The 72,089-nt window shown below is 34.9% G+C and overlaps 1 protein-coding gene and 1 long non-coding RNA gene across 4 annotated transcripts; both read left to right on the top strand.

Annotated features, from left to right (window-relative positions):
* The first annotated feature begins 23,060 nt into the window (after positions 1-23,060).
* LOC112646013 (uncharacterized) lies at positions 23,061-67,000 on the top strand. 3 transcript variants are annotated; one of them, XR_007408168.1, is made up of 7 exons: positions 23,061-23,163; positions 26,688-26,788; positions 29,438-29,523; positions 34,479-34,634; positions 35,701-35,767; positions 37,152-37,298; positions 66,838-67,000. It is a non-coding gene; the product is annotated as an uncharacterized LOC112646013 (long non-coding RNA). The 3 variants fall into 3 exon arrangements; XR_007408169.1 differs by lacking the exon at positions 66,838-67,000 and adding an exon at positions 39,333-39,463; XR_003127422.2 differs by lacking the exon at positions 66,838-67,000 and adding an exon at positions 38,678-38,960.
* On the top strand, positions 50,935-51,131 carry LOC112645804 (anaphase-promoting complex subunit 13-like). Its single transcript, XM_035710414.2, has one exon. The coding sequence runs from the start codon at positions 50,946-50,948 to the stop codon at positions 51,129-51,131; it is 186 nt and encodes a 61-aa protein (XP_035566307.1). The 5' UTR covers positions 50,935-50,945.
* Positions 67,001-72,089: the final 5,089 nt, after the last annotated feature.

The following is a 72,089-nucleotide window of genomic DNA, read 5'->3' as shown; positions in this document are numbered from 1 at the left end:
ATTTGCATAACTACAGTATACTTACCAAGTTCAGGAATTTAAAAAGTGATACAATAGTCTTCTTCTTTTTTTTTTTTTTAGAAGATTTTATTTATTTATTCATGAGAGACACAGAGAGAGAAGCAGAGGGAGAAGCAGGCTCCATGCAGGGAGCCCGATGTGGGACTTGATCCCAGGACTCCGGGATCACAACCTGAGCTGAAGGCAGATGTTCAACCACTAAGCCACCAAGGTGCCCCTAAAAGTTATATAATAGTTTTATCTAATTTATAGTCTATATTCCAACTTTTTCTATTATCTCAGTAATATTCTTTTTATAATTTTTTTTTCCTTTGATGAAGTTCAGGATCATGTGTTGCACCTGGATGTCATTTTATTTATTTTTCTTTCATCTGGAACAGGAACAATTATTTTTTGGTGTTTCTCACCACTGACACTTTTGAAGAATGCATACCAGTTGTGGTATAGAATATTCTTTAGGCTGGAATTGTCTGATTCCTCCTCAGGGTTAGGTTCTGGTCAAATATCCTAAACCAGAAAATTTAAAAAGTTATATGATATCTTTTTCAGGGTATCACTCATAACACAACCCTGTTCTTCATTGGTGATGTTAATTCTGATCACTCAGTCAGGTGGTTGTTTTCCTCATTGTATAGTTACTCTTTTTCTCCTAACTAATAAGTAGTTTCTAGGGATGTACTAGGAGACCGTGCAAACACCCTACTATCCATGAAAATCTCAACCCTCAGAGATTTAGCATCCACTGATTGTTTTTCCTAAATTTACTTAGATGGTTGTAAACTATCTAAATGTATGTACATATGTATGTATTTATTTGTCATCTGCTTCTTATGGACTTCAATATGTTACGTTCCCTCAATATTCATATATTGAAATTCTAACTCCCAATGTGACTATATTTAGATATAGAGCTTTTAAAGAGATAATTAAGGTTAAATGAGGCTCTAAGAGTGGGACCTTAAGCTAATATGACTGCTGCTTTATAAGAAAAGAGACACAAAGACCTTACATGAACAGAGAAAAAGTCCATGTGAACACACATCAAGAAGATGGCTGTTTACAAGCCAACAAGAGAGGCCTCAGAAGAAGCTGTCTAGGTCTTGATTTTAGACATCTGGCCTCCAGAACTATGAGAAAATTAATTTCTGTTGTCTAAGCCACCCAGCTTGGGGTATTATGTTTTGGAAGCCGTAGTGACTAATACTTTATCTCTCTATATTTTCTATCTATTTAATATCAGTGTGGACTTATGAATTGCTATTATACTACAGGGTTATAATTGACTACTACTATTAAAACTATTACTATCTTGATTAGTTTGAATTAACTAATTATAGTTTCTACTTACTATTGCCCCTGTTTACTGCTGTCTTCATACAATTTGTTAATGTCCTTCCTCAATTTGAAGCTAAGACAGTTGCAGGTTTGGCATTAGCTATGAACTCCCAAGAAGAAAAATGTAAAGAAAACCATACTTGGACATAGCTTAGTAAATATATTGAAGACTAAAGACAAATAGAAAATGTTTAAAGTTTAAAGAAAATAACTTTCCCCCCAAAAAAACTTCAAACAGAATTTTATATTGAATGAAAAGATGTTATAAAAGTAAAGCCAAAATAAAGATAAATCCAGATACACAGCACCTTTCTCCCACTGAACTCCAGTCTCATCTTTGTCATAAATTGAGTGAGGATATCTTTCTATATTCTCTTAGTCTGGTCATTTGATCTAATTGTATTTGCACTAAAGCACAAAGTCTTTTTTTTAAATTTTTGAAGATTTTGCTTATTTATTCACGAAAGACAAAGAGAGAGAGGCAGAGACATAGGCAGAGGGAGAAGCAAGTTCCCTGCAGGCTCAATCCAGGACTGCAGTATCTCCACCTGGGCTAAAGGCAGACACTCAACCACTGAGCCACCCATGCACTCGGGTGGCATTTTTTAAATGTAACAATTGATAACTAATGTACCATAGCTGTTCCTGACCCTTTGCATTTCCAAATAAATTTTAGATTCACCTTATCAGTCTCCACCAAACAAACAAACAAACAAACAAATCACTAAATTGGGTTTAGGATTGCATTTAATCTTTGACAATATTAAAACACTGAAAATTTCACAATTTTGGCTAATATCCATATTTCCCAAACAGTGTTTCACTAAAGATTATTACTCTTGTTAAATGCTCTAGTTCTCAAGGAAGAAACAAAAAACATAAATATGGTAAAACAAATGTGAAAAATCCTGGATGCCGTATATAAAATATTATAGGCACATTAAGATATTACAGATCTTGGAAGTTTATGTGAGAATAAGGAAAACAGGTTTACCCAGCATAATGGAACATTCCTGAAGTTGGGTCCTGCAGGAGGGAATATATATATATATATATATATATTTTTTTTTTTTTTTCTGGAGGAACTGGGAGCTTTGAAACAGAGTTTGAAAAACCTTCCTCATATATTAATTCATGTTGTTCCTATGACAAATGTTCAAAGTAGCTGTGTGTATATTGTTAAAGGTCATAGAAGTACTTAGATATGAAGTAAAAGATTTGTTATTCATGATCTAAAATTTTTAAACAAAAAATTCAAACTTTTGAAGTCAGAGAGAAAAATAGAAAGGAGGTAAAAAGCAAGTACATGAATTCAAAGGTTTAAGCTTGTGAAGACTTAGAGATACCTGGGCAGTCCGTTGCCTATTTCAGTGTTGCCTGTCTTTGGCTGCTTATTATACTGTTTCTCCATAAATATAAATAATATTTCTGAGATAAATTAACTATAGATGTAACTTTCTAGCCAAAACCTTTGGGGGTTCTAATTCCAGTGTAAAAGTCTCTAAAGCAGAATTTCCCAAACTTTTTCATATTATCGTGCATGTAGAAAATAATCACATTTATATGGTAGAGGAGCAAATGAGGTTCCCTGGGGCTGGTAGTGACTATACTGGGACATTTGACCATCACAGGACCTGCTTGGCTTCCCTGGGGGGAATTTGTGTACACAATTTATGTACACTGATTATACAAATTGTTCTTTTCTCTTCATTAGGAGAAAATAAATTAACTTTCCTTAGCCTAGAATTAGGTGATTTATAGTTTCACAGTTATATTTTTAAACAGAATTTTTCTTTAGTTTTTTAACAATATCTGTATAGGAAATAGCTGTTTTGGCACTTCTTGAGAGAAGAACTTTTTATGCATCATCTTAATACATGGATCCTAGCAGGTTGCCTTGAACTTGATACACACTCAATGAATATATGTTGAATGAATTAATGATTAACTCTTTTGGAATACTGTAAATAAAAATGCCATGCAAAAGAAAATTGAAAGTCTTCCTGTAATTTCTTTTCTTGTCTCTGTCAAGAATTAAAAGAAAAATTTCACTGCATGTATTAGTGCAAATATAATGGTATTTTTCAGTTTATCCTGGACCTTTCAACTTGCATACTCAATATAGTGATATTATGTATGCATCTAAAATCACCTTTTAAATTATTTTCACAGCTCCTTGAATGATGCCTGCAAATAATAAGTACTCAGTACATCTTTGTTGACATATTGAATCAAATCTGATCTTAATTGTTAAAGTCTAATAAGACTGAAAGTTCATGATCTTTCCAAAATGAGCCTAGAGGGGACTTATTAGTATTCAAATCATCAGTAGACAGCTTGAGTCAATTAAAGCATATCTTTCACAATCTGCAAAGAGATTAAAATTCACACTACTTTAGAAAGTCATTAATAAATCAAAAACATGTTTGAAATTTCTTATCCTCTAACACAAACTGATGGTAAATATCAATTTACCCATATTTAGAAAATTTATATTAAGCACTTACTATGTGCCAAGCTCTCATCTCTACATTATGGAGCCTATAAAAGTTTGGAAAGCATGGTACTTTAAACAATGCTAATTTTGTATTTGAAAATTTAGTGTTTTCCATTTATATAGACATAAGTATAGATTTAGCATTTTCTACATATATTGAAAATACATATATATCCACTTATTTATTTAATTATTCATTATACAAACATTTATTGAATGTCACCATGTGTCAAGCATTGAGTTAAGTTCCAGGGATATAAGAGAAAACAAAGCAGACCACGTCCTTGCCCCCATGTTAGTAACATTTTTGTAGGAAGAAAATAAAATAAAATATGAAATATATTGTATGTCCAGATGATCAGCTTTAACTGTTAGGTTGTGATAATAATTCTGAAATCACTGTGCCTCATATCAACTCAGGTCAGATGCAGTTCTACTCTAACAATCTGGGATGAAGCATTCTCATAGCAGACCAAAAAGTGCAAGGAACTAAACAAAATTATAAGCTGAGTAGTATAACCTTTGATCAAACTAGAATATTACCACATCTGTTCTCATTTCATTGGTCAAACAAGTCATATAGCAAAGTGTGATTTCAATGAAGCCGAAAGTATATTCTTTCTGCAGGATGGTACTATAAATCACATGGCAGCAGGTAGGACCATATAATCCTCTTATACCAAATTGGAGTGAATAATTGGAAAAAAAAAAACAACAATTCATCTCCTACTTACTGTGTAAGAGGAACTTATGCCAAGAACGAGGGTGTGAGTGGATAGAATTATTGTTATGTATCATCTCTAAGGAAGGCCTCAGTCATAAGGTAACTTATGAGGAGAAATGTGGAGAAAATAAGAGATTGAGCTGTGCCAATACTTAAATTAAAAATTTCCAGGCTGATGAAGAGAATGAATAAGGAAGAAGAACAGAAGGTGATGGGATCAGAGATGTGGGAAGGTGGTTAGTTTTCATAAATGCTTTAAAAAGTTAACTGGACACTGGAAAGGAACAACAGTAAAACCATGGAGACAAGTTAAGAAGCTAATTCAACCATTTAAATAAGAGACCAAGAAGGTTTAAGTCAAAGTATAGAGATGAAAGTTGTGAGAAGTCAAAAGTTTAAGAATGTACTTTGAAAGTAGAACCAACACATTTGGTTGGTATATTGGCTCTAAGAGGGGACAGAAAGGGAAGAAAGAGCTTGTCCCCAAAATCTGTGATCTGAGCAACTGGAAAGGGGAAGTTGGCATTTATTTGGATGAGCAAGCTGTGGGAGGAACACATTTGAGGAGAGTAGGTCAGGGATTGAGTTGTTGACTTTGGGATGTCTACCAAAGTCCTAATCCCAAGTATTTAAAGGAGTCTGACATTCATGGCCATGCTAAGGTGAAGATTGCAATGGTACAGAGGTGATTTAAATTCACTGTCCTGGATAAGGACAGAACCCTCACATGGTCAAGTACTAGTAGTTCATTAGGTTCAGTGAGTGAAATGATCTAAACATATCAATATTACAGATGAGATAAGTATTATAAAGGTTAATCAACTTTTTCTAGTTGAACAAGGCTGAAAATAAGAAATGCTATAACCCAGCAGAGAGGCCAGGAATTAGTGTAGGAAGAAGAATGGATTTAGAACAATCAGTTCTACTATATACATGGATACATACACACACACATACACACACATATATGTGTGTGTATATATACATGTGTATAGTCATGAGAGACACAAAGAAAGAGAGGCAGAGACATAGGCAGAGGGACAAGCAGGCTCCCCGTGGGGAGCCCAATGCTCCACTCAATCCCAGGACCCCAGGATCACAACCTGAGCCAAAGGCAGATGCACAATCACTGAGTCACCCAGACATTCCTGATATTTAGATGTTAAAAATCAATGACACCAAAAGGTGACTCTTTGAAAAGAAAAATATCAATAAGCTTCTAGCCCAATTAAATGAAAGAACACAAGTTATTTAAACAGAAACCAAGGAGGAAACATCTCTACAGACCCCACAGACAATACAACACAATATTGACATAGAAAAAAAAGAAAACTTGGAAAACGGATACTAACCAACTTCAAGACTTTCTAAAGAGTTGCAGTCATCAAGACTTTGGTAAAAGAATAGACAAACAAATGAATGGAAGAGACTAGAGAGCCCAGAAATATACCACAGAAATATAGTGAGCTGATCTGTGACAAATAAAAATTAAAAAAAAATAAAAAAGCAAAAGTAATACAGTGGAGCCAAATGCTGCTGAAACAATTGGGCATCCACAGGCAAAAAAAAAAGGATCATAGACCTAAATGCAAAATGCAGAACTATAAAACTCTTAGAAGATAACAAGATAACATAGGGGAAAACCTACATGACCTTGGATATGGAGATGACTTTTTAGATATGATACAAGAAGCACAATGAACAAAAGAAATAATTGATGAACTGGATTCAATTAAAATTAAAACTTTTGCTCTATAAAAGACAAGATCAAGAGAATAAAAAGACAAGCCAAAGGCTGGAAGGAAAGATTAATAAAAAATATATCTGATAACAGGATTATCTAAATATACAAAGAGTTCTCAAAACTCAAGAACAAGAAAATGATATGCTTTAAGAACTAGGCCAAAAAAAAAAAAAAAAAAAAAAAAGAAAAGAAAAGGAATTAGGCCAAAGACCTTAAAAAATTCCTCACCAAAGAAGATACACAGATGCAAAATAAGCTAATGGAAAGATGCTCCACATTACATATTTTGAGGGAAATACAAATTAAAGCAACGAGATACTCTTTACACAGCTATTAGATAATTAAAATACAAACACTGACAATACCAAATACTAGTGAGGATATGGAGCAACAGGAGCTTTCCTTTTTTTTTTAGGTGGAAATGCAAAGTGATGAATACAACCACTTTGAAAAACAGTTTGACAGATTCTTACAAAACTAAACACATTCTTGCCATATGATCCAGTAACTGTACTCCTTAGTATTTAGCCAAAAGTGTTAAAAACTTCTGCCTCCACAAAAGCTACACACAGATGTTTATAACTTTATTAATAATTGCCAAAACCTGGAAACAACCAAGATGCGCTCCAGTAGGTAAATGGGTAAATAAACTGGTACATCCAGACCAAAGAATATTAATTGGTACTAAAAAGAAATGAGCTATGAAGCCATGAAAGACGTGGAGGAACCTGAAATGTGTATTACTAAGTGAAAGAAGCCATTTTGAAAAGCCTTCATACTACATGATTTCAACTCTATAACATCATGTTAAACACAAAACTATGGAGATAATAAAAAAAAATCACTGGTTCTCTGGGGTTGGGGAATGGGGGACAGATAATAGGCAGAATGCAGAGAATTTTGAGGGCAATGAATATACTCTGTATGATCTGATAATGATGGGTACGTGTCATTATACATTTATCCAAACCTATAAAGTGTACAATACCAAGACTAAACTGGAATGAAAAATATGGATTTGGGTGATTATGATGTGTTAATGTACATTTATTGATGGTAACACATGTACCCCTGTGGTGGGGAATGTTGATAATGGGGGAAGCAATGCATATGTGTGGGCAGGGGGTGCATGGAAAAAATCTCTCTAGCTTCTTAATTTTGCTGTGACTCTAACTGCCCTAAAAATATGCTCTAAAAATGATATTTTAAAAAAGTCAATATAAAAAATTATACAATTGTCAAAGTTCTCATGGGACATTTACCAAGATGGAATATATTCCATGATGTAAAACAACCTCAGCACATCTAAAAAGATTAAAATCAAGCAAAGTGCATTCTCAAATCACCAGGAATTAAATTAAAATCAATAACAGAACGACATTCACGACGTATTAAAATATTTGCAGACCAAATTTTACACTACTAAATAACCCACGGGTTAAAGAAGAAATAAAATGAGAAGTTAGAATGCATTATGAACTTAATAAAAATTAAAACACACTATTTCAAAAAGCACGGGGAGGAATTTAAATAGTTCATGACACACAGAAAACTGTATATGGGGGCCCCCTGGGTGGCTCAGTGGGTAAAACATCTGCATATGCCTTCAGGTTGGATCATGATCCAGGAGTCTAGGGATGGGTCGCACATCTGGCTCCCTGCTGGGTGGGAAGTCTGCTTCTCCCTCTGGACCCCTCTCCCACTCATGCTCACATTCTATCTCTCAAATAAATAATTATTTAAAAGAAAAACAAAGGAAACCTGTATTAGAAGAGAGGGAAGCCAAAGATCATTGATCTAGCTTTAATGGTAAGAAAAATTACAGAAAGATCAACTTATATTCAAAATAAGCATAAAAAGGGCTCATAAAGATAACACCAGAAGTAACTGAAATAGGTAGAAGAAAGACAATAAATAAAATCAATTAAATAAAAATACAGGTTTTTAGAAAAGACAAAGAAAATTGGAAAACTTCACAATGATCAAGAAAAAAAAAACGGAATCCTAATACTTGGGATGACAGAGGTGAAATCATTTTGGGTTCCAGACAGGAAAATGATAATAAGGGAGTCATATAAATAACTTCATGTCGATAAATTCAACTTCAATTAATCAAACATATTCTCTGAAGGACAAAGCTGCTAAAGTGCATTTAAGAATAAATTAGTCACCTGAAAATACCCAATTCAGAGATGGGGAAAAATTTTGAACTACTTCGTCTAAAAAGATATACAAATGGAGAATATGCACATGCAAATATTTCCAAGGTTGTCAGTCATTAGGGAAATGGAAATTAAAATTATTATGAGATACCATAAGACAGAAAAAGAATGTCTAAAAAATATATATCCTTATATATATTCATTTTGCCAAGTATCGATATGATGTAGAACAACTAGAATGTTCTTATGCTGCTTATGGGGAAGTGACACAACCACTTTGGAAAATAATTTGGCAGTTTCATGAAATATTATACATACATATACCATATGACCCAGTATTTCACTCATGGTCACAGCATAGGTACACATTAAAACTGGAAAGAGCCTCAATGTCCATTAACAGCTAAATGGATAAAACATTTTTGGTATTATTCACATTATTCAAAAACTGAAAGGAATATACTACTGACATAGCAACAACATGGATAAATCTTGAAATAATTATGTGGAGTCAAAAAAAATAAAGAATACGTACTCTATACAGTCCTTTACATAAAATTCTAGAAGATGAAAACAAACCTATAGTAACAGAAAGCAAATCATTGCCTGCTTGGAGATTGGATGAGTGTGTGGGGATTATCAGGAAGGAGGAGTTAAAAAAAGGTTTAGAAACTTTGGGGGCATAATGAATATATGCATTATCTTCATTTTGGTGCTTTCATGGAGGTAGAGATTTATTAAAATGTATCATATTGCCTTTTAATATGGGCAATTTATTCTAGGTCAAAAATAGGACTGTAAAATTTGTTAAAAATTAAAATGCCATTACTAAAAAATAAATAAATAAAATTCCATTACTAAGAGAAAAATAATATTTTTTCGTCATATATATTTCATATCATGTTGTGCTATTAAAATGTTAACATTTTCAATAAAATAGCTTATACAGATCTTTATTCCTCAGACCTTTACCTTTCATTATCAATACATATTTGAGAGCTAACTAGTAGTTTATCTATGTCAAATATCTGAGCACAATAGTATCTTAAGGAAAAAAATATTTTAATATTCAAATGACTACTTAAATTAAACTCATGACTCTCTTTGTCATGTCCTGGTTCTAACTGAATTTTGCCTATTTTAAGATACATAATTAATTTGCCCTGCCTTTCAGCTTGCTACTCCAATGCTTCATTTACCTACATCTGGGGCACTATTTACACATTCTGCCCTATACCATCATTGAGGATCACTCTCTCACCTCTCACTTTTGTCCTATGGATTTAGAATCACGTGTCTGAGCTCAGATCCTGTGGTACCTCTTCTCTCTTGCTGCCTAACAACTGAGTCTGCTTCTTGCTTCCTTCTAGACTTCCTGTTGCTGGGACCCATTAGCCTCTCTTGTAAGAATTTGTCAGGTCTTGCTAGCCATCCCTTATTGTCTGTATTTCTACCCATTTTATGGCACTATCCTTTCTAGACATTGAGTTATGTCTAACTAGCAAGATGATTCCAGTTCCCAATAATATATGCCCCTCAGGAAATATGGAATTCTGGGTCTTAGAGATTTCTAAGTGACCTCATTATCTCATATCACAATAGATAACATGTGTCTACTAATAAACTTACTGAAGAGGACTCAAAAATGGGTAAAATGAAATTAAAATGGATCAAAAGAATTTGACTCATTGGCTTTGCTGGGTTTCTCATCCTTAATTTTGAATAAAAAACAATTTCAGTGTTTGGGACATTTTACCTATATTCCATGAAGAAAAAATAATAAATGCCCAGTTCTGCAAACACACAGTGTAATTTTAAGAACTCACCCTTCATCTCTTCAAATTTAAATTAAGGCGATGATGCCCTAAAGAATTTGATAGAATATAAATTCCCTGTGGAAACAGTATGACCAAGAAGCAGATTTTAGTCTGAATTTCCTTTAGGCATTATTTTCTTAATTTAAACTTGGAATAATGAAGGATGATTTTTAAATTGATTATGTAGGTTTCTTGTTTTCACATCAGCATTTCAAAATTCCAAATGACACCTGCACAGTCAGCATAAGTTTAGATAAATACAGTGGTGTGCTGTAAGTCTGAATAACCCATTTATTTAAATCTGCAAAAGGAAAGGAGCCAGGTATAGAAAAAGATTCTACACAAATACTCTTTTGAGAGCAAGTGCTCTCTTGGTGGCTCATGATTGTGAGATTTGAAAATTATCATAGAACTTATTAAATTTATACAATCAATAAATAGTACTTGCAAAATCCTCCCGTTGGGCATGCTATTTTATAGATCTTTATATCATAAAAGGAAAGAAGGGGTCTGACTTTTTAAATATCAGTTAAACTTTTAGGTAATATATGCTAACATCATCTAATTGACCTATGTGAAGGATAGTATAAGAAAAAAAAAACTTTAGAAATCTTATTAGGTTTACATTAACTTAAGTGACTTTATGTAAATTCCATGATAAACAGATTTTTCAAATGCATATCTCCTTAAGAAGCAGGCAAGTGAGTTGGTTTAAAGATATTTTTGAGGCATTTTTTAAGAAAAAAAAGTAAAACTTCAAAGAGTTGGGGCTTAGGCCAGAGGTAGTAGTCAAATTAAAAGTATGTAAATCAGTGTGTTGGAAAATAGCATCAAAATGTTTTATATATTCTTAGGGATTCATAAATATTAGCACAAGTGTAGTGGAAATCATTCCTCTCTTAAGTTGTCCTCATTGAAAAGCTGATATGTGAATTAAAGATGCCCACCAGAAGTGAATCCCTTGCCATGAAAGTACTGTAGACAGTATTCTTTTTTTTTTTTTTTTTTTTAAGATTTTATGTATTTATTCATGAGAGACACACATAGAGAAAGGCAGAGACATGGGCAGATTGAGAAGTAGGCTCCCTGCAGGGCTGGTCCCAGGACCCCGGAATCACACTCTGAACCAAAGGCAGGTGCTCAACCACTGAGCCACCCAGGTGCCCCCATAGGAAGTGTTCTTATAGATATCAACCTTGAAGGTACAAGATGAAGTCTGCTCCTTAGGAAATTAAATATGAGTAGTTAAGGTTTCATTTGACCTGAAACCCTAAATTACCATAGCAACCTGAGGATGTATGCCAGAAAACAAAACAAAACAATGGTCATATGGATAAATCAGTTGTAGAAACAAAACCAGCAGATAATTGCTATTTGCTGATCTAAACTATAAGGAAATAAGCAGCAGTGTCAATGGCTCCTGGTAGTCAAAAAAAAAAAAAAAAAAAAAAAAAAAAAGTCACCGGAGAATAGAAATCCCTGGTTACCATTTAATAAAATGGTGGAGACAGAAGCCAAGAAACAAAGGTTTTAGAAGTAAATGGATACTGAGTAATTTTAGCCAACAAACCTCAATAACTCACTTATGTTGACAAAACTTAAAGAAAAATTGTAAGTTGGAGAGGATTTGGTGGATGAATAAAAAAAACATGCAAAAGGAAAAGGAGATTATTAATAAAATCAGAAGAAATGGAATTCACACTTCCTAAAAAGTGAGGGAAAAATCCTTCTTGTGAGAAGAAGGATGGAAAGAAATTTTGAAGTGGAATCACTTGTCATCAGGGAAATACAAATCAAAACCACAGTAAGATACTACTTTACACCAGTGAGAATGACTAAAATTAACAAGACAGGAAACAACAAATATTGGCAAGGATATGGAGTCAGGGGAACCCTCTTGCACTGTTGGTGGGAATACAAGCTGGGGCAGCCACTCTGGAAAACAGTTTGGAGTTTCCTTAAAAAGTTAAAAATACAGCTACCTTATGACCCAGCAATTGCACTACTGGGCATTTACCCCAAAGATACTGATGTAGTAAAACAGTGGGGCACCTGCGCCCCAATGTTAATAGCAGCAATGTCCACAATAGCCAAACTGTGGAAGGAGCCGCAATGTCCTTCAACAGATGAATGGACAAAGATGTGGTCTATATATAAAATGAAATATTACTCAGCCATCCCAAACGATGAATACCTACCATTTACATCAATGTGGATAGAACGGGAGGGTATTATGCTGAGTGAAATAAGTCAATTGGAGAAAGACTATTGTTATAGGATCTCATTCATATGTGGAGTATAAGAAATAGTGAAAGAGACCATAAGGGAAAGGGGGAAACTGAGTGGTGAAAAATTAGAGAGGAAGACAAACCATGAGAGACTCCTAACTCTGGGAAACAAACAAAGGGTTGCAGAAGGGGAGTAGGTGGGGCCTGGGGTAACTGGTTGACAGGCATTAAGGAAGGTATGTGATGAGATGAGCGCTGGGTGTTATACTATATGTTGGCAAAATGGATTTAAAATAAAAGAAAAAGAAATTTTGAAGTGGTAGGGAAAACATTGAGAGAACTTACATGAATTTCCTGATTTCATTAATGTAGTAAACCACTGTCCTCTTAATTTAACAAAGACTGTTGGAAAGTGGAAAATGAATTAAATAAGTCTCAGAAAATATAATGGGTAATTCATTAGAAATCAAGGCAAAATTGATTGAGCGGTACATTGAGCATCACTGATTGTGATTTTACTTTGATACTCATAGTGTTGATGTTTTTTAGTTGGTCCTTAACTCTTGTTAATGAAACTTGATTATAATTAGTAACAATATCAATATATTCAACTTCCTTATAATGGACTCCCTCAAGTGACTCATACTGTGCTGTGAAAAATGTACAGACCTGACTACTGAACATCACATTAGAAATATGACACACTATCTGGTCAACCTTCAGTATATCAGAGTGGGGCACCCAATAGAGCAGTACTTAAAGCCTTATGATTTAAATAGTATAGATGAAAGTTTGATGTAACAATTTAATAAGATAAGGCCAAGGTCACCCTAGGTCAGTTTTTGAAGCAAAAGACATACAGTGTTCTTGATGAAAAGAAATCACCTCAGCAAATTTCTTATATGGCTGAATGCTACATCGGCGTAGTGTTAAGCAAAAGGTAAAAAAGTCAAGAAAACTGACTTTGTAAAAGCACAAAAATCTTTTCAAAGGGACATTGTAGCACAACAGTTCTAATGTATTGGAATGAAATTTTCAGGTGCTTATAAAATGAGAGTGTGATCTAAGCAGGAAAGTGTGGAGGGTTAATGGGATTTGCAGTAATCTACAGCAAAAGCAAAGATCCTACAAAGGATAAGGCTTGCCAGTGGTCCATATACTCAGAAGACAGTTGCCTCAGAATAGGTAATTTGGTTCATGGGTCTTTGACAGAGAATTAACCAATGAACTATTTTGTTCAGAGGATTTGAAAATACTGAGAGAGGGCTATAACTGGAGTATTTATGGGAATTTATTTATTTTTTTACCACAGTCATAACTTTGATCCAATAACTTTTTTTGAAAGTGTAATCAGTAAAATTAAGAGTCTTTACTCCCACTCCCTCACTTAATATGCCACTTTTGTCTGTGTTAAGTTTGGAGCAATAAGGTAGTGTGACAACAAGGAAGTAGAAAGTGTTGTTAATTGACTGATACAATCTTAAGCTGATTTCTGACTCCTTGGATTCAGCTAGTGTTTCCTGCTAAACCTTTGCTCTTATGTCTACTGCTAACTGTTCTTTGAAGACACCCCGCCACTGGTCATTTCTCACCTGCAGTTTTGTTTTTAATGTGGAAAGACACAATTTCTCCATCTGGTCACTTACAATTGCTTCCTCTGGCATCCGGCTCCTTTTTATGGAGTTCCTTGACCTCTGGGTAGCCAGCTTGGTCAGAATCCAAAAGAACCTCCTGCCAGCTCTGTCTGGAGTGCTCCACATATAATCCACAGGAAACAACAACAACAACTCATATATACTTTTTTTCCCTTTTCTCCCCACTGCCCACAAAAAAAGCATTGGCGGTTGCCAATTCAACAACCCCTCTTTATCATTAGACCATTGGCCAGCCACAGTTCCCAATCCTTTAGATTTCATAAGCATAAATCAGAAGCTCCAAGATACAAATAATCTTCTCAGACTGCTACATTAGAACATCTTTCCAAGAGTTGAGCTGAAAGTAAAAATATATCTTTTCTTCATAGGGATGGAATGGAAGGAGATTCAGAGAATACCAAAGCTTTCCTTAAAAATATCCTTCTAAATTACATGTAGACTATCTAATTAGAGCATAATATTATATTAAATAATAATGTTATAAAATAGTATTGTATCAATCAAAATAAACAGTTAAAAACAAAGAAACTTAAAGGTTGGGCAGCCTGGGTGGCTCAGCAGTTTAGCACCACCTTCAGCACAGGGCGTGATCCTGGAGACCCAGGATCGAGTCCCACATCAGGCTCCCTGCATGAAGCCTGCTTCTCCTTCTGCCTGTATCTCTGCCTCTCTGTGTGTCTCTCTCTGTGTGTCTCATGAATAAATAAAGAAAATCTTAAAAAAAAAAAAAAAAGAAATGGAAAGGAATTGGTTACAAGAAAATAAAAGAGCAATGCAAGATCAAATAAGAAGTACTTAATTAAATTCCAGTTTCATATTAAATTTAGTATTCATTATATTTTCCATACATCTGGAAATAGTACTTGGCACTTGGAAGTATTTACCACATATTTTTCTTGGCTTCAGCCAAAACTATTTCATTTTCCATATTAAAAAGAGTGCAACTATTTGGTATATTTGAACACTATTTTCCTACTATCTTTATAAAATTTAAATATATAAAGATTGATAAAATAATTGGTTTTGTTGAATAGTGATCTAAGAAACATGTCACAGAAAATAAATATTGCTTAACCAGTTATTTTTTAATGAAATAGCACCATATATATTTTTATTTGTATAGGCAGGTTTTGTTTGGTTTTGCTTTGTTTGTAGGTTCAAGTTGGTTTTTTAAATTAAGTTTTTTATTTATTTATCCATGAGAGACAGAGAGAGAGAGAGAGAGAGAATTTAAGTTTTTATTTAAATTCCAGTTAGTTAACATACAGCATAATATTAGTTTCAGGTGTAGAATTTAGCGATCCATCACTAACATACAACACCCAGGAAATAGTGCTATTTCAATGTTTAGCATCAAATAGGAAGACTTCTTGTCTGAGTTTGATTTTCTTAAAATACCTTTAAATGTTTTGTTCACCCTACTTTAAATTGGATAATTACTATAAATAATCCTTTGATGTTTACTCTTTCTCCTGCCACTTCCATCATACTTTTCAGCCCATACAGAGTATTTTTTATTTCAGATACTGTAATTTGCTGTTCTAAAATATCTATTTGGTTGTTTTTGTATTTTCCAATTTTCGCTAACATTTTCAATCCTTATGATCATCGTGACCATGTTTTTCTTTCATTTTCGAGTACTTATACCGTAGGCTTTAAGAGTCTTATCTGCTGAGTCTATGTTATCTTGGGGTTGGTCTGTGTTGAGTATTTTATCTCTTAAGAATAGGTCACATTTTCCTGGCTCTTCCTATGTTGTGAATTCTTTTTTTTTTTTTTTTTTTTTTTTTTCAGTTCCCTCCTGGACATTGACAATGTGATATTATTGAGACTCTGGATTCTACTATATTACTTTGAAGTATGTTGATATGTTGTTCATTTGTTTTAACAAGCGATTAATCACAAACTGCAAACTTTGTCTCTTGGGCAGCAGCTCAAATTGCAGCTCCTTTTTCTATGCTTATCTAGGCTTCTTTGAGTTATCCAGATATGTTTATTCTATTTGTCATCCAGAGACTCTGAGTTTATACAGAGAGCTTGAAGCTCTGTCTTTCCAGTTCCTTCTTTGGATTCTTCCTGCATTTTTTAGCAATTCTAGGCAATACCAATTGTGACTTTTTCTCAAGATGGATAACTCACCCTATCTTATTTCATTCTTCCAAAGTTGGATTATCAATAGAAAATACCCCTTTCGGTTTATTTTCCAGGACCTTCAACTAATTGAAAAAATTAAGTCAGTTTATAGCTATTATCTGATATTCGATAAAATAAAAGCCTTTCTGGCCATATCGGAAACAACGTTCACAGTTCATTCTTACATGATTATCTTAGTTAGAAGATTTGTTATCCCTATGCCTATGCAATGATTATGAAGGTAATACTCTGACAATAAAAACAAGTATAGTCAACTGAATTTGAAGTGTTTACTTCTTGAAATTTTCTAGCATCACTGTATTAGCCCCTATGGCTTCTAAAGCTTTGTTAACAAAACAGTACTTAATTTAAGTAGTCCAAAACCCTTACCAATTATCATTTACAACATCACCAAATTAGTCCCCATTCTCAGCGCTACGAAAATCCATATTCCATAATAAGTTATGTGGCACTATACTAAGAAAAGGAATAAATTTAGTTGTTTTAGTTGTTTTCATATGTTAATATCTCTCTATTTTGAGCTTTACTAGTCTTTGAAAAGCAGTCCCAACCAATGAGTCCTAACTTTGGTATATTGTCCAAGTACTGCTCAAGCACTTTTAGAAGATATGCTAAAGATGATATCCTGGTTTGAGAGCTCTCTATAGTAAATAAGTAGAATGCAACAAATTTCTATTTTAAGTATTTCTTCAAAGATTTTATTCATTTATTCATGAAAGGCACAGATAGAGAGAGAGACACACAGGCAGAAGGAGAAGCAGGCTCCATGCAGGGAGCCCGATGTGGGACTGGATCCTGGGACTCCAGGATCAGGCCCCGGGCTGAAGGCAGCACTAAACTACTGAGCCACCCAGAGATCCCTAAGTTTCTAAAGCTTAGAGATATCCTCAAGATACTGTACAAGCAAGGGAAATCCAGATGTTTAAGAAGAGAATGTTATGTTTATTAAACATCACAAAACACCTCATGGATAAGACAATGGTCATCCTGAAAATAGTGAAAGGAAGAGGAATATAGGTCCAAACATCAACTTCAAATTCTTAGAGGCAGGGACTGGTGAACTCTAATTAACTTTATCTTTTTAAGCAATCCTGAGATTTGGTAAATAAAATACTACCAACATAATAAGATAAAGTATAATACTATTGTCAGCAGGTAGTAAAATTATGATAGTCTTTCTGGAGCCATGAAATATGTGGAATAATCCAATGCTAATCCAAAGATAAAATTGGCAAATATTCTACCGTAACTGATGATGGGTTTTGTATCTTTTTTAAACCTAAATTTTCTGAAGTGATGTATTCATCATCCCTTTAAATAATGATTTTTAGCTTTGGTTTGTGACTTTGAAAGACCATCTGAGAACTATTACTATATTTCTTAGCAAATGCAAAGATAAAGTGATTTGACCAATAAGTAGTGATTTTTTTTTAAGATTTATTTATTTATTTATTTATTTATTTATTTATTTATTTATTCATTCATGATAGACATAGAGAGAGAGAGAGAGAGAGAGGCAGAGACACAGGAGGAGGGAGAAGCAGGCTCCATCCAGGGAGCCCGACGTGGGACCCGATCCCAGGACTCCAGCCAAGATCGCCCCCGGGGCCAAAGGCTGGCGCCAAACCGCTGAGCCACCCAGGGATCCCATAAGTAGTGATTTTAAATCAATATGAAAAATTAATATTATTTACATTATAATTATTTAAAATATAATAATGAAATAAAACCATAATATAATTAATTTGGAAGCCTGGGTTTCTAAAAATTGCCTAATAAATTCCTACAAATACAGTTCTCATCTAGATTTAAAGTTCAACAAATGATTTGAATTCTGTGAACATCACCATTATAAAAATCAATTTAGAGTTTTAATAATATCATGAAATATCCAAATAGGCAATTAAGAGATGAGGTAGTTTATTAACTAGATAAACTATATAGGACAAGGGAGTTAGTTACTGAGGCCTCTTTTCTCGGTTCTCACTGATTTTAATACTAGATTAAACAACACTGAACCTGTGAACCTAGTCAGCATATGAATCTTACTTCCTCTTTTTTCGTAAATCTCATTTTTAATATTAAAAAAATACCTTTTTTGGTCATACTAAAACTTTTTTTGTATAATTTAAGTAATTTTTCATTCTTAATTCTATTACCCCTATAGTTATTATAATGTCGATATGTGCTCTTATAGTTTTTACAATTTGTATCCAATAAAGTCTTCTAGCACTTGATTGTGCATTTATATACATACTTATCTAAATTTCTCTTTGGGGATGATAAAAAGTTTATAATCAAGATGAAATAAATAATTGCCTTTTCATTTCTATCCATTACAGGTCTTATTTTCTAGTATTGTGGATTTCCAAAATGGGGAACTTGTAAACTTTAAAGCAACGCTGGTATTAATGGTAATGATGACATGTCCTGAATCACAGTGTGCATTGGAGTCCTGATATTCATAGATCCTAGAGAAATGAATCTCCTCATTTAAATATCTTAAAGATATTTTTTCTTAGGTTGTCACTCAGACATATTTTTGTTATTGTCAAGTAACTGATGAGAAAGTTATGATATGTATGGTTTAAAGAGAAAATATTATGTTAGAAGTTACTATACACCAAGCAATTTTGCTGTGATTTTTCTTAAGAAATACCTTAACTTAGTTTCTGATCTTATTGTCAAAAAACGTCTATTAACAGCCTAACTAGACAAAGTTTTGGGTACAGACACATCTGTAAAAAAGAACTGTGTAGACAAGTATTTATCCATGGTTTTATTAGGCGAAAGCATATAAGATTTACAGCTTTTGTGGGTCAAAAATAGTTGAGAACCAACAATTTTGGATGGCCCAGCCTAATTAAATTATAATTAAAGTCTGAATTATGTGCAACACTCTGAATTATGTATGAGAAGTCTTCTTTCTAGTCCACCTTTAGAGACCTGTGAACTTCATTTCATATAGGCTGTCTTTACACTACAATTTGGTAGTACCAGGGATATCCTGAATCCTTAAGTCACAAAGAATCTAGAGTTCTAAAATATCTGCTTGTCCTACTTTCATGGTTTTCTTCCTGTATGATTAAAATGTGACTAATTATATGGAGAATTTAAAATTATAATTAATATGTAGCTTGAAGACTTTGTGATATTAGGCCAAATTTTCAACTCATTTTTCTCCAAATAACTGTCCCTCCTGTAAAGTCTCACTTAGTATGGTAAATTCTGCTAATAATTTCACAAGGAACAATATAAAATATCTGGAAAGGCTTATGAAGCATACTGTACCACTCCCAAGGAAACAAGGTGTTCCATTAAATTTGAGAGGCAGCATGACACACATTCCAGATTATATTCAGACCAGACATATTGTCAAAATGAATCAAGATCCATTATTCTTGTAAACTATATGATGCTGAATAACTTGATGTAATCTGACACTGGCAACAGCAAGGTTTATCTCCATTCAGCCCAGAAATCTCCTAAATAATTGCTTTCTTCACAATTCAAATAAATAGGTATACAACAAATTCTATTGCTGAGTAACCAGAAAGGAGATAGGTATAAAAGAAACTAGTTTGGGATTTAAAAACTAATAGCTCCACCATAAAATAAGAAATCTTATGTCAGAAATAATAATCTTATGTACATGAATAGGAATACATGTGTACTGCCATAGTTTTACAACTTCATTTAATATTTCTTATTGAACATTAATTTAATAACAATTAATTTAATGAGATAGAAACAATTAAAAAATGAATAAAAGTGCAATTTTATGCCATTGTGACTTAATTCTCTACCAAAGCACTTCAGAGTGGAAATTTTCAAGCACTGTTTACCTATAAACACTTGATCATTCTTGCAAACTAGATTTCTTTAGCCAAAACATGTTCTATGTAATTAGATCCATTACACCCAAGCGTTCACTTTACTTGAAACATGGACATGCATTCACAGTAATAGATCAGTGTATAATGATGAAGAGGAAGTTTTTGCTGACATGGTATTTCTGTAGGATAAAACAGGTGAGTCAGTCAGGACTATATTCTAAATTTGATCTTATAACTAAAAATGGATCTGCAAACATCATTGTAGAATGTCACAGAGAATTTTTTATATATTTATTAGTTCTACTAGAAGTTGTTCTCCCATAATAATAAATTCAAATAAAATATATGAACTCAACTTTCAAATAAAGTTTTGGGAAAGTTAGGAACTGTATTAAGCAAATAGTTTCATAGCAGAATTGATACAAATCCTTTCTCCTGCTATACAATTTAAGACAAAATTGAGTTTCAGAAATAATCTTTGGTAAATTGAGAAATGATATTGTGCAATAGATCATTTTTTAATTCAAAACAAAAATACAGCCAAACTATGCCATTTGGAGATTTTATTTTTTATTTTATATTTTTTTCCATTTTGAAAATTTATAAAGCTTTGTGGTTATTGCTTAATCAGTAAGATACAGATACTGACTATACTTCCACTCATTACTTAATTTTAGGATAACTGAAGCAAAGGAATAACTTGAACTTTAGCCTTTGTGCTTGGCTTCTAGAAGATAATTTCAAAGTTCTTGGAATGTCCTGTCTGATAATAGTGTCTTTGTTCACCTGGTGGCCTTTGACCATGTCTTATTATCTATGCTAACAGTGCAGTGGGGACCTTGGACAATTCAGTATCAGTTCAACATCTGCAAGGGTTGGAGACTAAGGTCAGTCATGCTGGGGATCAATAATGTCTATATGATTAAGCCCCAGTAAAAGTTCTGCTTCCCATAGTTCAGATGAGTTTTCTTGGTTGACAATACTTCATGCATATTGCTGCACATCTATTGCTGGGAGAAATAGATGCTGTCTGCACTCCTCCACTGGGAGAGAGCAATTGGAAGTTCTATGCCTTGGTGTCTCCTGGACCCTGCCTTATGGACTCCTGATTTTAATGTGTATCCTTTAATTACCATAGGCCCTAACAATAAGTAAAAATACCTTTCCTGAGTTCCCTGAGTCTTTCTAGGAAATTATTGAACATAAAAGTGATTTGGAGGACCTTGAAAATTGCAATTGGTGTCAGATGTCAGGGTGATCTTGAGATTCCCACACTGTACCAACAGATGTCACTTGACCTCTTAACCACACCAATTATAAATTAAAGTCATTTGCTGGGAATAATAATTTCCTTACTTCCTTTTTAGGGGATTGAGGGAAGCTGCTTACCTTCTATCAACTTCAATTTTCTCATCTGGGTAATGAGAATAAAAATACCTGTCACATAAAAATAACTGTAATAATTAAATTTTTATAAGTATGTAAATGTCCTATGAAATATGTCAGGCTGGTGGTATAGATTCAGTAAATGTTAGAAACCAGCTCTTCTTTCTGTCTGAAATAATAGACTAATTTATTAAACTTTATAATTAATTCACTTTGATTTATACTTTATACATTTAAAATATTTTCTGTCATTGAAGTTGAAAATCAATGTGTGTGTACTAAATTATATAGAAATATAACTAAAACACTTTTGTCATTTTGAATATTCTGTTTGCATAACTTTGGGATAAGTCTATGCATCTGCATGACAGCATTCTGTTGCTTTTTCTTTTGAAAGGCTTTAAAGTTATATAAAGAAAAAATATCTATAACTCTGTACAGTGCTGAGACCTGCCATGATTGTGCTGGGAGTTATTTACGGAAGATCTATTTCTTCTGTTGGGAATACATAACACAAGTTTTCCTTATTGTTCTGGACATCTCACCCACTAAACCATTCGTTTTCTCTAAGGACAGAAGTAAATAGCACAATTTGTTCTCAAAGACGACTAGCTGTTTCTGAAATGTGAGGAAGCTCATGGTAAATGGGCAGAGTGTTAGAAATAAATAAGAAAAATGGGGCAGCAGAAATAAATCTTTTATGATGCCTTCTCTCATTCATTTATATGGAAGCAGTCTTTTGCCACAGCTACAGGTGACGAGAAACAACAGAGATTGCTAGTGTGAAATATTCCTTTGAAAATAATTTTAGCATCAAAGTTATTTCATCATCAGCCTCAAAAGGCACCTACGTAAACCTCTTTAAAAAAGTGCAAACTAAAGACTGATTTACAGAGAATAATGATTTATCTACTTAACAATCCTGGGAATGTGACTTTATTATTACTGAATTTAATTTTTATGTCCTTTATTTTTTATAATAAATAATGTTATTCAGACATTAGAAATGAATGAAAGAAATATTGAATTTCCAAAAATATATAATAGTTTTCTACAACTGAGTATGACCACTTAGAAGATGTAGCTTTATTAGGTGATAGACAACAAATAGTTTTATCATCAGTTTCCCAGGGAAAAAGTTTCTTCTCACCCAGAGTAATTGGAACAAGATGAATTTCCTTCTACCTACTGCATGATCAAAAATAAGGCAAATAGCCACAACAACATAATATGGACAGGCAAAATTAGGATAGATCAGTACTTATTGAAGCTAGAGAGACTGTGGCAAATTATTTTTTCCAAACATGGCTACATTCATTTGTACACCCCCTAACATGTTCTTGTAATATAAAGCCTACTTCCTCTCCCCTTAAATATGGGTTAGGCTTTGTAACTTGCTTCTAATAAGTAAACTACAGCAGAAATGGCACTTTATGACTTTTAAGGATAGGTCATAAAAGACTATACAGCTACCACATAGTTATCTTTCTCTTGTGAGGCTCCCCCTTGGATCCTAGCCACCATGCTGTGAAGAAGCCATGTGGTACAAAGAAAGATGTGGGTTTTTTGGTGGCAACTCTGGCTGATAAATAGCTTTCAGAAATGTGAGTAAGTGAGCCTCTAATGAGTCCAACCCTCAGTCTCTGAGCCTCTAATGACAAGTGGAACAAAAATGAGCTGTTTCTCTGGAAGCCTGTTCAAATTGCAGATTCTTAAGCAAAATAAATGTCATTACTTTAAGATATTATATTTTGGCTTTTTTTAAATCTAACAGTACATAATAGGAACACTAAATTTGAGGAAAAAGTTTCAAAACAAGATTAGTCTTGTGTGCTATTCAAATAGTCAAGGCAATATAGTCAGAGGGAAATTATGATTACTTTTACTGACTTTAAGTCATGATCTTCATACATATTTGGGCATAACCGTCTTAAGTCTATAAAACCCCATATAAGTAAACAACATATACACAAGTAACTTGAAATAAAATAGTCACATATCTGATAATTATTAGGTAGCCAGTATTTTAAAATAAACGGGGCTAAATATAGCACAGCCCTAATATCTATAAGTATCTAGAATGGTGTGAAAACTGAACGTTTATTCCTTTGTGTTGACTGGTGGACTGCTTTATTTTAATAACTTGTTTTGAAAGAAGTAACTTATTTAATTGCTTTGTGTCCTTGAAAATGTGGAATATAATGTTTTCTATTCTTCATCATAATTATAGTATTTACTCTAACGTGCAAATCAGCCCTATTGTTGAAGTAATTTCAAACATTTAATGTCTCTCCTATTTTACATCAATCATGTAAACCCTAAAGGTATGATATATATGAGATAATATGACTTTTCTTCTTCAAGTGTTCTTTTTTAAATATTTGTACTAAAAACAATCACCTATTTTAATAAGGAAAGTAAGCTTGATTGTGCCTTTATATAATCATGACTTGAATCCCTTCCATAAAATTGAGAGAAATATCTATGGATGGTATAGGAAGCGAGTCTTAAATAAATGAAGATAAACCTTTTGTTACCCATTTATCCATAGGCTATCACTTTTTTGAACCACTTTTTGGTTCATTTCCCCTTTTTGTAATCTTAATAGGATACAGTTGAACAGCAGGGGCTTTTACTAATCTTATTCTAGCCTACTAAAACAAAAAATAAAGAGACAGAAGTAGTTTGATACTCTGCATACATATTTAAATCTTGCATAAAGTTCTATATCTCAGGGAGGAAGCCTCAGAAGGGCACAGTACAATTCAGTCCAGAGAACCAAACCAAACCAAACCACTTGCCTCTGTGTTCAGTAAGGGTGCATGGCATGGTGCCAGTGGTGGGCTGCCTATGTGCCAGGACATAATATCAAAGCTTGTTTTATTTTTCTTTTCCATCCCAATCCAAGAAGATTCATTTTGTAAAACATTCTGCTTACAAGCGAAAAGTTTTCATTATATTCTATTACATTTCAAGCAGAATGAACAACTTCAGAAGATTTTATTTATATAGTCCTTTAAGTTCCCTGACAAAAATAATTATAACACTAACAGTATCACTGGCTCCAAATTTAGATAAGACCTTCCAGTGAGCTCAAAATAATTTTATTTTCCTCTTGAATATCTTTAGACATTTCTGAAAAATAAGAAAAATTATTATTTTTTTCTTATTTTAAATATGGAAAAATGAAATAAAGAATTAAAATGAACTCTTGGAGGGCACATATAACAGTAAAACACAAAGATTAACTGAGAATGCTGTGTATCATGAAGAGCTGGGCTTGTGAAGAATGAACTGCTCATTTCCCATCCTAGCTTCTTCCCTGTCTCTCCCTCCCTCTTAGCCTCCCTTCCCTCACAGATGTTAAATGAATATGTACTATGTGAATACGTGAGTATGCTATGGGAATATCAAAATTATTTATCTTTGATCTATGCTTTCAAAGTGATGACTAGATTTTCAGAAAAAGGAGACTAATCATATAGCAAGTTAAGAGTTATTCTAAGAGATATGAGTGAGGTGCTGTGACACATATAGGAAAGACTCGCTAATTTGACAAGGGGCTGAAAGAAGAGCAAGAAGCAGAGAATCGGGGAAGAATGAGTGGAAGTCACGAAGAGAAGTTGATCCTCATTATTTGCTAATTTGATATTTGTAAACTGCCTACTCACTAAAATCTATTTGTAATCCCAAAATTAAAAATGATGATTTTTTGTCATTAAAGAACATGTATAGAGTGACAAAAATGTGACATGCCTGGCACCCATGTTCCCAGCCAAGGTCAAACAAGGTGATGCTCTACCTTCTAGTTGCAGCTTTCACATTGTAAACAAGTTTCTTTTTCACAGTCTATTTAGAGCCACAATTTCTACATTTTGTGCTTTTTTTGTTGGTGATTTCACTGTTTAAAATGGCCCCCCAGGCAAATGTTGAAGTGTTTTCTAGTGTACTGAAGTGCAAGAAGGCTTTGATGTGCTTCAGGAGAAAAATATGTATTTTGATTAGTTTCATTCAGGGAAAGTTATAGTCCTGTTTGTTGTAAGTATATTAAATAAAGTATTTAAACAGAAACACAAATAAAACAAGGTTATGTATTGATTAGTTGGTGAAAATGTTGTGACCCAAGGCTCACAGGGAACTAACTTTGCATTTCTCTTCAGAGCAACTGTTCAGTATTTACTAATCCGGTGTTTGCAGAGACATTATAGAATACAACTACTATGAATAACAAGAATCAACTGTGGAATCCTAGGCAATGATTAGAGAAGAGAAGAAAGGCATTCCCAGCAAAGAGAATAACCTCGACAGATCTTTTAAGTATGAGAGAGTGTTTTATATTAAGGAAATTCAGGACACACTTGCTTATTTTCTGTGGAGTTCTCCTTTTCTGTCAGACTGGGGAAGGTGTCTCTCTTACCTGGATCCTGAAGTTCCTCTTTTTCTGGATCGTTTCAAACTGTATTGTCAGTATGTCTAGGAAGCATGCTATGTTTCATCTGATATGACACTCTTATCATGAGGAAAATGAATTAGAGAAGGAATCAACATCTAGGCAAAGACAGCCAACAATAGGCTCAACAGAAGAGAGAGAAATGATATTTCATATTGCATAGTAAGTGACTGACCCAATCAAATCTTAAGCTCTTGGGAAAATTGAATGGAGGATACTTAGAGAGGAAGTGACAAAATAGGGACAAAGTAAGAGAATTGAGGTTAAAAAGCAGAGTCATGATTGTGGGGTGTCAAGGGAGTAGAAAATAAGACATATTGCCCAAAGGATGATAAAAAGCCAATTCCCCCCAATTGCTACTGGATCACTGGATTTCTTCTATATCCATTGTTTCTGGTCCATAAGGCTGAGCTGTGTTTTGCTGAGATAGCTTTATACACACACACACACACACACACATATATATATTTGTATATATACATATATAATTATATAATATATACATATAATACATATAATTATTATATTAATATATGGTTATATTATATATTTGATGTCATAAAAATAAATTTAAATCAATAATCAATTACTTCTCATTCATCTGTATACTGGCTGAGCCAGTCTTTGCTCCAGGCTTTAGGTCAAGTTCAAATTTGTTCCTTTTACTTCTAATTCCAGGTTCCAAGATGAAGATTCACTAGCTTCACTAGCTAGCTTATCATAATCTTCTCAGATGGATGGAAGGAGACCAAGAAATCAAGCTGAAATACATAGCATATGTAATAATCACCATACCTAAAAGTCAAAGGTCCAGCATGTTGTAGGAACAGTATCTGAGAATGTTATATAGTTTATTAGGAGCTAAAACTGTCAACTTAAACTTATGAAATGCCAGCAAACATCATATATAAAAGTTAATTTAATAACAATATAACATTCAAATACCATTTAAAAATTGTCATCAAGGCTTTTAAAAGTCAACAATGTTTTTAAAAGTTTAAACATTTTGTTTTATTTTCCACTGTAAAAGTAAACAAACTGTATCATATGATAGCTAAATACTATCTAAAATAGTAATATGTACATCAGACAATAATAACTAGATGAATAAAGATTCAAAAGGCAATATATTATAGCACGTGAGTCATTAGGCTTTGCTAAAAGCCAAACATGTCTAACACTGTCCCACCTGATGACCTTTTTCCTTGGTATTCCCTCTACCAGGAGTCCTCTACCCAGATATCTGCATGGTTCTTTTCTTATTTCATTCAGGTCTTTGTTCAATGTCATTTTGTTAGAGGGATCTTCTCTAAAAATTTTTTTTTATGTGTTGGCAATTGAACACCAATAAAAAATAAATTTATTTTTTAAAAAAGAACCCTCTAAACCCAACATTAACAGCACAAGAAAGGGAAAAAAAAATGGATCTCTCTAATCACCTTCACTAAAATAGTGTACTTTTAGAGCTTTGCTTTCAGGAAATGTAAGTTGAATAAATGAATTGTACCTTCAAGTGTTAAATATTGATAAATTCACATTGAAAATTAGAAATCAGAAACATTGGAATGAATGTGACAATTTGTATCTCACTTTTTTCTGTGATTTCTACTTATTTCAACATTAGTTCCCTGAGCGAACTATACCTATACTAATTAATTACTCTTTTGACCAGTACTCTTCTTAATGTAAATTATTCTAATAATATTTGAATTAAGACAGATTTGCCCTCAAGGAATGTATTGCCTAAGGATAAAGAATGTATTCTAAAAAAAAAAAAAAAAAGAATGTATTCTAGACATATTTAAATTAGCATATCAACAATTGATATGTGTTATGGGAAAATGATATGGGAAAATGTGTTAGTGTAATGTTTACCACAGTCTATGAATTAAAACCTAAGACTTTTTATTTAATAGCATTTTAAAGATATGTATTATTTTATTGCATTGTGGCTTCAAAAAATCTCTTTTTAAATTTAGTGTTAAGTTATATACATATATACATCATATATTAGACTAAATAGATATATACTATGCATTTTAACATTATTTGATTAGATTATATATAATTTCAGAAATAAGGTAAGGCTAAACATATAAGTCATTCTGCTAGTAAAAGTTAATATTTCCATTTGGCTGAATGGATTGTTAGGCTGAAATTTTGAAGATTACTGATAATTCTGTTTAATTTACTAAATATAATTACACAAAATTATAGTAATTTTTAGTAGTTAGGCCTTTGCACAAAGATTATGAAATTAGAAAAAATATATACTATCAATTGTTCATAAAAATCTATACTTCTGTGTATGTGTGCCTTTATTGCATAAGGCCAAGAGGCTCCCATGCATAATAGTATTAATCAAGAAAATGAAAGGATATGCACTGAGTGTTCAGAGTTACAATTAAGGATGGGTTCTGCCATTTAGAATCCAACTGTTATTGGTAAAGATTTGCATCAATACATACATTCATCTAGAATAAAAAGCTGAGGACACCTGAGTGGCTCAGCGGTTGAGTGTCGGCCTTCGGCCCAGGGCGTGATCCTGGAGTCCCGGGATGGAGTCTCATATCACGTTCCCTGTGAGGAGCCTGCTTCTCCCTCTGCCTATGTCTCTGCCTTCTCTCTGTGTCTCTCATTAATAAATAAATAAAACCTTAAAATAAAGAATAAAAAGTTGTAATTTTCAAGGACAGTACAATATTCAAGGTACAAGAACATCTAAAAGGAAACATAGGCATCATTATCTACAGTCAGGAAAACCATGTCTATTATTTTGCAGAACAGGTAAGTTCTTTGTTTTGTCCCTACACAGATTTTCTGCTTTCACTTTGAAAAAATTAAAATGTCCATTGAGGAAATTTTTTCATGGAACCATATATTTTCACCAGAGTAATAAGCTCTTGTTTCCTGGTAACAAGAAGGTTGCTAGACCTCTAGATGCTGTTTCCCTTTAACACTGATTTTCAGTGGGAAGGGATGCTCTCTTTCTCCAGTTATTTATCAATAATTAATAAGTTCAATGTCCAGAATTCCACTATAGTTGGACCGTTTTAGGCCAGAACCAATCACTATAGTCAATTTGAGGAAATATACCTCAAGTAAGAGCTCTGATTAATATCTGCTCTTGAAGAGCTTCTTGGATAGGCTTTTCTACTACAGTTGGCAAGAATGGGGAACCCAGTCCCAATGGTAATATGACAGAAAACACATATTTTTTTTTCTACAAGGAGCCTTTCACTTTTACATTTATAATACATGCATTTTACATTTATGTACATGTATGCATGAAATGTTCTTAAGACACATATAGAAAGAGAAAAATTATATGGAACAATATATGCATTGCTCAGAACAAAAAAATAAATTTGATATCTTCACAATGGGTTCACAATTTATATGTTCTTTTATAATGTCACTTTTTCTAGGTACTGGATTCCTTTAAGAATCAAGCCAATAAGAAGCTTATTTGGGAAAATATCACCCATTGCCTTAAAAAATAGTAAGCCAAGAGGTAAGAGTTCTAGTTTTATGCTTTTTTTCTTAATTAACATATTTTACTAAAGGAAAACATTGAATTCAGAGTTTATATAGCTAATTTTTTTAAAAAGATTTTATTCATTTATTCATGAGGAAACACAGAGAGAGAGAGGCAGAGACACAGGCAGAGGGAGAAGCAGGCTCCATGCAGGGAGCCTGACGTGGGACTCGATCCCAGGACTTGACTGATCATGCCCTGGGCCGAAGGCAGGCACCAAACCGCTGAGCCACCCAGGGATCCCCCTATATAGCTAAATCTAAGGAAGATGAAATATCTCAGAATAAATTTTTATGCTTTTGTTTGAATGCTTACACTACCTTATTTTTTTGGAACAATGATTTTGTCGCCTGTAAGACCATATATTTTGTTCTACTGAGGAAAAAAAAAATCTACTAATTATAATAGCAAAATGCCCTGACTGTTAAACACATTTTTATTTCAGAGATGTCAAATTATGAAAACAAGAGTTACTTAGAATTAAAGAAATATAATTTCATCATTTTGAGGGGAAGCTATGTGAAAATATTATACAAAGAGATAAATGAACTAACCTATTAATAAAAAACCCCACAAATGACAAATGACTCATATCAAGACTTATCTTAGACAAGAATTATTTGTTTCTAACTAAATTTTTCAGAATACTTATATGTAAGCTTTGAATATGGATAATATACTTCAACAGAAAATCAAGATTTTTCAAATAAAACTGTTATTGTTTTATATGATAATTTAAAAGGATATTTATTCTTCGAATGTTTTAATCTTATTAAATGCTATCTTTGGTAGTGTTGAAAACTAGATGGTAAAGATAATTAAAAATAAATCAGCCAGTCCATATGTTGAACAATGATTAGGGGCATATTTTAACAAGAGTATTACAACATAAAAGAATCAACATTAAATTAACATTCAAAATCTTAACATAGATTTAATGAGTGTGGAAAGGAAGAAAGCAATCCATTCTCCAAATAAACATTATATTGTGGATATTGTAGTTCTTATTTATCTCCCCTCTGGTGTTGAGCAGTCTCCAGGATATGCTCATCAAATCAAACATTAATTTAATTTATTTCAGTGAACTATATTTGCATGAATTTATTTCTTCTATTTATTTTCATTTAAGTAGTGATTGTTTAATAAAAATATTTTGTACAAGTCTGAGTGCCTTTTAACAATCATCATGGAAATAGTCAATTATACCACAAGAAGTACATTATTTTTCAAAAGCTCTTCTAAAGCTAGTTAGCAATAATACAATAAGACTCATGGAGAATTACTTTCATAATTTTGCTACCAGATGAGTGCATCAAAATTAGAACCTTAAGTAATACTCCTAATTACAGCAAAGATACAATAATCCAAATCTCTAATCAAACTGGTAGAACTAGGGAGGAAGAAAGAGCTGGTAGAAAGGAAATGAGATAGCTGCACACTTCCTTTCTCTAAAATATCTCAAATTGATTTCAGAAGACTGAAGAAGGAAATGAGAGCAGTGTTAAAAATATTGGTCCAGATGGTTCTCACTTACTCTCAATTATCCCCTTATGAAATCTTACTTTATTATAGCTATTGATACCAAACATTAGAATTGACTTTGTTAGTACACCATTGTGTTAATAATTTTCTTATCATAAAATAAGAAACATCATTATTGATATAGAAGATTTTCAGTTGCAACTTTGGTAATGTTTTAAAGTTTGACTTGTGCAATCCATTTTTTAACTTGGTTGAAAAAGTATTCATATCTGGGCACCTGAGTGGCTCAGTCTGCTAAGCAACTGACTCTTGATTTCAGCTCAGATCATGATCTCAGGGTCATGAGATCAAGCCCCATGTCTGCTCCATACCCAGTGGGGCATCTGCTTGAGATTTGCTCCCTCTCCTTCTGCCCCTCCTCCCCACTCATGCACACATATGTGCACATGCACTATCTCTCTCTCTCTCTCAAACAAATAAATAAAATCCTTTTAAAAAGATTTATTTATTTGAGGGGAGGGGAGGAGAGAGAATCTGAAGCAGGTTCGGCACTGAGCACAGAGCACAAATTAGGGCTCAGTCTCAGGACCGGGAGATCATGACCTAAGCCAAAAACAGGATTTTCACATTTAAAACTGACTAAGCCATACAGGTGCCTCAATAAATAAATCTTTAAAAAGATATTCGTATCAACATTTTAACTTTCTATGGTCAAGAAATGTTCTATAGTTTTCTTGAGTATGGATATTAAAATAAAAGAACACCAAAATGCAACTAAAACTTACCTTCCTTTTGTAAGTTCCCATCAGTAATGTAAGGACTATATGAGCTAATTACTCTTTCCTGCCTTCATATCATTCTTAATTTAAACTCTGTCTTAAGCATTCAAATGATACATTAGAGAATTCAGATGTGATTTATACATTCAAATATCTAGCATTTTATTTGGAAGGGTTAAATATTTCATGTAAAATAATAAGCAAAAATATATAAGACACAAAATAAAAGACTAAAAAATATGATAGAAAAGTAAGTGAGGCCAAATGACAAATATGCTGGAAGATAAAAGGTTCCCTGAGGAAGTAGCATGTTGACTTGGAACATGCAAGTCAACTTCCAGAATGCACATGATCATTCCTCAGATCTACCACTATAGATCCAAAGAGGTCTTCATGTGATGGTAAGATCTGTTAAGTCATGGAGCACTGAGAGGAAGTATACAGAGAACAATAAATCATTCTGAGTAGGTTTGGCTTAAGGAGGAGCAGAAGAATTCCATCCTGTATGATGCCACAGCTCCTGCAATGGTTACTTCTGTACAAATAGCAGGCTGTGGGCAGAAGGAACTGCACTGGTTTATGGGCACATTGATACATTATTAGCTTACTATGATCTCAAGTCTCTCTCCTTCTATTGATAAGAAAATTGACAAGGACTGTCCCCAGTGAAAAGGTAGAAACCAGAGATGATTTGGGGCCTGCCAACGACTTGGCATGGGCAATAGTCTTGTTGTGGGTAAAATCTATAATATTAATAATAGTTTATCATGGTTATTATGAGTTTGCAAAACAGCTGAGAAGCTCCAACATCTGGTTTTATATATATATAACCTCATCTCATTGAAAGCAAAAGATAAATAATCCTTTCAACTTTCTGTGTTGCCCCATTTTCATTTACTTTTTGGAAATGTCTGATTAGCAAGAAAAAAAATACATGACTTGACTTCTAGTTTAGTCTAGAATACAGTGCAAAGGAAGCAAGAAAAGCAAAATCAAAAGAAAAACAACAAGCAAAGCAAAAGCTTATCATATTTTTTGTCATTAGCCCAAGGAAACATGTCTACTTGTCAATCTAAATCGAGCAGTTGTCTATCTAATGCTGTCAAAATGTAGGTAGATTTCCCATTCCTGCCGGATTCAAACTCAAAAGATTGATAGTTCGCTAGCTTCGTTGTTGTTACTACTTCAGAAATGTGCCTCTTCTACTCATTTTGAAATGGAACTTTTGAGAATGAGGGGCACCTGTGTGGCTCAATGATTGAGCATCTGTCTTCGGCTTAGGACATAATCCCCGGGTCTGGGATTGAGTCCTGCAATTCCCACAGAGAGCCTGCTTCTCCCTCTGCCTATGTCTCTGCCTCTCTCTGTATCTCCCATGAATAAATAAATATTTTTTTTAAAAGAACTTTTGGGAATTTACCATCCTGAAAAAAATTTGAAAGGTAGGAAAAAGCAAAATTGTGTGTTCCTACAAAGAGAAGAGTTCTACCATCAAGGTCTAAGATTGTGTTCTCCCAGCATTAGATTCAGGGTATTGACCTTTGATACTTCAATATCGAGCTATGAATATAGTGGATGTCTAGCAAATATTACCAAGTAGATATTAACCTGCTGGAATTCTAAGGAGATGTGGACAGCTTCAGATATATCTTGATTCCAGGTCATTGATCTTCGTTTCTAGATTCCTTGTTAGTGTTGTTCTCAGGAAAGCTCTCTGCATCATCACCAGCAAGACTAACAGTGGTAGGAAGAACAATTCCTCTATCGTTCTTACAGATCTTTTCTGAAAGTAGTTGTTTGGCAAATGTTCCAGGAATATAGATTGGTCCATTTGGTTTCAAGTGTCCATCAGCAAACCAATAACTAGGGGTGAGGATTAGAGTAATAATTAGCCAGACACAGGCAACTGACTGCATTTTGGTCTGGAATGGTAATGAGGGAAAGCTTCTCAAGTGAACCAGAAATTAATTAACTTTGTATACGTTCCTTTAATGAGGGAAAGAGATTATGGTAAATCTCACCTTTACATATCAAAAGATACAGAGAAAAAAAATTTGGAAACTATGCCAAGTGAGTGTTATAAATTCCTGACCTGCTTAAGAAATGTGATGTTGAGATTGTTTTTCTGCCTCTAAAGAATTTCCAGTCTTTCCTGTCTTGCCTCAGCTTCATCCAACATTGGAATCTGACAGAGCAGAATGCCTGTGACCAATTAGCAAATGACGTGGCACACGGCAAAGGAAATGGAGTGGTGAAAGTGATTGATGGACTACAAGGGGGAGTAAAAGGAAGAAAGTGTCCTAAATAGAAATTCCCCAGACAGTTACAAGAGTTGGTCTTTTGGGAAAACCTCAAGAGATGGTGTAATATTTAAGAAAGCTGGATCTGGAAACAAACTTCTTGAGTTCACATTCCAATTTTGCCACTGATCGTCTCCAGCACTTCAGAAAACTTAACTTCTTTTTGTTTTGGTCTCCTTATCTGCAGATGGGGCCTCTAACTTCATTTGATTGCCATGAGCAGTAATTGTGATAACAGATACAGTACTTTAAGAACAGTTTCTAGCATTGTATTAATCAGAGAATGCTGATTTCTAAACAATTCCAAAATTCCAATGGCCACTAGTAACTTAATAATTAAAGTTTATTTCTCAATTCCACTTCAATGCAGAAGGAGTAAGTGGCTTATAGAAGGTGGCTCGCTACCTCATAGGACTCACTGGCTCATAGTTCTATTGTGTCGCTTTGCCTACCTCAGTGTCATGAAAATCCACAAACAGATGAGGCAAGAGATTGAGGATACATCCATTATCAATCTTTTATAAATGTAAGTCATTATTTTCTCTATTAGAACCAAGGTCTTATGCCAATTCATTTGAGTATGGTGAAGACCCATGACTGTATTTACCAACTATAGACTATACAAGGTCTTAAACTTTTAAATCAACTCTAAAATTAAGGACAATTTTTCACGTTCTCCTGGATTTCTCGATTTGACTATATAACAGTAAAGATCAATGTTTATGAATTGTACCATCCATACCTTCCACTATCAAGGGTCGAATAAAGGAAATATACTTAGCATTTTGTGGTGGATTCCTCCTATCAGAGCTAATAAGGAAAAATATATATGTATACAGACTTCAGAGAGTGTTAAGTGCCAGTACAAAAATATGGAGATCTTGAATAATGGTAGCAAAGTGTGCAGACAGAAGAAATCTCTACCAAAGGGAGTATAGAGGAAGAAAAAGAACCCATGAGGCCTTGATAGTGAGCATCTGTGTATTTATAAGCCACTTAATTAAACTCTGGTATTTGTTGGTGCTAAGGGTTTTTATTGAGAGCACCACTGACTTTGATCAAGTAACCAACAGAAGATGCTTTTCACAATTAGAACTACATTAAAATTACAAAGCTTGAATATTGGTAATTTTAACATCCAAAATGTAGAAAAGAGTTTGTTTGGTGACACTATACTGGTATTTATATGGAAAGCCTGTACTTTAGATTATTAATGATGAGTATGGCTTATATGGCATTTCTCTTCTCCGTGTTATCTGAAGCCATATTTATGGTAAAGATCAATACTGGGTGATCATGTACAATTTCACAGATTTGGCCACATTTTCTAGAGTGTAACCTTAAGAAACCTGGATTGGCAAACATCTACTTATTTTCATCTGGTTCTTCTCTTTGGCTATTGTGATATGGATTTATCTCATCATATGAGACAGAAACTATGTAAGATTAGGACTTAGGCTTCATGTAAAGTGGGCAATATAGGCTGTTTTCCCTAAGTGGCAGTTAACTAAGGTTAAGTTCAAGGTTAAGTTCATTCAAAAAGAATGAAAAAAAAAATATGCAATGGCTTTTGTCATTTATGTTCACTCCAGGACCCAGGCTAAAAATAGGAACCGTCTCTTAAACACTGTCAATCTTGGGAAAAGAAAGAAGACTGTGGTAAGCTATACGTTGGCCTTTAACATTTCTGCATTGAAGTAATATAGGTCATCCCTGCTTACCTTTTCTTAACTGAAGCAAGTCACATGCCCAAGCTTGATATTAAAGGGTGGATATATATAATCCTCCTTTAGAATGATGAAGAAAATGATTTTGAACAATATAATCAGGACATCAGCCAGATGGTGATATTGGAGGCCCCATTCTCATATGCCCCATGGCAACAATAATTTGGCAGCCGTCCACAGATAAAGGTGGCTTGTAGGATCTTTGGGATCCAAGTAGGAGGTTATGAAGTCCTGAACGAGCCTGAGACTGAGGAGGGCGGTTTTAATGGGACTGGGAGAAGTCACGCCTGTTGGTGCCTTGGTTATCATGCTTGCTGACCTCAGCACCTCTGTGGACCCTGAAGAAACCTGTGAGCTAATACGGAAGAGCTATTGCTTTAGTCTGTTTTTAATTGAACCATTCTGTACAATAGAAGAGATCTATTAAGCTCAAGCTTAAATGATTCAAACATCTTTTCTACAAATTAAATTGACCTTTCTTGCTCAGAGATCTCAGTTTTATCTATTACTGGATGAGAGAAGAATCAGTTCACCTTCCAACTTTCTATATTTCTGTAATTTCTAGAATCCTCCTAATTTCCTTTTATCTTAATTTCCTTTTATATTTTCTCACAATTATTTTCGAAGTTCATTTCTTTCTAGTAACACTATGTCAAATGATACCCATGGCAACTTAGAAGCACTCCTTATATCTCGTTTCCCAGTCTCCTTGAGTATAGTTAAAAGCTTATTCAAGAATGTTGCCTGCCTTCCAAATTATCACAAGTGATACTTTTTAAAAAATGTTTTAGCACTGAGTAATATAAATTACTGCTCTTTCTGCCTCTAATAACAATTTCTTCACTGTCCAATATAAAGCCTGAAGCCAAACCTGTGTACATTTAATTTGAGCCACTTTTTGTCCTAATTAGTCCACATATGTAACAGAGTCATAGCTTTTTTTAATACAGAAGCTTCTCCAGACTACATAAAAGCAGTTTTCACATTGTCCTACATAAATCTATAATTCTATAGGTGGCTTGCCTGTTTTTGTTTTTGTTTTTTGTTTTTTTTTCTTCTCAGTCATGTGTCCCACAGAGTTCTTTAACACTGGGTGGTCAAGGACATGGCTTAATATCATCTTAATCCCAAACCAGAATTCCCAAGGAGATTCAGATACTAGTGAATTGTCAGTGACTCTTGGGGGGAAATATTTAAAACTATAAATACAATTTTGAAAAATGTCACTCATTTGATTCTGAAAACTTAAAATTAATTTTGGAATTATTTTAATTTCATTTTTATTCATTTATTTTAATGTTAATTTTTATTTTCAGAGAGGAAGGGAAGGCAGCTACAGAGGGAGAGGGAGAGAGAAAATCTTCAGGAGGCTCCATGCCCAGCACAGGGCTCGATGTCACAGCCCTGAGGTCACGACCTGGGCCAAGATCAAGAGCTGGGTGCTTAATCAACTGAGCCACCAGGTGCTCCTTAATTTCAATTTTATATTGAAGTTTAAAATGAGACTGTAGGAACCATCTACTCTGTTAAATAATTCATACTAAATAAGACAATTGCTTATTGTTTTAGACATTTGCAATTGTAAAGAATGCCCCACATTTTCTTCTTTTGATACTTAGAAAATATTTACCTTATCTATTCTCACTGTGTATAGTAACAGAAAAATATACCAATATTAAAACTTATTTTTCACAATAATCTTAGAGTTAGGTATCATTATTACCATTCTAGTTTGACAGATGAATAAAGTACAGAACATCTTGATGTCTTGCACAAGGATAACAGGAAGAGAATATTTTGTCTTCAGAATTCTGGAAACAAACTCTTAATTAATCCATTACATTGGACTGCTTTTTAAATATATTAATGAATACCTATTATTTTCTCATAATCATCAGAAAATTAGATAAGTGTTACTGCAAGTAACTATTATACATACTCGATAGATATTAAATTTATATCAACTACATAGCCCAACGTTTAACAGTATAATTTAGTTCTTGTTTAGTAAATGTACATTACACAAATGGATGGACCAGTGATTACAATCTGACCCAGCAAATATATTAAACATGTTTAGCATTTTTTCGTTTAACAGATAATAAATGTTCTTATATATATTTTTAAGGATTTATTTATTTTTTAAAAGATTTTATTTATTCATTAATGGTATATATATATATATATATATATATATATAGAGAGAGAGAGAGAGAGAGAGAGAAGCAGAGACACAGGCAGAGGGAGAAGCTGGCCCCATTCTGGGAGCCCGACGTGGGACTCCATCCCGGGATCCCAGGATTGCGCCCTGGACCAAAGGCAGGCGCCAAACCGCTGAGCCACCCAGGGATCCCCGGATTTGTTTATTTTTTGAGGGGGGGTGGAGGAAAAGTGGGAGAGGAAGAGAGAGAATCTCAAGCACACTCCCCATGAGCTCAGAACCCCACTTGGGGCTCAATGTCACAACCCTTAGGTGATGACCTGAGCCAAAATCAAGAGTTGGGAGCTTAACTGATTGAGCCACTCAAGTGGTCCAAAATGTCCTTATATTTTGAGAAAAACTTTTTTGTTGGTAAAAGACTTGTTTGCATTAAAGTAAATGAGACATTAAAAAATGAAAATATAATTTGTTGTGAAATGAATGGGAAAAATAATTGAAAATTATCTATTGTTTTAAAAATTAATTTAAAGGTGTTTTGGAATTTACATAACTAATAGCCTTGAAATAGCTATAAATCATTTTGTTAGCCTTCTGAGAATTTAATACTTTAGACTTACTAAAATTATCATCTTATTTGTTTTACTCATCCAGTTATTTGACTGATAATGGCTTTTTTTTCAGATTGAGAAATATCTGTGGGTGACAACAATGAATGTCAGATTGATATAATGTGGAGGAACTAAATGATTTCAAGAGACTCTGCTTTGCCTTGAATCATTCATATGTGGTGCCACACTATTCAAAAATTAATGCTATTCCATAAATGAATAATGATTTAAATGTACTCAATAATTGTTAATGCACAAGCTTTTTTCCTATCATATAATCAAAAAAAATGATGCGGCTTTGGCTAGTCTCATGTTCTTTTTTAAAGTTATTCAAAATAGATACTGACAAAGAAACAAAAAAGCTATTTCTAATATACAATACATCATGTAAATTAAGTGGCAATATGCATATTTTCCAATCCTGATGTCCTGAGATTAATAAAAGGAACATTTTTAATATTAGGGTCTGTAAAGATGTTTGTCTCTGGGGAAAGCCACTGTTAAAAATGATGAAATTGATTATGTTGAATGCAATATATAATTCATACAATAAGTGATTTTAACAAGTACAAAATTAGTTCTTTCCATTGTTCAATAGAAGACAAAACTCAAATGGAAAGTCAGATCCCAATTAAGTACAATTTAAGAGAGGAACATGGTGCAGATGCTATGATTTTAGCACTTATTTATTTATCAAACATTTGTGCAATGCCTCTTTTTTTTCCTAGTCTGTAGAATGAAACCAGAGACCAGCAATGACAAGAGATCCAGAGGAGGACCCTTCTGATGACAATTTTAATTCCCTAAATTAATCCATGGAAGTAACTGGGCAGAAGCGAGCTGTGCCAAAAAGATAGAGAAACAAGTTCCTTAAAACTTGAGCTCTGCATTCAACTCCAATCTGTTTTTTAAAACTAGTTCATGTTTCTACTTATAATTGAAAGTGTCTTGCTATTATTATGGATGAGGATAAAAAGATGGAACTTTCTTAGAGGTAGAGATATTTAAGCTAAAAATTGAAGGATGCAGGTATGTGTATGCTTGATAACTGAACACAGGTGACCAGTTTATATAAATTATTAAATAAGAAAGAAGCACATTTGGAAAATTATGTGTGTTGGGGCATTCTATAAAAGATAGGCAGGGTCTAGTTCTTGAAAGAATGTCTATAATTTTTTTAAAGATTTTATTTATTTATTCATGAGAGACACAGAGAGAGGCAGAGACGTAGAGGGAGAAGCAGGCTCCTCAACTACAGGGGCCCAATGTGGGATGGAACCAGGATCATACTCTGAGCCTAGGGCAGATGCTCAACAGCTGAGTCACCCAGGCAGGCAGCCCGAGTTCTGGTAATATGTTGAGAATTTGAAATTTTTATTGAAATTATTAGAAAGATCTTCAAGGATTTGAGGAAGGGACCAAAATTATTGACAATTGGTTTTTCACAATGATCTCACTGGAGCATGATAGAGGCAAGAGTCAGAGGCAAAAAAGCTATTCAAAATTGTGTTGAATTGCAATGCACACAGGAATTAACAAAGGCTTAAATGAGAGCATTTGCCAAGACATTTTAGTAGGTAGGATCTATAGTATCTGGTGTTAGCACTGGGCGTGGAGCTTAACTTAACAATGACTATCAGTTTTCTGATTGTCTGTTGGGGAATATGGCAGCTGATGGTGTCATTCATTGAGATAAGGGTATCAAGAGGAAACCATATATGTAAAAAAAAATAAATTGTATATTCCAAGTGATATACCTATCAGTGTAAGCTGAAACCTGTATTTCAGTTGCTCTTTTAGCCACCACCTACCATAGCAATCTCCATGAAGTCCCAATCTAAATGCATTTGGCATTTCTCAGATATCCCCAACAACTATCGCATGTTTGCAGCTCATTTTCTTCTGCAATCTCTCCCTTTGGCCTCTTCCATTGAATATTCCATAAATGCCACGTGTGGTTTCCTTTTTGGGATACAGCAATATCCCAAGAGATACAGCTACTCTGACTTCTGCCACAAATAACTTTCTCCACTCATCTGTTTGGCTTCCTCTGGACCATGCTGAATCTCTCAACAATGGCCAAACTGCTCTGAACACTCCTGTTACTACCAATGTTCTGGAGTCCTTCAGTATAGATTGGAGCAGTGTTTTTTGTACAAAAGCCATGTTCTATTTGACGCAAAAGTGAAAAGGCAGGGCTTTCTCCCTTGAGAACCTGGTTCTTCCACTTGAGCACAAAAGGATTGCTCACAGCACCAAAGACTCACAAAGGTTTAGTGAAAAGCCTTTTTCCATTTTACTTAGCAGCTCTACGCGCTCCAAGGCTGGGCCTGGGCTGTGCACAATTGTGAACCACAGTCACCACGTTGCACCCTTGTGATATTAGGCACTGTCATTTAATTGGCTTGCCTGCTTTGATTTCGCTGCCTTAAAGACTAATTTTTACAGAGGACCCTCCATCCAATGGACTTACCTTGCCATTTGCCAGAGAAGCTCACAGCTCTCCCATTGAATTACTGAATCCTTAGACTCCAGAGCCTACGACTGACTTGAACATGCTTACATGCTCCACGGTATCATACAAAGTTTTTTCCCCCAAGGGACGGGGATGGATTCCCAAACAAGGAGTTAAAGACCATCTTAATACTCCCATTAGACCAATTCTTAGATCTTCAAAGATAGGACTGCGGTTTTTGTAAGTTGACATGTTCTATAAAATCATAAATAGCATTCTTCTCAGAAGACGTCTGAATAAATCCCTGATAAAGCGGTTTTTCTCTGTTTTGCCAAAATAATCATGTTGTCTTAAAATATTTTAGATGGGAGTTTGTATGGATTTCTTCTCTAAAGGATTTCAGTTATATTTTTTCACCATCAAATGCAACTACACGGTAAGAGGATTTCATTTTGAAAATTTCTGAGGATGATAGGAATAAGCCAGTTCTATGTAGTCTGCTCAGGTTGATTCAATTTTAACTAACATACTGTGTTCCAGGAATTCCTCAAAGCACTGGCGATGCAGCAAAATGTTGACAAAGAATGGCTTAGGTCCTGGTGGACTTATGTGACACTCACATTCTACAAACATACCAAGCCTAGGCAGGGTTCAAAGAAAACTTGCTCATGCTTAGATGATGTAAAAAGTTATTTAAATTCCAATTTGGGAAATGACCAATTCTTTTCTGCACTTTCAGCATACAGGTAGGCTCGATTTACAGGTAGGCAAAAATGATTTTCATTGTTATCTCTGATATCTAGCTATGCACTTTCCAGAATAAACTCAATTACAGGTCCATTGCTTTATTGTCACTCATAGATAAGTGGAAATTACATCTCTCTAATATTTTTTTAGAAGTAAAAATTTCAGGGGGCCTGGATGGTTCAGTCGGTTGAGCATCTACCATCGGCTCAGGTTGTGATCCTGGGGTCCTGGGATGGAGCCCCACATTTGGCTCCCTGCTCAGTGGGAAGTCTGCCTCTCTCTCTCCCTCTATCCCTCTCCCTGCTCATGCTCTCTCTCAAATAAATAAAGAAAATCTTTAAAAATAAATAAATAAAATTAAAATCCATTCTCAGGGCACCTATAAGCTAGGCTTAGTTGGTTAAGCATCCACTTTTGATTTCATCTCAGATCATGATCTCAGGATCATGAGATAGAGCCCCAAATCAGGCTCCAGGCTGAGCTGGAGCCTAGTTAGGATTCTCTCTCTCCCTCCCTCTTGCCCCTCCCCACCCCCACTTACACACTGTATCTCTCTGAAAACAAAGTTTAAAAATAAGAATAAAAAATTTAAAAAATTCTCATCCTATTGAAAGCTTTTCTCCACTTGCAGGTTAGGCCTGTTTCTGTAATTGGTTCTTTTACTCCTCCTTCCCTGTTCACAGGCTGAATCTGGCCGCTCTAAAGCTTGAGCAAGTAGTAGAGAAGAGAGGCACAAGAGAAAAATCCTACATGACTGGAACAGTTGTCGTTTGCTTTTGGTGCCCTGAAGATAAAGTGTATTCTAAAATTCTACATGCTTATTCTTTACTTCCTGAGGTGCTTTTGAGAGTTTTATTTTATACCTCGTTTAGTATGGGAATCTTTCAACTATAGTTTCCTTGAAGTGAGAGATCTCTTCCTTTGTAACAAACAAAATATGGGTTGGACATGGTCATATTTCTGCCTTCCCATTTCAATGGCTTCCTGTTACTCTTAGATAAAATAAAAATCTCTCACTGCTGCCTCTAACACCAGTGTTACCTGCCCTGAGCAACCTCGCCCTGCAATAACTGCCACCTTGTTCACATTGCTTGTGGGGTATGAAGACACATTGCTTTTTTTCAGCCTAGTACTGTTGTCCCATGCATGGTTCCCTTGGTCTGCTATAATCTCCCTCTGTATTTTTCTATCTTTCAATGATCAGTTTAAATCCTAGCAAGTTAAATAAGACTTTTTATGAAAGCATCATCTAAGTCAGCATAACCCTTTATTTTTTTAGTTCAGCACATTAATTTGCTAATGGATTTTATTTATTTGCTTTTTGTTTCCTAGCTCATTTCCCCACACTATAACCTTCGACGTGTCGTAAGATTTGTGTTTATTTGTTAATTAGCAATTATTCATTATTAGGAATACATCATTGATATTTCAGAAGAATATTTAGCTGTGTCTAGTAGAAAATATTACAATATGTTAAGTGAAAACATGGAAAGATGAAATATTTACCTGTACTTAAACATTTTATATGTTGCCAAGTAATGCACGTGTTCTCTGGAAATGGAGCTAAAAAGTATAGTTGTAATCTTAACATGCCACAATACTCTCAGACATGTTTAGCATGTACCAAAATAATAGACTATCCTATTTTGTTAGTTTCTCATGGTTCTCTCTCTTAAAAAAAAAAAAAAAATATTTATTTATTTATTTATTTGAGAGAGAGAGAGAGAGAGAGAGAGAATAAGTGCAAGCATGTGTATTCATGCAAGCTAGGGGTAGGATGGGGGAGACATGGGAAGGGAGAAAGGCTCCACACTGAGCTACCCAGGCACCCCCAGCTTGAAGAACATTTAAAGAAACCTGAGAGTCAACTGTGGACAGGCAGGGTACTTCTCTGATGAATTCAGATTTTCAAAAGAAAACTCTGGAATGAGGCATATAGCCAATGCCCTATCTAAATAGGAAGGGTTATTTGTATGTGGGTAGTGTCAAGACTAATGTTCAGAATTAACTGAGGATTGCAAAAATTTACAAGGAGAGAAATGACTTGGATTTAGCTTAGATTTCTGATTGAGGCTTTTTATATATTTAATAAATAATTTTTATGGTTTCTTAGCTGTGATGGTTAATTTTATGTGTCAATTTGACAGGCTACGAGGTTCCCAGATTAAAAGTTATTTCTCAGTGTGCCTGTGAGGGAGTTTCTTGATGAGATCAGCATTTGAATCAGTATGTATCAGTAGATTGCCCTCCTCAACATAGATGGGCATCATTCAATCCACTGAAGGTCTAAATTTTAAAAAAGGTAGAGGAAAGAGGATTTCCCCCCTGCCACCCCCATCTTATTGTTTGGACATATCTTATCAATCTACTCTGGCCCTCAGACTGAGATTTACACAATTTTACAAAAATTGGAAATACTACTTTATACAGTTGCATTAGTTTTTATCCCTACTTTGAAACAAATTTGACTTCTTTGTTGTTAGAAGCTTGAAGAATATCAAACATTTTCATGGTGGTAGGCAGAGTACTTATTCTAAGGTAACAATGTGTAATGCACATTTCTTTTCAATAATTCAGTTTTTACCTTGGGAAACAATTTTGAAACCAACTGAGATGTTGATTTCAATATGAGGTCAGTTGGAAATGGAGTAAAGTTCAGAGCCTCTTAATTAAACATCAGGAGTCTCTATCAGGAACTGCTCCTGTATTAAAGGAGAATGCCATCTTCTACACTCCAGTTTCTGATTTATGAAACCAAGCTACCATGTGACAATTGATATTTTATTTTATTTTATTTTATTTTATTTTATTTTATTTTATTATTTTATTTTATTATTTTATTTTATTTTATTTTATTATTTTATTTATTTTATAAGAATTTACTTATTTATTCATGAGAGACACAGAGAAAGGGGCAGGGATATAGGCAGAGGGAGAAGCAGTATCCCTGTAGGGAGCCCAATTCAGGACTCCATCCTAGGACCCCGAGATCATGCCCTGAGCAGAAGGCAGACGCTCAACTGCTAAGCCACCCAGGGGTCCCCTTTGCTCATTTTTAAACTGGGTTTTTGTTTTGTTTGCTGTTAAGTTGTATGAGTTCCCTATACATTGGATAGTAATCCCTTATCAAAGGTGTAGGTAGCAAATTTTTTTTGCCCATTTTTAAGCTTGTCTTTTCATTTGTTGACTGTTCTGTTTGCTTAGAGGAAGGCTTTTAGTTGATGGAGTCCAACTTGTTTATTCTTCATTTTGTTGCCTTTGTTTTTGGCATCATATACAAAAAATTGCCAAGACTAATGTGAAGGTACTTATTTCCTGTGTTTTCTTCTATGGTTCCAGGAGTTTTATGGTTCTAGATCTTATGTTCAAGCCTTTTTTTTTTTGAAACTATTTTTTTTAAGTTTTATTTATTTATGATAGTCACAGAGAGAGAGAGAGAGAGAGAGAGAGAGAGGCAGAGACATAGGCAGAGGGAGAAGCAGGCTCCATGCACCAGGAGCCTGACGTGGGATTCGATCCCGGGTCTCCAGGATCACGCCCTGGGCCAAAGGCAGGCACCAAACCGCTGCGCCACCCAGGGATCCCATGTTCAAGCCTTTAATCCATTTTGAATGGATTTTTGTGTCCATATAGTGTAAGATAGGGGTCCAGTTTTGTTTTTTGTTTTTTTCTACATATCACTATCCAATTTTTCCAACACTATTTATTGAAGAGACTATCCTTTCTCCATTGTGTATTCTTGGCTCTTCTGTCTATAATTAATCAAACATATTTTGATTTATTTCTGGACTCTATTATGTTCCATTTATCTACAAGTCTGTCTTTATGTCAATTCTATACTATTTTGATCACTATAGCTTTGTAATATAGTTTGAAATCAGGAAGTGTGATACTTCCAGCTTTGTTCTTGCTCAAAACTGGTATTCATTCTTCTTTTGTAAAGAAATGAAACCATCTAGTCCTGAGCTTTTCTCAATTGGAACATTCTTGACTGCTGATTCAGTCTCCTTACTAGTATTTGATGTGTTGAGACTTTCTATATTTCTATGATTCAGTATTGATAGGTTGTATGTTTCTAGGAATTAATCCATTTTTTCTAGTTATTCAGTTTGGATATATAATTGTGCATAGTAGTCTCTTATGATCCTCTGTATCTGTGTTAGTCATAATGGCTCTTCTTTCATTTATAATTCAATTTATTCAAATCCTCTCTCTTTTTCCTGATAAATCTAGCTAAAGAATGAACTATGTTATCATTTTAAAAAATAAGTTCTTAATTTCATTGATCTTTCCTATTTTGCTTTTGGTTTTTATTTCACTTATTTCACTGTTATGCTATTTCCTTCCTACTACTAACTTTGGGCTTAGTTTGCTCTTTTTTATGTGGTTCCTTGAATTGTATAGTTAAGATTTTTTTTTCTCCTTAATTACTGCTGTAAAATTCCATTTTCAAACTGTTTTTACTGAATCCCATAAATTTTGGCTGTGTATCCTTTTTGTCTTTTGTTTCAAGATATATTTTTAATTTATTTTATTTTTTTTGACTCATTAAAGAAGATGTGATTTATGTATACAATGGAATATGACTCATTGATTGTTCTTGATTGTTCAGTGTGTTAGCATATCTTGAATTGTTGACTGGTGGGATTGTCAAGTATACATATCTATTTATGAAAATACCAGTGTTCATAAAAGCAATAGAAACCCAGATCTGATTCAGTTCAGTACATAGAAAGCTTCCCTGAGTTCTGTCTAGATATATGTGTCTTAATCTACAATGATTGATAAGTGATTCCCACTCCATTTTATCAAAAGGTCATTTATTTATGATGTGACCCTCTCTCCATTCACTTCTATCTGTACATCATCTCCTTACCAAAAGCTGCATTTGAAATTTACATTCCCATCAGCAGGCAATGCTGGTCAACCAGCAAAAATGGTCATGTTGGTGATTCAATCTCCTTTGCTTTTCTCCTGTTTTCTAGCAAACAGAATGAGTTGTGTTTTCTCCATTTACTTTGATATCTTTACTTACTTTAAATTCTGATAATCTGATGGATACAATTTTATACTTCATTACATATGTCTTTGTCAAAAAACTTCAAATTTGAAATAGAGTTTGGCATATTATTGACCATGTCCTATCCCACAAAATGGCTTCATGAGGATAAAAGCATCTCCCAAATTACTCTACGCAAAAAAAAAAAAAAAAAAAAAAAAAAAGTTTCATCTTAAAGTTTCCCTGGGACGATGTTCTCAAAGTGACATTTCTGGAGCAGAAGCATCAACATCTATGTAAATACAAAATACAGAGCCCTAAGTGAGATGTATGGGAGCAGAATTGGGGAGGTGGGACCCAACTTTCAGAGCTATATAACAAGCCCTCCAGATGATTCTGGTTCAAGCCAAATCTGAGAATTTCTGTATTAGAATATCAGAGACAGGGAATCCCTGGGTGGCGCAGTGGTTTGGCGCCTGCCTTTGGCCCAGGGCGTGATCCTGGAGACCCGGGATCGAATCCCACATCAGGCTCCCGGTGCATGGAACCTGCTTCTCCCTCTGCCTCTCTCTCTCTCTCTCTCTCTGTGTGTGTGACTATCATAAATAAATAAAAATTTAAAAAAAATTTAGAATATCAGAGACAATTCTAATACAAACAGCATCAATAAATAAGATAAATTAATGGAGTTAAATTTAAATCATTATAGTAAGTGGGAAATGTCAGTACTTACCAGAGTCTAGGGAAAAGAAGACCGTGACTTATTCATTCATTTAAAGATATCTATTACACATCTGTGATGTTTAAGTCACTGGGGCTACATGCTAACTCTATAGATGTGACAAAAGCTATACACTTCAAGATTACAATATAAAACAAATGGAGAATAGCAACACTAAACACAAAAACCACACAAGAAATATATAATTACACATTTTATTAATTTTATATAAAAATACTCTATATAAAAAGTATAGGTTGCTATGAAAGAGTTTAAAAGAAAGATGTAATTTAGACTCAGGGATCAGAGAAAATCATTCTGAGGAATTTATACCTTTTTAAATGACCTAAAACTAATCCAAAACTTCCAGACAATAGTGGTTGGTGATGGAGGAAAGGAGTATTCCAGACCATAAGAACAGAAAAACATGTGAAAAACCCCTCCGTACGGAAGATGTTCATCTGTTCAGAAAAACCAGAGTCAGAACTATGAGGCACTACCTAGATGTCTCCCTCAGAATGGAGGCACAAGCCTGCGCCCCTTGTCTCAATATGGGATCACTCTCAATATGGGATCAACCTTTCAAGTTGTAGAGCTCCCTGTGTGACCAACCTAGGCTTTGGTTTTAAATGAATCCCTGTTCAACTTCTTTTGCCTAACTTTTTGCTTCCTTTACTTCCTTTCAGCTCCAATAAACCTCTGAAGCACATGTCTCTGTCTCCAGAGTCTATTTCCAGGAAACCTGACCCAAGACAAGAAAAAGTTTCTTTTAACCAGAGGGTGGTTAGAAAGGGTTAGAGCAGTGGGAGATGTGGGTGCAGACAGGCAAAGACAGATGCAAGTCCATACTTAACGCATTTTGTTCTAAGTGGAATAGAAGAGGCCATTTTGAAGGGTTTTTAAGAGGACTTACCAAATATGATTTAAAATTATCACTCTGGACACTGTATGGAAATAAAATGGGCAAAGCTTTTTCTCCCACATATGGATGGAAAATAAAGGAATTGGCACTCCCTTCCTGTCATGAAGATATTATAATTTTAACACCGTGTGGTCCTTCATACTCAGACTTCTCAGTCATTGCCTTTCTTAGAACAAGAATCATATTATTTCATAAATGAGGTTTCACATTCCTTGAAAAAAAGCTCAAATTTTCTAACTCTGAATTCTCAGGAGCTATTTTTATCTTATTTTATTTATTTATTTAAGAGAGTGCACACAGTGAGCAGAGGAGGCTGAGGGAGAGGAAAAAGCAGACTCCCTACTGAGCGGGGAACCTGATATGGGACTAGATCCCAAGACCCCGGAATCAGGACCTGAGCCAAAGGCAGGCGCTTAACCAACTGAGCCACACAGGTGCCCCTGAATTCTCAGGAGCTATTATCACATTTCTGAAAACATAGCAAATGCTTGTTACTAAAGTTAAAATAAAAGTTGCTTTGGGCACATGAGTGGCCAGGAAGGCATTGGCTCTCTCCAGGATGAGGATCTGCCCTCATCATCTGAGAGTTCACTGCAGCTGCCTGGAGTCAGTTCCTTAGCTGTGGGAAGCATAAGGACTGGATGTATCAACACTCTAAGAATAGATTTGTCTCATGAGAGCAGGCTCATATTAAGCAGGCCCCCAGAGACAGATGTTTAATGCCTGAACTTAAAGGTAAATCAGCACATTTTCTCCCCTTCAGCACGCTATACTAAAGGCCCAAATATGACTAAGATGCTATCTGTACATGTGCCAGTCTACAAGTCAAATTATAATCAGAAATGTGTTTGGTAAGCACAGAATCAGAGAAAAGGAAAGTCACTGTGATCTGAATGTGTAAAAGCATCATTCTACTGAGATAACCTGATTCATTCATATCCAAAATATGGATTTTTCCGCTTATTAAGACCAGACAACAAATATCTTGGTGCTTACCTAAAAATGCGCAGAATATGCTTTCCTGATGTTTCCAGATTCAAGCAGAGTTCTCATTAAAGAAATACACTTTTTCTTAATTATGTTAATTACTTTAATGAGGTTTTAGTCAATTCTTGCTAGAGTAATTTCAAGCCTTTAGAATGATTTTCCCCTATCTCTAACATGACTCTGTTTATGATAATTTAATAATGTAGCTCAAGATGTTTATGTTATTTCTGTCATTTCAGGGAAGGGAAATTATTATTTGGGTAGAAGCTAATTTTTGTCATTTTTTTTTACCACTGTGTAGTGATTAAACTCATACTCGAGTGACAATTCTATTGCATAGCAGCCAATATCTTTTGAAATCCTTGTGTTAGGAGCAATATTGGATAACAATATTAATTACTCAAATAGATGAAGAGAGGGAAGGAACTTCTCTATAGAGTAGCACATTATTTATTGAACATTAGTTGTCTCAATTTGTTAATAATTTAGAAAGCACAGAACTACCTATGCAAAGACTTAGAGACATACGTAGGTTAAAAATATGGCTTCCAGAAAACCTCCTGAAAATTATGCAGTTGATCCTCTTTGCTTCTCAATTTCCCCATCACAAGAGTGAGAATAGTGATGAGGCTATATTATAGTTTATGCATTTATGCAGGATAATAATTAAATTATCTAATGTGGTTCTTTTATTACCAAGTTGAAAATAAAATAGCATTTCATCCTGTGAGCTTAGACAAAATGTTTTATTCTCAAAAGGTCGGTCATGAATTTGGACAAGTTCTGTATTTCGGTGATAAATTTTAATTTTGGCCAGAGATTAAAGAAAAAAAGAACTACATAGTGAAGAAAGTAGCAGAACGAATAGCAGCATGGTGGAGGAAAAGAAGTAGGACATAAAAGACTGTAGTTCTATAATGACTGGGTGACCTGCCATTATCTAGTATTTCTGATTAGTAGATTCCCCAATATAAAAGAAAGATTCTAATATGTGCACCATCCAAATACTTGCCTATTGTGACTAGTTGAAATAATAAATGTGAAAATAAAGACTTATACAAATGTTAGTGAAATGCATTACTAATATTCATTTTATAATGGAGCTATTATACATTATTATGGTAACAAAGATAAATTGTTGCTAATATAATAATAGTATTCACAATAGTTTTACTTATAATAATGATAATAAAATCAGGACATCTTAATTATCACAACTCCACACTTATTTAGCAAAAGGAAAATGAGATGTAACTAGAATAAGTAGAAAGTAATTATTAACTTTTTCTTAATCATTGAAACTTATACTTGATAATGAAGCCACTTGCTTTTTGATGTTTTCAAAATCAGAATCTATGTTGAAAAGCATATTCATAATGAAAGTGAAGAATATTTGTTTTATTATTTTTGTCATTTGTCTTGGTTTCATTTTTGTTCATTTTAAGACTAAAGTTCAAGAGCAGGGTAGAACATTCGGCAGTGCTGATCTGACCAGATTAGCTGCAGAAGAATGGCCAGTGCAGTACTGAGACATGGAGGGATCTTGGATTTGATTGATGACGCTTGCCAAGAAGACAGGCTGCCATATGAGGATGTTGCAATACCACTGAATGAGCTTCCTGAACCTGAAGAGTACAATGGCCCCATAGAATCTGTTAAAGAGCAAAAAATGAAGTGGACTGACTTAGCCTCATAGTAACTCCATGAGAATGTTCCCCACCATAAAAAGTGAACAGGTGGCTCCTTTTTCATGCATGGAGATTTTTAAAATATTTTCTTCTAGTATCCCAATTCAGATCTTTCAGTGATAAATTCACATCGAAAAATAGACACCCACTGAATTTGTGGTGGAAAAGTGCAATGTAAAAATAATCGCCAGAATGAGAAAAGGTTTAAGATTTCTCAGGAATGCAGAATATTTGGCCCCTGGAACCCAAATTTCTTTATTCATTAGCTTGTGTTTGAATGGAACTGGTTAAACATTTGCCTTACCTCTGATTTTGTTTTACTATCAGAGTTTAACACTTCCCAACTACTTATCCATGTCCTATGACATGGATGATTGAAGATACGAGACAGAGGGCCAAGATGCATGATGGTTAATTTCTCATATGCCACCACTCTGAGAAGCATCATGCGTGACAGTGTATAGGACCCACAGGATTATGGATAACCCATTCACTGATTGCTGGGCTTCCTAAGATTTCCCATGGTATTTCAAACTTTGGATAATTCCACAGATTAAAAGTTACCTGGCAGTTACCTCTGCTCTCCCTGCAAGTTAATTTGGTGCCACTGGAAAGGATCTTTGGCTAGCTGTGCCACCAGTTTATCCAATAACAAGATTTTATATTTCTTTTTTTTAATGATTTTTAAAAAGATTTTATTTATTTATTCAGGATAGATATATAGAGAGAGAGGCAGAGACACAGGCAGATGGAGAAGCAGGCTCCACGCAGGGATCCTGATGTGGGACTCGATCCTGGGTCTCTAGGATCAGGCCCTGGGCTGAAGGCAGTGCTAAACTGCTGAGCCACCAGGGCTGCCCAAGATTTCATATTTCTTAAAGCCCTTTCAGATATAAGGGAAACACCACAACATCAGTATTTAGTTACATTTGTACCAGAACCTGTATTTTGGAAAACACATTCATGGACATTTATCTCCTGGAATTCTTTACCTCTGTTAAGTGGTATCTCTTGTTTTCTTATTACGTTGTGAACTTGGAGAGAAGTCCCGGCTTATCATTCTGCATCCTTCATTAAAAAACTAGACACACGGAAAAACAAATAAATAAAATAAAATTCGAGAGCAAACACCTTTTCTTTTTCAGCCCTCTGTTTTCTGCAGGCAGAGGCATACTGGTGTCAACTTTAATACAAACGTAGAAGGGATTTGTTTTATATAGCTTTGCTGCCAAATGTAGTGGATACAAAGCCTTTCCTTCTTGGTTCACTGCTTATGTATAATGCAAATGCTATGATAGCTCAGCAAGATATCATAAGGCATAACTGTCAGGTTGATTCAATTGATAGTATTTGTAATGTTGGATTTTCTTGCATTTGAAAGCATAGATGATGAGATGTTCAAAACATGGCTGAGTCAAGCAATCTCCCATAGAAATGGCTCCGTCAACGGTACCATGTGATTATTCCTCTAGTGTCACCTCACATAACCACCACCAAAATAAGCTTTCTAAACACATTTCATCCTGCCACTCTGCTGTTTAAGGAGCTGCAATTGATCCATACTGCCTACCACTTCAAGTTATGAACCCATATTCCGTTTATTTCTTGAGTCAAGAAATATTTATTGAGCTCCTACTACAGAGCAAAACCATCCTAGGGGCTAGAAATGCAGTGGTGAATAACACAAAAATATTTAACAGCCTTACATTCTATTTATCTCATTCTCTAGATTTTATACCTAGTATACCTATCTCAAATCAATTATAGTTGTTTCACTGATTCTTTGTATATCCTGACTGCTCTCCACTTAGAAACTGTAGTTTGTTTTTTCAGTTCTCTGACTTTCAATAGCTTTTTTTTTTTCCAGCTTTATTGAGGGTGAAGGAAGGAAAAATTCTGCAATGACCCTTCAAGGCCTTCCAACTGGTCTAATAGTTAAATTTGTATAAGGTAGATTAACATGAGGAAAAAACCCAAAGTTTTATTACGTGAGCACAGAGACCCAATAACGAAATTGAGAACTAAAGAAGTTGCCAAGGCAGGCAGTTTTTGTACATTTTAGACAAAGAGACAATAAATCTGTAAAGCTTTAATAGGACAAAGAAAACTCAACTTTACAAACATTGTATGGTCTCATTCATTTGGGGAATATAAATAATAGTGAAAGGGAATAAAGGGGAAAGGAGAAAAAATAAGTGGTAAATATCAGAAAGGGAGACAGAACATGAAGACTCCTAACTCTGGGAAACGAACTAGGGGTGGTGGAAGGGGATGAGGGCAGGGGGTGTGTGGGGGTGACTGGGTGGCAGGCACTGAGGTGGGCACTTGACGGGAGGAGCACTGGGTGTTATTCTGTATGTTGGCGAATTGAACACCAATAAAAAATAAATTTATTATTAAAAAAAAGAAATAAAACTCAACTTTATGAACTTCAATTACCAAGGATTTCTAAACAGAATTCGGGCTGGGGTGGTTAATTAGTAAAAAGTAGGAAGGTTGTTTATACAGCTTCTCGCCCTGAATTTCCTGTCTCTGGTGATAAGGTCTTTGTACCTCATTGTAAAGGAAAAGTACCTTCCACAAATGGAGATGATTTCTTGTTCTCCTGGGGATTGAGGGCATTCTGAGTGTCTTTCTTGCACAGGCTACCTCTTAAGTAACTTTCATTTAAAATAATCTATATGCGCACATTTTGGGACATGCTAGGGCAGCACATTTTGCCCCTTGGCCCCTTCAAAGTATAACGGACAAGATTGTAAGATATTTAATATGTATATCATGAGTTAATATGTATATCATGATTATTTAATACCTCTCCATTAAGTTAATTAACACATCCGTCACCTCACGTATTTGTGTGTGAGAGAACACTTAAGTTCTCCTGTCTTAGCAAATTCCAAATATATGATAAATGTTATCAACTATAGTCACCATGTTATACATAAGATGAGACCTTATTCATCTTATAGCTGAAAGTGCAGCCTTTTTACCAATCTCTCTCTATTATCCCACCACCCCTCAGCCCCTGGCAACCACCTTCTACTTCCTGTTTCTGTGAATTTGATTTTTTTTTTTTTTTTTAAGATTCTACATAGAAGTCATACCATGCAGTATTTGTCTTTCTGTGTCTGGGTTATTTCGCTTACCTCAATGCTCTCAAGGTGCATCTGTGTTGCTGCAAAGAGAGGATGTCTTCCTTTCACATGGCTGAACGATATCTCATAGGAAGTTGGGTTTTGTTGTCATTAATCTTAGAGTTTTTGTTTGCTTCTTTTTAGTAAAGATTGAAAATCAGACTCATAGGCGCCTATCCTAAATTACTGAACATAGAATAATGAGGGTGTAACTCAGCCTTGTTAAAGCACATATGAATTTGGTTATTATGTTTCACTTATAAACATTCCCTTCTCACAAAAATTGCGCAGTGCACAGTTCTTCTGTTTTAACCTAAATGCATGGGGATTTTTGTTTTTAAAATAGAGTATGGAAATGTGTAAATACTCTTAATAAGAATGACTAGAGGAAACAACTTCTTTTTCAGAGTTTTGAATATATCATTTTGGCATTTGGAAAAAAACAACAAGCAATTGTTTTGAAAAATGGAGTTCTGACCTAGTTCTGATATTTATGTTTTAGGAAAATTATTAAAGTATATTGCCACACAAAAATGAACATTTGCTTCTAGGCAACTTCAAAATACCCTTGAATTCCTAATGATAAAGTGAATTTTAAAATAGTCCTGGTGAATTCTGAATATAGTGCTATATTGAAAAGACCACATTTTCCAGTGTGATTAATGACCATTTTATAATCTTCATTGCATTTCTTTCTTTATGAGTAACATCTATTTCAAACTATGGCATAACTGGAACTTTCCTGTTGAATTCAGTCACTAGCTAGATATGAGCTGCAAAAGAAAGTAGAAAAGAGGCAAGAAAATAAAGAATGTTGTGGAGTTAATTTCCCATAGAATTCTTTATCGGTAGAAGATTGCCAGCCTAAAAGACATACTAACTTTCCTAATGCTCTGGTTCAAGAGTTTTATTCTATTGTGCTTTTAAAAACTTTCCTTGGAGCATTTATAGTACATTCCATCTTCAAAATAGTTTAAAACTGTCAACTAGCTAGTCCTCACAACACCCCTTTGAGGCAGGTAACCATTATTATTCCCATTTTACACTTGGGAAAAAAAGAGTAAAATGGTTAAAAAAGAAGAGTGACTCAGCCAGAACCCTGAAGCTGAGTTCTAGCCTATTACACAGACCTATCCTCAATCAAAGTTTTCTTTTAATAGCTACCCTTATAATCATGTAGGCTTAGTTAATTCAAATATTCACTAAGTAGTAGCTGAGCAACACCCTAATACAACACTTAATTTCTGGATACATTTGAGCTCACATCCACAAAGTAATTTTAAGGTAATACACACTGGTGTGTTTGTGTAGAAGCAGAGGCATGTAGGTGTGCATGTGTGTGTGCAACCCTGTGTCTGGAAGATGGTCATGGTGCAAAATGCACACAAATGATCATTCATAGCAATATGTCTTAAGGTGGTGCATAAACAATATGAAATGATTCAAGAGGAGATCTCTTCTACCTAAAAATGATCAATGAAATTCTCAAAGAGCTGGTGCCATTCGGACACCTCATAGTTAAAATCTTCCCCTTTTATCTTCAGTCCTACAACTGAAGATGCCTAACTCACTTCTCCCAACTATTCCATCTGCTGCTGAAGTCAATACCCCATCAGTCCTTCTGATAAATCTGCCCCCAAATTTTCTGACATCTGAACTTGGTCATATAGTTTTCCTTGTTTAAAATTCTTCAAAGGCCCATCAACACGGAATCTTTGTGAAAGACATATCTTCTTAAATAGCCTTGGTGATGTTTCTTATCACTTAGATTTAGAAAAATGAGCCTTGAAAGATACAGTCCAACTTATTTTTATCGAAGCAAGCTCCCCGTATTCTTTTTCTTTCTCTCCGGGTTTACTGGTCCTTGTCCACCTAACAGCAACGGTGCTTTTATGCTGTGCTTTTACATACTTTTATGATTCACTGGCCATGCTCTGCCAAAATCACTTGTTTATGGGTTCATTTCCCTACTAAGCTGTCAGCCACAGAATATAGTACTATCCTTTCAAATAGTAACTTAATAAATACCTATTTAATGTTACTAAAAGAATGAATGACCCAGTTGAATATAGCAGTACTGTGCACTCAAAAGTACAGGAAATGTCTCAAATAAATGTCCTTAGAGATGACAAGTTCATGACATAATTATAAAACAGCACGTAATTCTGTTTGGCAGGAGCCAAGTAAAGAATAAGGACAGGGCACCAAGGGTTGTTTGGGATCAGATTACAGGGAATTTTGCAAAGTAATATCCAAACCCAGTTTCCCATTTTTCCTGTCACTCACTCTCTTTTTTACTTTGGCCTACGCATTCTCCACCTCTTTTTTTGAATTCAATAAAACATCTGTTATTCCTTCTAATCCAGTCTGTCTGTACAGATCAGGTCATTCTGTTATTGTCACAAAATTACTTCTTAACTGATATCTATTAACTGATTCTCATTCGTTTATCCTGTATACACGGACTGCTAGACTAATCTCCCCATAGTACATCTCTTATCTTATCGTTCTTTGCTTTAAAGAACCCTAATGATTCTCTATTATCTGCACGATACAAGCTGGGTTAATTGATTTCTACTTTTCCTTTTCTTTTATCTACATTTGTCTGAATAAAAATGAACTGCAAAAAATTATTGGACTGGGAGAAATATAATGTAATATTTTAAAAGAGTGATTTTTTTATCCTTCAGGTATATTTATTACTTCTGTCAAACTAGCTGAAGACATATCATGAAGAGGGAAGAATTTGTAAAGAAAAAAAAGTATTACAAACCCAAGATTTGAAAGGCTTATCAACAGAACATTTAACTTCCTTAAACGTCTTTGGGATTAAGGCTCATTATTAGGTCTTTTCCTTCTTGGCACAAGTAATAGACTATTTTCAGTTAACCTATTTTACAACTTTCATTTACATTTAAAAAGATCAGTTAATAGTTTATCTGCATATAAAATCTTTAATAATTGTTAATCACTTCCTATTCCCTTATACATAATGAAGTTTCTTTTTTCTTTTTCTTTTTCTTTTTCTTTTTCTTTTTCTTTTTCTTTTTCTTTTCTTTTCCTTTTGCTGCTATCAAAATTTTATCTTTGTCATTCACCCGTTTGAATATAATTGTCAGGATGTGGTGATGTGTCACCGTGTCCTAACTGGAAGTTTTTGAGATGTTTGGATCTGTAGATCATTTTTTTCCTCTACTTTAAAATGAACTTTTAATTTTAGACCAGTTTCAGTTTGAAAAAAAAATATTGGGAAGATAGTACAGAGAATTCTCAAATAGCCCTATAGGCACCAAGGGCAGGCCACTCCAAAATGTGCCACCTTGACATATCTATTATTTTAATAAAAATTACTTAAGAAACCATCAATGCAAGAACACTCAGACCTCCCTCTGTCCCTGTGAAAGCAGGAAATAAACCTCTCAGATGAAAAATACCCCCCATGTCCTAAGAAGTAAAAAGAGATCCTTATTACCAGAGATGGAAAATTCAAAGCCAAGAAAGCTGTAGAGACAAAATTTGTTTCTAACCTACCACCTCAGCTAAAATTCTGCCTAGAATTCCCTAATTAAAGCTCCCAAACACCTATTTTCTTTAGCCTGTCAGTTTCTCACAAATGTATTGTCTCATTGACTCAACACTGTCTTGCTCATTCCTTGAGGTCTCAATTTCATTATTGAGCCTCTGTGTGCACATAATAAAACATTGGGGATTTTTCTTCTGTTAATCTGTCTCATTTAAATTTAATTAGTAGTCCAGTTGGAAGACCTGGAAGGATAGAGGAAGGATTTTTCTTTCCCTCCAGCCCACACTCAGTTTCCCTTATTGTTAACATCTTACATAACGATGGTACAGTTGTCACAATTAATGAACCAATATTGACACATTATTAACTAAAGGTCAAACTTTATTCAGAATTTCCTTAAAAGTTCTTTGGTTATCTCAAGGTCCTATTCAAGATACTTTATTACATTTAGCAGTTATGTCTCCTTCGGACCTTCTGGACTTGACAATTTTTTTAGGCTTTTCTTGGTTTTGATGATTGACGTTTTCAAGAGCTACTGATCAGATATTTTGTAAAATGTCCTTCAATTGAGATTTATCTAATTTTTTTCCCCATGATTAGACTGGGATAATATAGCTTGAGGAGAAAGATTACAGAGATAAATAACCATTCTTATCACATCGTGTTAAGGGTATAGATTATCGATACGATTTATCATTGTTGATATTAATCTTGACCACCTGGCTTTAGGTAATTTTTGCAAAGTTTCTCCACTGTCAAATTACAATATTTCCCCCCTCCCTTTGCATGCTTTGCAAGAACGTCGCTACAGGTAGTCTCCACTTAAGGCAGGAGGAGTTATTTTCCACCTCCCTGAGAGTCAGAGAGCTTACAGGAATTATTTGGAATAATATGCTTTCAAAGCCAAATTCAGGAAGTCTTTAGCCATCATTTATTCAAATAGTCTCTTAGGTCCCTTTTTCTCTCTACATTCCTCCAAGGATTCCCATCACATCTGTGTCATAATGCTTACCATTGTTACACGGGTCACTGAAGTTTTGTTGATTTTACTTCAATCCTTTTTCTCTCTGTTTTATGAACTGACTAATTTCTATTGATCAATCTACAAGTACACTGATTGCTGTTCTGCAGTATTACGTCTCCTGCTGAGTCAATCTTCTGAGTCTTTCAGTTTCATTTTTGTCTTTTTAACTCTAGAATTCCCATTTGGTTTTCTTCACAGTTTTTTTTTCCTCTGTTGAAATTTCCTTTTTGTTGAGTTATTATCATTATAACTTGCTTTATTTCACTGAGTACATTTTTAATAACTTCTTTAAGGTCTTTGACAACTAAACCCAACATCTGTGTCGGCACAGGGTCAGTTTCTTTTTTTATTTTTTTATTTTTATTTATTTATGATAGTCACACAAAGAGAGAGAGAGAGAGGCAGAGACACAGGCAGAAGGAGAAGCAGGCTCCATGCACCAGGAGCCCGACATGAGATTCGATCCTGGGTGTCCAGGATCGCGCCCTGGGCCAAAGGCAGGCGCTAAACCACTGCGCCACCCAGGGATCCCAGGGTCAGTTTCTATTGGCCAAATTTATTCTTGAATATGGGTCACGATTTTGAATTTCCTTACACATCTCATAATCTTTAATTGAAAGATCTTAAAATTGAAATTTTAGATAATATAATGCACATAATATATCTGTATTCTGGGGTTTTGTTCTTTTTTTTTTTCCCTAGACTGGAACTGTAGAATGTGTCCTCCTTATGGTGTATAGTTGCTGATGTCTCTGCTCAGTGTTGTTTTTCTTTTTAATATAATTTTTAGTTTCTAGATGGAAAAGATGACAAAAATAATTTTACAGAATAGAATAAAAAGCTTTAGTGAAAATGTTACTATGAACATGTATAGACTTTTAGCATTTTATATGAAATGCATACATACTAATATGTTATTAAATGTTCAGTACGCTTCCAATAATTATTTATTTATTTTTTGGGCAGAATGTCTCATATTATTTCAATAGTATTAAGTCAATAATAAAATATCCCTTGATAAGCAAATTTGGAAATATGTATGAATATATTTGATTTATATCAGTTTATGGAAGAAAAATATTTTCTATGCCACAAATTTTATGTTCAATTACTAACCTGTATCAACTTAAAAAACTAATAACCAAATTAACAGCTGTTTTTTAATCAGAAATTTTAAAATTACAACTACTTCATTACCACACTGTTAACACTCTGAAAACAAAACAAAATACCCTTCATGAAAACTGTATAGCTTTAAATTTGGTCATCAGTGGAGTAGGAGTCTTAAAGCTTTTCTTTGTACCCTAAGAGACTTTGCTATTTTTTTTATATAGACTAAATTAAATATAAAGACATTTAAATTGTTATTCGTCAATTAGATGGTTATGGTGAAAAATTTCTTATTTTAGTCAAGAGTAGAAAAATCTCTCTGAGAAGGTATTTTATATGGAAAAATAATAGTATAAATCATTTACAGTGTTTCATTGATGCTAAAATTAGTATTTTTCCTACTTTAAAATCAAAAGAGTTTTTACAGTTTAAGAGGTCTTAAAGTTATAAATTGGTGGCCCCAGTATCCTTAAAGTGCCCTGTGATTCATTTTTCTCTGTAGGCCAGACCTTACAGTGAAAACTGTAGTCACTCAGTTGGAAAACTTCAATGCAATGGGAGTAAGTGCATCTCAGAGTGGCAGGGGCCAAGTGGAGACACTCAATCACCAAAGGCAAGGTGACTTGGTTATAATAACGAGCAGCAAAGTCAAATCAGGTCCTTTGACATGTGCAGACTTTCGGCTTTGGCTAGTTAATCGTATTGTTCCTAGAAGTAAAACAGAGAGGAAACTTACTAAATTCTTACTTGATCTGTATAAGCAGAAAAGTTCTAGCCAAAGAAAGAAAGTCTAACTTGAATCATAAAAACAGAGAGCCATGGCCCCTCAATCAGTTCTCAAACTTGAACCGGTTTACAATTGCAGATCCCTTGTATGATGGGGAGGCCAGACTCCCTTGAGGAAGGACTCCAGTTTACTACAGAGAATTTGTACCACTAATCTTCCTCCCAGCCTTCCCCAAAGGAACCTGTGGCCTTGGACCCGTGTACCTGTGCATTGGACAAAAGGAAATAATTTGACACTTAGGGGACTACTGGACATTGGCTCTGATCTGACACTGATTCCAGGAGACCCAATGTCACTGTGGACCTCCAGTCAGAGTAGGAGCTTATGTGTCATGTGGTCAAGGAATTTTAGCTCAGGTCTATCTCACAGTGGACTCAGTGGGTGTCTGGACCCATCCTGTGGTTATTCTTCGGTTCTAGAGTGCATAATTGGCACAGATGTACTTAACAGCTGGCGGAATTCCTACATTGGTTCCCTGACCTGTGGAGTGAAGGCTATTATAATGCGAAAGGCCAAGTGGAGCCATTATAACTGCCTCTACCTAGGGAAATAATCAATCAAAAGCAACACCGTCTCCCTGATGGGATTGCAGAGATTAGTGCCACCATTAAATACTCGAAAATTACAGGCGTGGTGATTCCTACCACATTCCCATTCAGCTCACCTATTTAGCCTGGGCAGAAGACAGATGGATCCTGGAGAATGACAGTAGACCATCATAAGCTTAACCAGGTGGTGACTCCAAGTACAGCTGCTACAGCAGATGTGATTTCATTGATTGAGCAAATTAATACATCCCTTGGTGCCTGGTATACAGTTAAATAAGCTGTCATTTTTTTCTCCATACCTGTCCAGAAGGTCTACCAGAAGCCGTTTGCTTGAAGTTGGCAAGCCCACTAATTTATCTCCCCTAAGTTACTTCAAGGAATATCAACTCTTGACCCCTGTCATAATTTAGTTTGTGGGAATTTCGATTGTCTTTTTTCCTCCTCTGTAAAATATCACATTGGTCCATTACACTGATGACATTATGTGGACTTGACCTAGTAAGAGGGAAGGAGCAACTACTTGACTTTGGGTGGTAAGAAATTTGCGTGTCAGAGGGTGGGGTATAAATACAGCTAAAATTCAGGGGCCTTCTACTACAGTGAAATTTCTAGGGGTCTTGTGGTATGGGGCATGTTGGAAATACCTTTTCTAATGTGAAGGAAAATTTGTTGCACTGAATCCCTGAACAACCAAGAAAGAGGAAGCACAATGTCTAGTAGGCCTTTTCAGATTTTGGAGCCAACATATTTCTCATTTAGGTGAGTTACCCCAACTCCACTACCAAGCAACCTAAAAACCGGCTAGTTTTGAATGGTGCCCAGAGAAGAGATGATTCTGCAACAGGTCCAGGTTGCTATGCGTGCTCCTCTATCCCTTGGGCTAGATGATCCAGCAGACCCAATGGTGCTTGAAGTACCAGTAACAGAGAGAGATGCTGCTGGATCCTTGGGGAGGTCCCTACAGGTGAATTTTAGTATAGGCCTTTAGGATTTTAGAACCGGGTCCCGCCATCATGTGCAGATAAATATTCTTCTCTTTAGAGACAGCTCTTGGCCTCTACCAGGCTTTAGTAGAGACTGAATGCTTGTCTCTATGCCACCAAGTTACTATGAGACCTGAAGTACTCATCATAAACTGGGTGTTATCTGACTTACAAGGTCATAAAGTTGGGCATGCACAGTAAGACTCCATGAACAAAATGAAATGATACATGCATAATCGGGTTGAATAAGCTCTGAAGGCAAGAGCAAGTGACATGAAGAAGTGGCTCAAATACCCATAGTACCCACTCCTGTTACACTTCTTTCTTACTCCCAGCCTGTATGTATGGCCTCATTGGGAGTTCCCTTTGACCAGGTGACAGAGGGAGATAGGACTTAGATGTGATTTAAAGATGGCTCTGCACGATATACAAACGCCACCTGGAAGCGGACAGCTGCAGCACTACAGCCTTTTCTGGGACAGTCCTAAAGGACAGTGATGAAGGGAAATCCTCCCACTGAACAGATCTTCAGGCAGTGCACCTGATTGTTCCCTATGGCCAAACATGGCATTAAATACCAGTTTGTGAGCTGTGGCCGATGGTTTAACTAGATGGTCAGGGAATTGGAAAACATAAAAACTGATGACAAAGGCATCTGGGAAAGATATATGTGAATCAACTTCTCTGAGTGGGCAAAAAAAAATGTTAAGATGTGTGAGCTCCATGTAAGTACTCACTAAAGGGTGACCTTAGCAGGGGAGGATCTTAATAATCAATTGAATGGAATGATCTGCCCTATGGATATCAGTCTTTGTTCCCAGTCATTTCTATTATCATTCAATGGGGTCATGAAAAAATGGTGATGGTGGCAAAGATGGAGGTTATGCATGGGCTCAATGACGCAATCTTTCACTCACCACATATGATCTGGCCCCTGAAATAATACAATTTATTGGGGGTGATTAACCAACTATCTGGTAACTGGTTTGATTATATTGGCAGATAGTTACTCTGGATACGGATATGCTTTCCCACATCAAGTGCTTCTATCAAAACTACAGAATGCCTTATCCACCATTATAATATTCCTCACAACATTGCTCTGATCAAGACTTCGCTTTGCAGCAAATGAAATGTGACAATGGACTTGTGCTCATGGAATTCACCGTTCTTACCATGCTCCCCACCATTCTGTAGCAGCTGGATTGATAGAAAGGCAAAATGGCCTTTTAAAGAATCAGTTACAGGGACTCCTGGGTGGCTCAGTGGTTGAGTGTCTCTCTGGCTCAGGTCATGATCTCGGGGTCCTGGGATTGAGTCCTGCATTAGGCTCTCCGCAGGGAACCTGCTTCTCCCTCCCTTATGTCTTTGCCTCTGTGTGTGGGTCTCTCATGAGTAAATAGATAAAATCTTTAAAAATAAATAAATAATAAATAAATAAATAAATAAATAAATAAATAAATAAATAAGATTCAGATAGAACACCAGCTGGATGGCAATGCCTTCCTCACAGGGCTGAGGCAAGTTTCTCCGGAAGGCTTGTATGCTCTTACTCAGCATCCACAATATGGAGCTATTTCTCTGATAGCCATGTTATAGATCGAGGGATCAAGGCCTGGAAATGGGAGTGACACCACTCACTATTACCCCAAAATATTAATGTATAATATATATATTATTAGCTAATTTTAAAAAAGCACACATGAATTAATAAAACATATCACTAAAGGTTTTGAATAAAAGATTCTAAATTTGCTGAGGTAGAGAGCACTAGAATAGAGCATTTCTGATTTTTCAGAAAATATTCATTTATTTATTTAGAGAGAGAGCACAAGTAGGAGGGACGGGGAGAAGGAACGAGAATCTCAAGCTGAATGCAGAGCCCAATGTGGGGCTGGATCTCATGACCCTGAGATCACCATCTGAGCTGACACCAAGAGTCAACTGGACACTCAAACAACTGTGCCACCCAGGTGCCCCAAGTATTTCTGATTTCTAGATCTCTACCATTTCTATTACAATAGGCTATCTCCTATTCAGAAATTCATCCTATCATACAATTAAAACTTATACATGATTAATTGGAAAAAAAAATAGCTACTCTATGGTAATAGTCATAGTAGTTGAATCTCTAAGACCCATTCCATCCCAAATGATTATTCTAAGTTATTTGTGATGATCTTTCTCTTTCTTTCTGCTACTACTTGGGTTAGGAATAGCAATGTAAACCATTTCTTGACAATTAAAAGTGAAACAAAGTGCACTGGTTGTCTCCTGGGAAAATTTTCTTTGCTCCAAAGTAAGAAATATGAGAAAAAGAGAACCATGTTATTTTTTCCACCTGAAAATTATTAAGGTATATGAAATGCATATCTGATCAACAAGTTAAAAGAGGAGTAGGCTTAACAAAGTGCAAAAGCAAACAATAAAGATAGCACAATTGAGACATGGAGTCTATATACCTTTGATAAAATCACTAGTTTATCAATTAAGCCAACTTTGGATCACAGCCAAAACCCTGGACTCTTGTCAAGCGATACAATAGATTATTGTATTTTAAGCCAACTTGATTCATGATTTTGCTTACTCATAAGCGAAATTATGTAAACTTATATAATTATTTTAATAGCTATCTGTTTATATTTTGCTCTATCCCATACAGTATGGGACTACATATAGTACACTTTATACCAAAAATAAAGACTACTCAGATTAAATATAAAAATATGCTTATAAAACTACACATTGGAAAAATACATTTTCAATTGAGCTTAATTTTGATTTTGTCCTCTTGGCATACATAGATGAATAGATCAGATTTAAAAAAATAATAAGTCACTGGAAATCGTGACTGCCAGAAAAAGTAGGTTGCTTTAGGTCATGTACAAGTGATTCACTGGCAAAGAACCAAGAAAATTGGACTCTTTTAAGGCTATAATTATCTCATATTAGTATTACAAACGTTTTGATAAAAATAAGAATTAAGTGCCTGTAAAATATCTGAATGTATTACATGTCAAATTTTTTAAAAGATAATGTTTAACACTATACACTCAAGGCCTTACCAAAATTGCCACAATCTTTTAGAACAGTTGTCACTTAGACAACTCAAAAGCCTACAGAAATAAGTCAATATATATACCAGAGAAGTGAGCTGGGTGATGACAAAGAAATTTTAGAGAATGCAAGGCCCATTTAAAGGGATCGGCTTCTATTTCATTTAAGTAGAGATTGCAGTTTTCCCAAAGACTGCCTGTAGACTACTTTGGTGGCCTCCAAATAATCACACTTTCTATTATTCATGTCATTATGAAATCACCTTCCATAGTAATTCTGGAAATTTCCATGTGATTAGCTTTGCCCAATGGGATATTTTTAAGTGTGTCACAAGTAGAGTACTGATAAATAAAAAATTCGTGTACTTAGGGGCAATTCTCTTACAGAATGATGGGTTTCATGATGGGTTTCATGATGGGTTTCTTGGCCCAAACAGCCAAGTGGAGAGCTCCACCCACAGAAACCAAGATACGCAGTCAATAGCCCCCAGCTGAGTTCCTAATTCTTCCTCTAGACTTAGCCTCTCAGTCTATATAGCACCTGCGAGAACAAACACTTATTCAACGACAGAATTATAGAATGTAATAAATTGTTCTAATTCACTAAACTTTGGGGTGGTTTATTACATAAAAAATATGTAATTGACATACTCCTTATTTCGGATTTTATGTTACCTCTTAATTTAAAAAAAAAATGTTCTCACAAAATGAGTGAAAGACAGGATAAATGTAGAATTTATGTCTTCTAATCTAGCTCAAACTTCCCATTTTCCCGAAGAAACTGTTGTCCTGGAGGCCAAGAGGTGGGTTCTCAAAATTAGTGATAGAGCCAGGTTATAGTATTAGTCTCAACAAGTATGTGAGTGCCTCGCTGATGTTTAATGCTATATTTAGACTAGATGGATTCACAGGTCAGTCACAGATCGGTGTTCCAAGTAAGTCTGGTGAAGTTAAAAAATACATAAACAATTCTTGTGCACCACTGTATATACCATACTAAACCATTTTCAGTATTCTTCCCATTATCCAATCCTACTCACTTAAGAAAATGTTTTTCTCAGCTTGTATAAAAGTAAGAAGAAGAAAGTTGGCTGATGAGAAGCTAGAGTCAGGTCTAGAGTAGCAGAAGGATGATTTCTTTAAATTGTTTTATGTAAGACTTAAAAAACCCATGATTAGCAATTTAAAACCCATCCCTTCCCCTTCATGAGGTATGCCATATTTGTGTTCCTTAAATGCCGAAAAAAGATTCTATATGTGTACAGTGTTTTAAAGAAAAAAAATCCCCTTCAGAATACCAATTCGAAAGCCTACCCTAGCATCTTACCATATGCACATTTCATTTTCAACATCCTTCTTGTCAACTAAGTGTAAATAATTCTAAAGTCTTCTCCTCACTGGATAGTGAGCAGTGGCTTAGAATAGTCTGACAGTCAGCAAAAACTGTTATAAAAGCTTGTGTTATGGGACACAAGAGGAGATTAAAGCACAGCCCTGTCAGTCTGCAGAAAAAGAACATGTTGCTCATGGCTGGTTATTCTCTTTTCAGAGCGCTGAACTTGGCAGTAAAATCAGTAGAAGTAAAGGGCAGAGGCATGGGACTGGCAGGGATACCGCAGCCCCTGCGGAGAGGCTGTCTGCACATGACATAACAGTCACCACGGGATCCGCAAGGCTACTGCTTGTGCATTGGTGTCACTGGAGAAACTAATCAAGTGGTAAGAATCAAGTTTACATTTTCAAAATATGGGTGCTTGGTTGCTCAGAAGTGGGGGGGGGGCGGTGATTACAGGCAGGATATTTAATAAAATGCTTAGAGATGTGTATCTGAGAGCAAATAACATGAGAGGGGGAGAAACACTCTTACAGACCAAAAAGCCATTCCATTTTAATTACAGAAACTGCTTACAGGGTGATGAGAGCTCCTGTTCTCTCTCTCTCACTAGATGATGTATGGTGATCACCAGGCCTTTTATTCTTTGTTGTAGTTATTGTTTGAGACATTTTTAGCACTTATCTTTTCATATTTGTTATTTTTTTTCAATTAGGCTTATTTGGAATAGTCTTCATATAAATATTTAGTTGTGATATGACTTAAAGAATTATTTTACCAGGGCTTCTGGCCACCAAATACCACTTCCATCAAAATGTATCTACACCATAACGTTTAGTCTACCACATACGTAGGAAAACTAGGATTTAGTGCTAGAGCATGAACATCTGTACTCTACAGAACAGGGGACAGAACTGGCTTTTGCTCCAAAGCTCTACTTATTATCGTTATATTTTATTTGTGCAAGAGTTACACTTGCACTTTCAAATATCTTCTGAATAAGAAGTAATATCTCATTTTAAAGACTATTTACTCATTTCCTAAATCACCTATAATTAATTTTGAATTTGGCACAAGCTGTGAAATTTTAATATAACCTCATTTACCTTTCAGTGTTTGGCCTACTATGTCATGGTATTTCACTGCTCAGTTGTAAGATGTATAAAGGGAATAATGCAGCATGACCAAGTGGGGTTTATCCCAGGGGCTTATCCCATGCACAGCTGGTCTAACATTTGAAAACTAATTAACGAATTTTTCCATGTTATCAGACAAAACAAGAAAAACCACATGAGGATATCAATAGGTTCAGAAAAAAAAACATTTGAGAAAATTAAAATTCATTTATAATAAAGTCTCTTCACAAACTTGAAATAGAAGGAAGCATTTTCAATATAATAAAAGGAAAGCATAAAACATCATATGTCATGTTGAAAGATTAAATACTTTCCCCATAAGACTATGAACAAAGCAATGATTTCCAGTCTACCACTTCTATTGAACAATCTAGCTGGGGTAATAAAACAAGAGACATAAATACAAGACATTTAAGTTAGAAAGGACAAACCGAAATTCCTTATTTATAGATGGCTTAGTCATCAATGCAGAGTCTACAAACAAAACTACTAGATCAAATAAGTGAATTTAGCAATGTTGCAGGTTATGAGATCAGTTGCAAAACAATTATATTTCTATACACACTAGCAATAAATAACTGGAAATTGGTTTCAAAATACCATTTATTAAAAATGCCGTTTAAAATAGCATCAAAAATATTAGTTAATTAAGGATAACTCTGGGAAGAAATATTAAATACCTATACACTGAAATTATAAATTATAAAACACTAGTAAGAGGGACTCCTGGGTGGCTCAGCAGTTAAGCATCTGCCTTCAGCCTAGGGTGTGATCCAGGATCGAGTCCCACATTGGGCTCCCTGCATGGAGCCTGCTTCTCCCACTGTCTGTGTCTCTGCCTCTCTCTGTGTGTGTCTCTCATGAATAAATAAACAAAATATTTTTTAAAAAATTATAAAACATTGTTAAGAAACATTGTTAAGACCTAAATAAAGAAAGAAATATATCCTGCCCATGGGTAAAAAGACTCAATATTGCTAAATTGTCAATATTCTAAATGGATAGATATTGGTTCAATATAATCCCTATCAAAATTCCAGTAATCTCTATTTTTTTCCAGTAGCCTCTATTTTTATGGGTAGAGACAAGAAAATTCTAAAATTGATATAGAAATTTAAAGGTCCCCAGTTGAGGCACCTGGGTAGCTCAGTTGGTTGGGCATTTGCCTTTGGCTCAGGTCATGATCCCAGTATCCTGGGATCAAGGCCTGTGTTGGGATCCCTGCTCAGCAAAGAGCCGGCTTCTCCCTCTGCCTCTGCCCTTCCCCACTGCTCATGCTCTTCTCTCATGCTGTCTCCCTCTGTCAAATAAAAAAAAAAAAATGTTTAAATAAATAAATAAATAGTCCTCAATAACCAAAATGACTGAAAAGAAAATCAAATGTTGAGGACTTACACTGCCTGATTTTAAGATTTGTTATAAAGCTATATAATTTAGACACTAGAATATTGGTATAAATTAAGATAAATAGAGCAGTGAAACAAAGGAAGTTCACCACACCTGTATGGTCTTTTGACTGTTTTTAAAACCTTCAAAACAGTTTAACTGGGAAAGGACAATCTTTTAAACAAGAAGTGATAGAAAAATTGCATATCTTTGTAATATCTTTAAAATAAAGGAAAAAAATCTCTGTTCCTAATCTCATACAATATATAAAAATGTACTCAAAATGAATCTTGAATATAAATGTAAGAGTTGAAATTATAAAACATTATATATTGGCAAAAATGTTAGTGCCTTGGTTTCACAAAGATGTATAACAAAGACTGTATACAATATAAAAGAAATAGTTAATTATAATTTATCAAATTTTAAAATTATTCTTCATAATCCACTGCTTTGACAATGACAAGGCAAACCATAGACCTGAAAGAAAACATTTCTAATAAATTAATATAAAATATACCTGATAAAAGACTTATGTCCAGCATATGTAAAGAACTTTTACAATTCAATAATAAAAAATCTAAGGTCCCAATTATAAATGATCTAGATTTTGATGAACATTTCAATGAAGAATAAATATAAATGATAAGCATATGAGATGTTCAACATCCCTAATTATTAAGAAATCTAAGCATAAATTATACTGAAATACCACAACACACACACCAGAATGGATGAAATTATAAAGATTAATCATACCAAGTTCTGACAAGCATGTAGAACAACTGGGACTTTTATATATTTCTAGTAGGAATGCAATATGTACAAACAATATGAAAAAAAAACAGTTTTTACAGTGTCTTAAAAAGTTAAACATATATTTGCCATAGAAACCAGCAGATTTATAAATGGATATTTATAGGAAATTTACATCTTTAAGAAAGGAAATGCTAATACCTATTGATGTATGGATAAGCAAATTGTAGTACAAAGGAACAAATAGAAAGATTGACAAAACAGAGGATTGATGAAGATGTAGAGCAATAGGTACTTATACATTTCTTGTGATTTGGAAACTTTATCCAAACGCTTCCATACTGATGGTACTTTTTTCCTTCTCTTCCCTTCTCTTCCCTTCTCTCTCTTCTCTTCTCTCTCTTCTCTTCTCTTCTCTTCTCTTCTCTTCTCTTCTCTTCTCTTCTCTTCTCTTCTCTTCTCTTTCTCTTTTCTCTTCCTCTCTCTTCTCTTTCTCTTCTCTTCTCTTCTCTTCTCTTCTTCTCTTCTCTTCTCTTCTCTTCTCTTCTCTCGCTTCTCTTCTCCTTCTCTTCTCTTCTCTTCTCTTCTCTCTCTCCTCTCCTCTCCTCTCCTCTTCCTCTCCTCTCCTCTCTCCCCTCCCTTCCCCTCCCCCCCCCTCCCCTCCCTCCCCCTCCCCTCCCCTCCCTCCTCCCCTCCCCTTCCCTTCCCTTTCCTCTTCCCTTCCCTTTCCCTTCCTTTCCTTCCCTTCCCTTCCCTTCCCTTCCCTTCCCTTCCTTCCCTTCCCTTCCCTTCCCTTCCCTTCCCTTTCCTTCCCTTCTCTTCCTCTCCTCTCCTCTCCTCTCCTCTCCTCTCCTCTCCTCTCCTCTCCTCTCCTCCCCTCCCCTCCCCTCCCCTCTCCTCTTCTCTTCTTTCCTGTCCTTTCCTTTTCTTTTTCCCCTTCCTTTCCTTTTTTTTTTAATATTTATTTATTCATGAGAGACACAGAGAGAGGCAGAGAAGTAAGGCAGAGGGAGGAGAAGGCTTCATGCAGACAGCCCAATGTGGGACTCCATCCCAGGACCGCAGGATCATACCCCGAGCCAAAGGCGGATGTTCAACTGCTGAGCCACCCAGGTGTCCCATCTTTTTTTCCAAATTATTAAAGTATAGTTGGCACAGACAGTATTTCTTTAAGGTAAATATACAGCTACCTTGTAAACCATGCATTTACCCACTGATCATTGATTAGTATACAAAGTTTTTGTAATAATGCTCATTTCAGTTTTATATATGATAGCCAAAAACTGAGAGTGAGGAGAGGAGAAATCTGGCTGAAATAGAGTCCACTTGCTGAGATTCAACTTCAAGCAAAGGCTTTCTCCTGATCTTTGAAATCTGTATCAGCTTTTAGACTGATTGTCACACTCTCCTCAGGGTGGCTCTGGCAATTAACTGAGTAAAGTTACAGTATCTGAGGTCTTTGAGCAGTATCCAGTCAATGTATGAGCAAGGCAATAATAGCCAAGGCAATAGGCAATCTTTTGGGTTAACTTCCAACTAATGAATTACTAGCTGTCTCTTGACAATACAGGGTTCTTCTACTGGACTGCCTTTGTTTGAACCTCTGCTTTGTGCTGCTTAAGATTACAGTCCAGTGACTCTTCTTTCCCTTTTCTTTCAGAGGTTATTTAACAAAAATTTTTTTGCACATCTAATTCTATCTCAGTACTTGCTTCCCAGAGAACTCAGCAAGTACAAACCCATCCATCAGTTAGCAAATGATTAATAGATAGTAATTTATTCACATAATGGAATACTCCACAACACTAAAAACAAACCACTAACACACAAACCAACATGGATGAATCTTACAAATACTTTAATGAGCAAATACAACCAGACACAAAAGAGTATATAACATATAACTCCATTAATAGAAAGTTTAAGAAGTGACAAATCTAATCAATGGTGAAAGAAGCTAGAATAATGATCACTGATGGGCTAGGAAGAAGCACAACAGAGATTCATGGGTTATTAAGATGTTCTTTATGTGTTCTTTATGAACCATCTAGGTGAGGGTTCATGGGAATAATACAATACAATACAACCCTTGACAATACAGGGTTCTTCTACTGGACTGCCTTTGTTTGAACCTCTGTTTTGTGCTGCTTAAGATTACAGTCCAATGACTCTTCTTTCCCTTTTCTTTCA

This window comes from Canis lupus, chromosome 34 (genome assembly GCF_003254725.2).
Source record: "Canis lupus dingo isolate Sandy chromosome 34, ASM325472v2, whole genome shotgun sequence".
Taxonomy (NCBI): domain Eukaryota; kingdom Metazoa; phylum Chordata; class Mammalia; order Carnivora; family Canidae; genus Canis; species Canis lupus.
This window is presented reverse-complemented; position numbering and strand designations above follow the sequence as displayed.

Bases quoted from the DNA above. Each gene is read 5' to 3' on its own strand.
- LOC112645804 (XM_035710414.2), top strand. From the start codon at position 50,946: ATGGCCAGTGCAGTACTGAGACATGGAGGGATCTTGGATTTGATTGAT.